This window comes from Triticum dicoccoides, chromosome 1A (assembly GCF_002162155.2).
Source record: "Triticum dicoccoides isolate Atlit2015 ecotype Zavitan chromosome 1A, WEW_v2.0, whole genome shotgun sequence".
Lineage (NCBI taxonomy): Eukaryota > Viridiplantae > Streptophyta > Magnoliopsida > Poales > Poaceae > Triticum > Triticum dicoccoides.
Genome location: NC_041380.1, coordinates 389904129 through 389969314, shown reverse-complemented (window position 1 = coordinate 389969314; position 65186 = coordinate 389904129). Strand labels below are relative to the sequence as shown.

Sequence of the window (65186 nt, the reverse complement as noted above, 5' to 3'; positions counted from 1 at the left end):
CCGCTGCTCGCTCGCCGCGCCCCACTGCCGTTGCTCACCCCGCGCCCCGCTGCCGTTGCTCACCCCGCGCCCCTTCGCTTCCCCCCGCTCCCTTTCTGCGCGCTCGCGCTCACCGCGCGCCGACCGCGCCCGTCCGTGCTCCCTCGCACCCTCCGCCACAGCTCTGTTGCGCCCGCTCCAGCCAGCCCCTGCCCCGCTACCCGGCGCTCCCTCCCTTGCTCGCCTTTGCCTTGCCGCTTACCGTGCCCCGCTGACCGCGTGCGCGCCTCCGCTCGCCCGGACCGCGCCTCGCCGCTGGCCTAAGGCTGCATCGCCTCACCTCCCCTCTACTGCGCTGCTCCTTGGCCGCCCTCCTCGCGCACCCCCGTCGTCCCCTGCTGGTGCCGCGATTTGCGGCGCGCCATCGCCTGACCCGTGCCCCCCCTCCGCGCCAGGCCGCGCCGGCGTCGCCCCTTCGCCTGAGGCCGGCTCGCCGTGCCCGCTGGTTGCTGCCAGCTGCGTCCCGCCCCGCGCGCCCCTGGGCGAGCACTGTAACGGGCGCCCATGCGCCCGCATCCATCGCCCGTCGCCCGCACCCGTTTGGCCCCTCCGGGCCACAGACACATGGTACCATCCCCAGAACATTTCAAAAAAAATAAAAAAAAAGAGAAAAGATTAAAAAATAATAATAAATAAATAAAATAATTAATTAATTAATTAATTAGTTAAACTAATTAATCATGATTAATATTAACCAAATAACTAATTAAACTAACTGTTGTTAGTTAATTAACTAGTCAATGACAGTGGGGCCCACCCCCTAATTAATCCTGATTAGGTTAATAAATGTGCTTAGTTAAAATGGGTCACTGACAGGTGGGACCCACCTGTCAGGTTGACCAGGTCAACTGCTGACGTCATGCTGACGTCAGCAAGCACTATTCTGGATAATGTTGATTAAATTAATTAAATAAATCCTAAAAATGATTTAAATATTTTAAAATTAATATAAAATAAACCGTAGCTCGGATGGAAAAACTTTGTACATGAAAGTTGCTCAGAATGACGAGACGAATCCGGATATGCAGCCCGTTCGTCCGCCATGCATCCCTAGCATAGCAAACACACAACTTTCCCCCTCCGGTTCATTTGTCCGGAAACACGAAACACCGGGAATACTTTCACAGATGTTTTCCCCCTTCACCGGTACCACCTCGTACCGCGTTAGGGCACACCTAGAACCACGCTTTGTCATGTCATGTATCATCATGCATTTGTGTGCATTATGTTTATTGTTTCCTCCCCCTCTTCTCTCGCTAGACACCGAGACCGACGCCGCTGCTACCCAGTACGACTACGGTGTTGACTACCCCTCTCTCTTGCTAGAGCAACCAGGCAAGCCCCCCTTTGATCACCAGATATCGCCTATTCTACTCTCTACTGCTTGCATTAGAGTAGTGTAGCATGTTACTGTTATCCGTTAATCCTATTCTGATGCATAGCCTGTCCTTGCTACTACTGTTGTTACCTTTACCTGCAATCCTACATGCTTAGTATAGGATGCTAGTGTTCCATCAGTGGCCCTACACTCTTGTCCGTCTGCCATGCTATACTACTGGGCCGTGATCACTTTGGGAGGTGATCACGGGCATATGCTATATACTTTATACTATTACATTACTTATGATATTGTTCAAAGTTGGGGGTTGAAGGGGCAGGTGGCTCCATCCCGGTAGAGGTGGGCCTGGGTTCCTGACGGCCCCCGACTGTTACTTTGTGCCGGAGCGACAGGGCAGGTTGAGACCACCTAGGAGAGAGGTGGGCCTGGCCCTGGTCGGTGTCTGTGGTTATTTCAAGATAACACGTTTAACGTGATCTTGGTATTTGATCTGAGTCTGGCTACTGGCCTATACGCACTAACCATCTACGGGGGGGGGGGCAGTTATGGGCACTCGACGTCGTGGTATCAGCCGAAGCCTTCGTGACGTCAGCGACTGAGCGGCGCGCGCCGGATTGGACCGTAAGCCTGCTCTTGTATTAAGGGGGCTAGTTCTGCTTCCGGCCGCGTTCGCAACATGCAGGTGTGCAATGGGCAATGGGCCTAGACCCCTACGCCATAGGATTTAGACCGGCGTGCTGACCTCTCTGTTGTGCCTAGGTAGGGCTGCGACGTGTTGATCTTCCGAGGCCGGGCATGACCCAGAAAAGTGTGTCCGGACAAAGGGGATCGAGCGTGTTGGGAAATGTGGTGCACCCCTACAGGGAAGTTAATCTATTCGAATAGTCGTGATCTTCGGTAACATGACGACTTGGAGTTGTACCTTGACCTTATGACAACTAGAACCGGATACTTAATAAAACACACCCTTCCAAGTGCCAGATACAACCGGTGATCGCTCTCTCATAGGGCGACGAGGGGAGGATCATCGGTTAGGATTATGCTACACGATGCTACTTGGTGAACTTACCATCTACTCTCTCCTTCTGCTGCAAGATGGAGGTTACCAGAAGCGTAGTCTTCGAAAGGACTAGTTATCCCCCTCTTATTCTAGCATTCTGCAGTTCAGTCCACATATGATAGCCTTTTACATTTGATACCAATGCATACATATGTAGTGTAGCTCCTTGCTTGCGAGTACTTTGGATGAGTACTCACGGTTGGTTTGCTTCCCCCCTTTTCCCCCTTTCTATACTCGATTGCTGCGACCAGACGTTGGAGCCCAGGAGCCATACACCACCATCGATGACTACTACTACTACTCGAGAGGTGCCTACTACTACGTGCAGCACGCTGACGACGACCAAGAGTAGTTTAGGAGGATACCAGGCAGGAGGCATGCGCCTCTTTCGATCTGTATCCCAGTTTGTGCTAGCCTTCTTAAGGCAAACTTGTTTAACTTATGTCTGTACTCAGATATTGTTGCTTCCGCTGACTCGTCTATGATTGAGCTCTTGTATTCGAGCCCTCGAGGCCCTTGGCTTGTAATATGATGCTTGTATGACTTATTTTATTTGTAGAGTTGTGTTGTGATATCTTCCCGTGAGTCCCTGATCTTGATCGTACATGTTTGCGTGTATGATTAGTGTACGATTGAATCGGGGACGTCACAATATGATATGTTTGATTCCTTGCAATAGTTTTGCGATATAAAGATGGTGATATTAGAGTCATGCTAGTGAGTAGTTGTGGATTAGTAGAAATACTTGTGTTGAGGTTTGTGATTCACGTAGCATGCATGTATGGTGAACCGTTATGTAACGAAGTCGGAGCATAATTTATTTATTGATTGTCTTCCTTATGAGTGGCGGTCGGGAACGAGCGATGGTCTTTTCCTACCAATCTATCCCCCTAGGGGCATGCGTAGTAGTACTTTGCTTCGAGGGCTAATAAACTTTTGCAATAAGTATATGAGTTCTTTATGACTAATGTTGAGTCCATGGATTATATGCACTCTCACCCTTCCATCATTGCTAGCCTCTCTAGTATCGCGCAACTTTCGTCGGTACCATAAACCCACCATATACCTTCCTCAAAACAGCCACCATACCTACCTATCATGGCATTTCCATAGCCATTCCGAGATATATTGCCATGCAACTTCCATCATCATCATATACATGACTTGAGCATTCATTGTCATATTGCTTTGCATGATCGTAAGATAGCTAGCATGATGTTTTCATGGCTTGTCCATTTTTTGATGTCATTGCTATGCTAGATCATTGCACATACCGGTACACCGCCAGAGGCATTCATATAGAGTCATATCTTTGTTCTAGTATCAAGTTGTAATATCGAGTTGTAAGTAAATAAAAGTGTGATGATCATCATTATTAGAGCATTACCCCAATGAGGAAAGGATGATGGAGACTATGATTCCCCCACAAGTCGGGATGAGACTCCGGACGAAAAAAAATAGTAAAAAAAGGAAGGCCCAAAAAAACAAAAAAAAGAGAGAAAAAGAGAGAAGAGGCAATGTTACTATCCTTTTACCACACTTGTGCTTCAAAGTAGCACCATGTTCTTCATATAGAGAGTCTCTTGAGTTATCACTTTCATGTACTAGTGGGAATTTTCATTATAGAACTTGGCTTGTATATTCCGATGATGGGCTTCCTCAAACGCCCGAGGTCTTCATGAGCAAGCAAGTTGGATGCACACCCACTTAGTTTCAGTTTGAGCTTTCATACACTTATAGCTCTAGTGCATCCGTTGCATGGCAATCCCTACTCACTCACATTGATATCTATTGATGGGCATCTCCATAGCCCGTTGATGCGCCTAGTTGATGTGAGACTATCTTCTCCTTTTTGTCTTCTCCACAACCACCATTCTATTCCACCTATAGTGCTATATCCATGGCTCATGCTCATGTATTGCGTGAGGGTTGAAAATGCTGAAGCGCATTAAAAAGTATGAACCAATTGCTCGGCTTGTCATCGGGGTTGTGCATGATGTGAATATTTTGTGTGGTGAAGATGGAGCATAGCCAGACTATATGATTTTGTTGGGATAAATTTCTTTGGCCTTATTATTTTGAAAAGACATGATTGCTTTATTAGTGGGCTTGAAGTATTATTGTTTTTTATGTCACATGATAGACTATTGCTTTGAATCACTCGTATCCTAATATTCATGCCATGATTAGATATGTGATCAAGATTATGCTAGGTAGCATTCCACATCAAAAATTATCTTTTTATCATTTACCTACTCGAGGACGAGCAGGAATTGAGCTTGGGGATGCTGATACGTCTCCGTTATATCTATAATTTTTGATTGTTCCATGTCAATATTCTACAACTTTCATATACTTTTGGCAACTTTTTATACTATTTTTGGGACTAACATATTGATCCAGTGCCCAGTGCCAGTTCTTGTTTGTTGCATGTTTTATGTTTCGCAGAATATCCATATTAAACGGAATCCAAACGGGATAAAAACGGACGGAGCTTATTTTTGGAATATTTGGAAAATTTCGGAAGAAAAATCCACGTGAGACGGTGCCTGAGGTGGCCACGAGGCAGGGGGCGTGCCTGCCCCCTGCGCGCGCCCCTGACCCTCATGGGCCACCCGTAAGGCGGTTGATGCCCTTCTTCGGCCGCAAGAAAGCTAATTTTTGGTAAAAAAATCATGGTGAAGGTTTCAGTCCAAACGGAGTTACGGATCTCCATATATATACGAAACGGTGAAAGGGCAGCACACCAGAACGCAAAAACAGAGAGAGACAGATCCAATCTCGGAGGGGCTCCCGCCCCTCCCATGCCATGGAGGCCAAGGACCAGAGGGGAAACCCTTCTCCCATCTAGGGAGGAGGTCAAGGAAGAAGAAGACAAAGGGGCCCCCTCTCCCCTTCACCAACACCTCCGCCATCTTCACCAACATCTCCATCACCTTCCCCCCTCTATCTACAGCGGTCCACTCTCCCGCAACCCGCTGTACCCTCTACTTGAACATGGTGCTTTATGATTCATATTATTATCCAATGATGTGTTGCCACCCTATGATGTCTGAGTAGATTTTCGTTGTCCTATCGGTGGTTGTTGAATTGCTATGATTGATTTAATTTGCTTGTGGTTATGTTGTTGTCCTTTGGTGCCCATCATATGAGAGCGCGTGTGGATCACACCATAGGGTTAGTTGTATGTTGATAGGACTATGTATTGGAGGGCAAGAGTGATAGAAGCTTCAACCTAGCATAGAAATTGATGCATATGGGATTGAAGGGGGGCCAATATATCTTAATGCTATGGTTGGGTTTTACCTTAATGAACGCTAGTAGTTGCGGATGCTTGCTAATAGTTCCAATCATAAGTGCATAGAATTCCAAGTCAGGAATGACATGCTAGCAGTGGCCTCTCCCACATAATACTTGCTATCGGTCTAGTAAAGTAGTCAATTGCTTAGGGGCAATTTCACAACTCCTGCCACCACTTTTCCACACTCGCTATACTTACTTTATTGCTCCTTTACTTACAACAGCCCCTACTTTTTGTTTATGTAATCTTTATTATCTTGCAAACCTATCCAACAACACCTACAAAGTACTTCTAGTTTCATACTTGTTCTAGGTAAAGCGAACATCAAGCGTGCGTAGAGTTGTATCGGTGGTCGATATAACTTGAGGGAATATTTGTTCTGCCTTTAGCTCGTTGGGTTCGACAATCTTACTTATCAAAAACTGTTGCGATCCCCTATACTTGTGGGTTATCAAGAATGGATTTGCTGACGAACGCGGTAGCAAGGGCTAGGCTCGCCACACCAGAGTCTGACTCCTCAGATTCCTCCTCTTCCTCATTTTCCTCAGATTCAGCCTCAGAATCCATTTCCTTGCCAATGAATGCTTGAGCCTTCTTTGAGTTGCTCTTCTTGTGAGATGAGGACCTTGAGGGTCTTAATGACGAGGACTTTGAAGATTTCTTCTTCTTCTTTGAATCATCAGAATTGTAATCCTTGTACTTCTTCTTCTTCGATTCCTTTTCCCACTGAGGACAATCTTGAATGTAGTGTCCAGGTTTTTTGCATTTATGGCAGAGTCTCTTCTTGTAATCATGGGATGAGGAATCTGATCTCAAGTCACCACCTCTTGAGGATTTACCAAAACGACCATGTCTTGAGAACTTTTGAAACTTCCTCACGAGCATTGCTAGCTCCTGGCTCAGTTCTTCAGGTTCACCAAGGCTGCTGTCAGAATCTTCACCATCAGATTCGGATACTGCCTTGGCCTTCAGAGTCCGTTATCTACCATAACTTGGTCTATAGAGATCTCTCTTCTCAGCAAGCTGGAACTCATGAGTGTTTAGTCTCTCGAGGATATCAGCGGGATCAAGTGACTTATAGTCTCCACGTTCTTGTATCATCAATGCCAAGGTATCAAATGAGGAATCAAGCAATCTCAGCAATTTCTTCACCACCTCATGGTCGGTGATGTCAGTGGCACCAAGTGCTTGAAGCTCATTTGAGATGTCAGTGAGGTGATCGAAGGTTTGCTGAACATTTTCATTGTCGAGTCTTTTGAAGCAGTTGAAGAGATTTCGAAGAACGTCAACTCGAGAGTCACACTGTGTTGAGACTCCCTCATTGACCTTGGACAGCCTGTCCCAGATAAGCTTAGCTGTCTCCAGAGCACTCACTCTGCCATACTGCCCTTTGCTCAGATGGCCACATGTGATATTCTTCGCTTGAGAGTCGAGTTGCTTGAATCTCTTCACATCAGCAGTGTTGATGGTGGGAGTGACAGAGGGAACACCATTCTCCACAACATACTAGAGATCGTTATTAGTTGCCTCAAGATGCATGCACATCTTATTCTTCCAGTAGGGGTAGTCTGTCCCATCGAAGGTACGACACCCAGCAGAAACCTTGATCATACCTGCGATTGACGTAACTAAAACTCCAGGTGGTTAAACCAAAATCACACAGAACAAGGGAGTACCTTGCTCTGATACCAATTGAAAGTGCGTTATATCGACTAGAGGGGGTGAATAGGAGATTCTTATGAAATCTTCACTGAGGAATTTCAGGGTGAGGAAATTCCTGAGTGAAGAACTACTTGTAGCGGAATAAGTACTCAGAAGTAAACATAACAGAACATGAGCATGGTCTTCATGATGAAATGAAAAACAAGCACAGAGTACAGAAAGTGTAAACACAGGATAACACAGGATGAAGACAAACAGACTGAAGAAATTGAACTGAGGAAATTGAGAAAGTCTTCGGTCAAAGTCTTCGAACAGATATGAACAAGCACACAACACAGAAATGAGGAAATGAAAGGGTTGAGGAAATGGAACCAGGTAGCTTGGTGAAGATAATGATTTGGTAGACTAGTTCCAACTGCTGTGACAGTTGTACGCCTGGTTAGGGCGGCTAGGTATTTAAACCTGAGGACACACAGTCCCGGACACCCAGTTCTGAACACGCAGTCCAGAATACTCGGTCCTCACCGTATTCCCCTTGAGCTAAGGTCACACAGACCTCGCCCAATCACTCGTGGTAAGTCTTCAGGTGACTTCCAAACCTTCACAGACTTGGTCACTCGGTGATTCACAGTTTCCTCTTGGATGCTCTAGACCATGACGCCTAACCGTCTGGAAGATGCGAGGTCTTCAAAGGTAACAAGCGTTGGATCCACGCAGGATCAATCTCTTCAGTGATGCTCAATCACTTGGGGTTTGTAGGTGTTTGGGTTTGGGTTTTCCTCACTTGATGATTTTCACTCAAAGTCCTCGGAGGATGGGATGCTCTCAAATGACAAGTGTCAGTTTCTCTCGGAGGAGCCAACCAGCTAGTGGTTGTAGGAGGCGGCTATTTATAGCCTAGGGAGCAGCCCGACATGATAAGACATAAATGCCCTTCAATGATATGACCGTTAGGTGGGTAGATATTTTGGGACAGCTAGCGCATAGCACAGCAACGGTCGGAATTTTGGGTAGCAAAATCCTCAGGGCTATCATGTTCCTTACTGTGTAGGCAATCCGCACTAGCAAATTCCTAACTCCTCAGTCAAAACAAATTCCTCAGAGACCAGGAGAACTTCATCTCTGTCACTGAAGAAATTGACTGAGTTGTATGAGATTTCCAATGGCTTCACTCGAAGGGATTGGTAGGTGTAGGATTTGAGTTGAGTATCACATGGAAATTTTTCCTTAGTATTTCCTCGACCCCCTTTAACAGTACGGTGTTTCCTATGACTCAAGAAAGAGAAAACGAAACTATGAAAACAAAAGTCTACATGCTTCATGTTCCTCGAATGAATACCAAGTCTTCAGGATTGCACCAATTTCTTCATCTTCAAAGTCTTTAGAAATCCAAAGTCTTCAGTCGAAGAACTTCATTTTTAGGGGTCGACTTTCTCTGTAAATATCAAACTCCTCATAGACTTATGGGCCTGTGTACACTCATAAACACATTAGTCCCTTAACCTATAAGTCTTCAATACACCAAAATCACTAAGGGGCACTAGATGCACTTACAGTTACGTTTGTTCCTGAGGACATGGGAGAAGTCTTGCTATTAGTAGTCATGTGAATTTGGTATTCGTTCGATATTTTGATGAGATGTATGTTGTCATCCCTCTAGTGGTGTCATGTGAACGTCGACTACATGACACTTCACCATTGTTTGGGCCTATAGGGAGGCATTGGGAAGTAATAAGTAGATGATGGGTTGCTAGAGTGACAGAAGCTTAAACCCTAGTTTATGCGTTGCTTCGTAAGGGGCTGATTTGGATCCATATGTTTCATTCTATGGTTAGGTTTACCTTAATACTTTTGTTGTAGTTGCGGATGCTTGCAATAGGAGTTAGTCATAAGTGGGATGATTGTCCAAGTAAGGACAGTACCCAAGCACCGGTCCACCCACATATCAAATTATCAAAGTACCGAACGTGAATCATATGAACGTGATGAAAACTAGCTTGACGATAATTCCCATGTGTCCTTGGGAGCGCTTTCCTTCATATAAGAGTTTGTCCAGGCTTGTCCTTTGCTACAAAAAGGATTGGGCCATCTTGCTGCACCTTATTTACTTTTATTACTTGCTACTCGTTACAAATTACCTTGTCACAAAACTATCTGTTACCAATAATTTCAATGCTTGCAGAGAATACCTTACTGAAAACTGCTTATCATTTCCTTCTGCTCCTCGTTGGGTTCGACGCTCTTACTTATCGAAAAGGCTATGATAGATACCCTACACTTGTGGGTCATCAGCATCCGGTGGCCGGACATATGTACCTTGAAAGTTATCACGGAAGGCATCTTCCAACTCCTCCCAGCTGCCAATTGAGTTTTCAGGCAGACTGTTTAACCAGTGCCGAGCTGGTCCTTTGAGTTTTAACGGAGGTATTTGATGGCATGAAGGTCGTCTCCGCGGGCCATGTGGATATGGAGAAGGAAATCCTCAATCCACACCGTGGGATCTGTTGTTCTGTCGTATGATTCGATATTCACGGGTTTAAACCCTTTTGGGAATTCATGCTCCATTACTTCTTCAGTGAAGCAGAGTGGGTGTGCGGCGCCTCTATATTGGGCCACGTCACGATGTAGCTTAGATGGAGTCCGTCTGCGGTTTTCGGCCCGGTCATGACTAGACTTGTCACATCTGAATAGGTAGCCGTCGTTGTGCGTCGAGGCACGTCCTCGCGATCCGTAGATCGATTTGATATGTGCTGCTCTACTGTACAGGTCCTGTCGAGGGTCGTATGTATGATCCTGAGCTGTTTTATCTCTATTTTTTCTTTGGGTTGAGGCGAGCTGTTGTTCGGCTCGAGCTGCCGCTTTATCCCGACCGCATGGTGGTCGGTTAACCACATTGTCCCGACCGTGTGGTACAGGTTCCGGCGCCTCCTCATCGAACTGAGGTAGCAATCTGCACTTCAGGTAACCCTTGGTTGTGCACTTGAGGTTGTATTCTTCGTCTATTAGGATGTCTGTCCATCTATCATTGAGCAGGTCTTGGTCAGCTTGGAGCTGCTACTGCTTCTTTTTCAGGCTCCTTGCAGTGGCCAATAGCCGACGTTTAAAGTGCTCCTACTCGAGAGGTTCCTCAGGCACGATGAAATCCTCGTCGCCGAGGCTCTCCTCATCCTCGGAGAGCCGAAGATAATTACTGTCCTCCGAGTCTTCATGTATGGCCTGTTCATCGGGGCTATCGTGCACGTCTTCCCGTTCATCCTGTTCGGACGTTGCCTCAACAGGGTCTTTGTTGTCTCCGGCATCATCTGAGGTGTTGTTTTCTCCGGTGCCGGCGTTGCTGTCTTCTGCATGACGTGACTTAGAGCGGCGCCGCTGATGCCGGCATCTAGGCTGTGTCTTAGAAGGTTTATCCTCGACCAGATCATCTTTGTCATCGTCGTTAGTTTCTTTAGGTGTATCCACCATGTATACGTCGTATGAAGAAGTGACCGTCCAACGTCCGGTAAACGATGGGTTTTGGCCCTGCTCCTCATCGGCATCGTCGTCTATACCGTCGAGGTCTTCGGAGCCATAATCGAGCACGTCGGTTAAGTCCTCGACAGTGGCTATGGAGTGGGTGGCGGGTGGGAAGCAAAATTCTCCATCACCAGCCTCTATTTCGAACCGGATATAATTCGGTTGTAAGTCCTCCGCCAAGGACAAGTTCTTTAATGAGTTTAGCATGTCGCCCAAGGGCGAGTGCTGGAAGATGTCTGCGGTGCTGAATTTGAAGATCGATAAACGATTAGGTTTGGCATCCGTGGACTCACATGGTACGGAACTTACACCTAGAGACGAGTCTGGGGTTCCGGTGACACAAATATTGTGTGAGTTTAAGTCCATGTGCAGCTCCAACGTCGGGGAATCTGTGGCCTCCGTGGTGGGGTTGAACCACCAGCCCTTAGATGGCGCCGTATGCTCCGGATCTAAGGCCAGAGCAGTTACAGGAGCTATCTCCTGAATGTGGTCCGATGACAGATTTAGGTCATGTTCATCAAGGTGACCAGTAGCGATCGTCGCGGTTTCGAATCCAGCGAAGATCAAATCTCCATGGATGTCTGCGACATAGTTCAAGCTCCCAAATCTGACATGATGGCCAGGGGCGTAGCTATCGATCTGCTCTAGATGGCCAAACGAGTTGGCCCGCAGTGCGAAGCCGCCGAACATGAAAATTTGTCCGGGAAGGAAGGTTTCTCCTTGGACAGCGTCATTGTTGACGATTGAAGGGGCCATCGAACCTTTTGAGGATGGCACAGTGGAACTCTCAATGAAAGCACCAATGTCGGTGTCAAAACCGGTGGATCTCAGGTAGGGGGTCCCGAACTGTGCGTCTTAGGTCGATGGTAATAGGAGACAGGGGACACGATGTTTACCCAGGTTCGGGCCCTCTCTATGGAGGTAATACCCTACGTCCTGCTTGATTGATATTGATGAATATGAGTATTACAAGAGTTGATCTCCCTCGGGATCGTAATGGCTAAACCCTAGAGGCCTAGCTTGTATGGCTATGGTAATGAATATCTATCTCTCCCTCCCCTCCGGACTAAGTCCTCCGGTTTATATAAGACATCGGGAGGATCTAGGGTTACACAAGATCAGTTACAAAGAAAGGAATCTACATATTTGGTCACCAAGCTTGCCTTCCACGCCAAGGAGAGTCCCATCCAGACACGGGTGTAGTCTTCGGTCTTCGTGTTCTTCACAACCCATCAGTCCGGCCCATAGCTAACAGGCCGGACACCCGAGGACCCCTTAGTCCAGGACTCCCTCACCCACTAAGGTAGATGAAGCATTTCTGGAGCCTGAGTGGATTCAAGCGATGCAAGAGGAATTACATCAGTTCGATCTCAACAATGTGTGGGAACTTGTCAAGCGACCAGACCCTCGCAAGCACAATATCATCGGCACAAAATGGATCTACCGCAACAAGCAAGATGAAAATGGCCTTGTGGTGAGGAATAAGGCATGGCTTGTAGCTCAAGGCTACACACAGGTTGAAGGAATTGATTTCGATGAAACTTTTGCACCTGTTGCTAGACTTGAGGTTATTCGCACATTACTTGCTTATGCTAACCATCATAATATCATCTTATATCAAATGGATGTGAAAAGTGCATTCCTCAATGGTAAGCTTGAGGAAGAAGTATATGTTGCTCAACCCCCAGGTTTTGAGGATCCAAAGCATCCCAACAAAGTCTTCAGACTCAATAAGGCCCTCTATTGCCTCAAGCAGGCCCCTCGGGCGTGGTATGACACTTTGAAGGAATTCCTCATGAAGAAAGGCATCAAACCCGGTTCACTTAACCCAACTCTTTATTGGAAATATGCCCTAGAGGCAATAATAAAATGGTTATTATTATATTTCCTTGTTCATAATAATTGTCTATTGTTCATGCTATAATTGTGTTATCCGGAAATCGTAATACATGTGTGAATACATAGACCACAACATGTCCCTAGTAAGCCTCTAGTTGACTAGCTCATTGATCAATAGATGGTTACAACTTCCTGACCATGGACATTGGATGTCATTGATAACGGGATCACATCATTAGGAGAATGATGTGATGGACAAGACCCAATCCTAAGCCTAGCACAAGATCGCGTAGTTCGTCTACTAGAGCTTTTCTAATCTCAGTATCATTTCCTTAGACCATGAAATTATGCAACTCCCAAATACCGTAGGAGTGCTTTGGGTGTGCCAAACGTCACAAGTAACTGGGTGGATATAAAGGTACACTATGGGTATCTCCGAAAGTGTCTGTTGGGTTGGCACGAATCGAGACTGGGATTTGTCACTCCGTATGACGGAAAGGTATCTATGGGCCCACTCGGTAAGACATCATCGTAATAAGCTCAATGTGACTAAGGGGTTGGTCACAGGATGATGTGTTATGGAACGAGTAAAGAGACTTGCCGTAACAAGATTGAACGAGGTATCGATATACCGACGATCGAATCTCGGGAAAGTAACGTACCGATTGACAAAGGGAATTGTATACGGGATTGCTTGAATCCTCGACATCGTGGTTCATCCGATGAGATCATCATGGAACATGTGGGAGCCAACATGGGTATCCAGATCCCGCTGTTGGTTATTGGCCGGAGAGTTGTCTCGGTCATGTCTGCATGGTTCCCAAACCCGTAGGGTCTACACACTTAAGGTTCGATGATGCTAGGGTTATTAGGAAGATTTGTATGTGATGACCGAATGTTGTTCGGAGTCCCGGATGAGATCCGGAACGTCACGAGGAGTTCTGGAATAGTCCGGAGGTGAAGATTTATATATGGGAAGTCATCATACGGTCACCGGAAATATTCAGGGGTATGCCGGTATTGTACCGGGACCACCGGAGGGGTTTCGGGGGTCCACCGGGAGGGTCCACCTGCCCCGTAGGGCCTTATGGGTTGTAGGTGGAAGGGAACCAGCCCCTAGTGGGCTGGGCGCCATCCCACCCTAGGGCCCATGCGCCTAGGGTTTGGGGGGAACCCTAAAGGGGGGCGCCACCCTTGCTTGGGGGGCAAGCCCCCTCCCCCTTGGCCGCCGCCCCCCTCTAGATCTCATCTAGAGGGGCCGGCCCCCTTCCCCCTTCTCCCTATAAATAGAGGGGCGAGGGGAGGGCAGCACCACCACATCCAAGGCGCAGTCCCTCCCCTCCCCAACACCTCTCCTCCTCTGCGTGAGCTTGGCGAAGCCCTGCCGGAGAACTGCCACTCCATCACCACCACGCCGTCGTGCTGCTGTTGGAGCCTTCTTCCTCAACCTCTCCCTCCTCCTTGCTGGATCAAGGCGCGAGAGACGTCACCGGGTTGCACGTGTGTTGAACGCGGAGGCGCCGTTGTTCGGTGCTTAGATCGGATTCGGCCGCGATTTGAATCGCTACGTGTACGACTCCTCCAACCGCGTTCTTGCAACGCTTCCGATTCACGATCTTCAAGGGTATGAAGATGCACTCCCTTCTCTCTCGTTGCCAGTTACTCCATAGATTGATCTTGGTGATGCGTAGAAAAATTTTAATTTCTGCAACGATACCCAACAGTGGCATCATGAGCTAGGTCTATGCGTAGATTCTATGCACGAGTAGAACACAAGTTGTTATGGGCGTCGATTTTGTCAATTTACTTGCCGTTACTAGTCTTATCTTGATTCGGCGACATCGTGGGATGAAGCGGCCTGGACCGACCTTACACGTACGCTTACGTGAGACTGGTTCCACCGACTGACATGGACTAGTTGCATAAGGTGGTTAGCGGGTGTCTGTCTCTCCCACTTTAGTCGGATCAGATTCGATGAAAAGGGTCCTTATGAAGGGTAAATATAAATTGGCATATCACGTTGTGGTTTTGGCATAGGTAAGAAACGTTCTTGCTAGAAACCTATAGCAGCCACGTAAAAACTTGCAACAACAATTAGAGGACGTCTAACTTGTTCTTGCAGCACATGTCCTGTGATGTGATATGGCCAAAAGGATGTGATGAATGATATATGTGATGTATGAGATTGATCATGTTCTTGTAATAGGAATCACGACTTGCATGTCGATGAGTATGACAACCGGCAGGAGCCATAGGAGTTGTCTTAATTTATTTATGACCTGCGTGTCAACATAAACATCATGTAATTACTTTACTTTATCGCTAACCGTTAGCCATAGTAGTAGAAGTAATAGTTGGCGAGAAAATTTCATGAAGACACGATGATGGAGATCATGATGATGGAGGTCATGGTGTCATGCCGGTGATAATGATGATCATGGCGCCCCGAAGATGGAGATCAAAAGGAGCAAAATGATATTGGCCATATCATGTCACTATTTGATTGCATGTGATGTTTATCATGTTTTACATCTTATTTGCTTAGAACGACGGTACAATAAATAAGATGATCCCTCGCAATAATTTCAAGAAAGTGTTCCCCCTAACTGTGCACCGTTGCTAAGGTCCGTTGTTCCGAAGCACCACGTGATGATCGGGTGTGATAGGTTCTAATGTTCGCATACAACGGGTGTAAGCCAGATTTACACACGCAATACAGTTAGGTTGACTTGACGAGCCTAGCATGTACAGACATGGCCTCGGAACATGGAAGACCGAAAGGTCGAACATGAGTCGTATAGAAGATACGATCAACATGAAGATGTTCACCGATGATGACTAGTCCGTCTCACGTGATGATCGGACACGGCCTAGTTGACTCGGATCATGTATCACTTAGATGACTAGAGGGATGTCTATCTGAGTGGGAGTTCATTAAATAATTTGATTAGACGAACTTAATTATCATGAACATAGTCTAAAAATCTTTGCAATATGTCTTGTAGATCAAATGGCCCACGCTAATGTTTCCCTCAACTCCGACGCGTTCCTAGAGAAAACCAAGCTGAAAGACGATGGCAGCAACTACACGGACTGGGTCTGTAACCTGAGGATTATCCTCATAGCTGCCAAGAAAGCATATGTCCTTGATGCACCGCTAGGTGAAGCACCTATTTTCCCAGCAGATCAAGACGTTATGAACGCCTGGCAGACGCGCAGTGATGATTACTCCCTGGTTCAGTGTGGCATGCTTTACAGCTTAGAACCGGGGCTCCAAAAGCGTTTTGAGCAACACGGAGCATATGATATGTTCCAAGAGCTTAAAATGGTCTTCCAAGCTCATGCCCGGGCTAAGAGATATGAAGTCTCCGACAAGTTCTATAGTTGTAAGATGGAGGAGAATAGTTCCGTCATCGAGCACATACTCAAAATGTCTGGGTTGCACAACCGCTTGTCTCAGCTGGGAGTTAACCTCCCGGATGATGCGGTCGTTGACAGAATCCTTCAGTCGCTCCCACCTAGCTACAAGAGCTTTGTGACGAACTTCAATATGTAGGGGATGGAAAAGACCATTCCTGAGGTATATTCAATGTTGAAATCAGCGGAGGTGGAAATCAAAAAGGAACATCAAGTGTTGATGGTGAATAAAACCACTAAGTTCAAGAAAGGCAAGGGTAAAAAGAACTTCAAGAAGGACGGCAAGGGAGTTGTCGCGCCCGGTAAGCAAGCTGCCGAGAAGAAGACAAAGAATGGACCCGAGCCTGAGACTGAGTGCTTTTATTGCAAGGGAAACGGTCACTGGAAGCGGAACTGCCCCAAGTACTTAGCGGATAAGAAGGCCGGCAATGTCAAAGGTATATGGGATATACATGTTATTGATGTGTACCTAACCAGCGCTCGTAGTACCTCCTGGGTATTTGATACCGGTGCGGTTGCTCATATTTGTAACTCAAAATAGGAGCTGCAGAATAAACGGAGACTGGCGAAGGACGAGGTGACGATGCGCGTCGGGAATGGTTCAAAGGTCGATGTGATCGCCGTCGGCACGCTACCTCTACATTTACCTACGGGATTAGTTTTAAACCTCAATAATTGTTATTTAGTACCAGCTTTGAGCATGAACATTGTACCTGGATCTCGTTTAATGCGAGATGGCTACTCATTTAAATATGCGAATAATGGTTGTTCTATTTATATGAGAGACATGTTTTATGGTCAGCCCCCGCTGGTCAATGGTTTATTCTTATTTAATCTTAAACGTGATATTACACATATTCATAGTGTGAATGCCAAAAGATGTAAGGTTGATAATGATAGTCCCACATACTTGTGGCACTGCCGCCTTGGTCACATTGGTGTCAAACGCATGAAGAAACTCCATGCAGATGGATTTTTGGAGTCTCTTGATTATGAATCATTTGACACGTGCGAACCATGCCTCATGGGCAAAATGACCAAGACTTTGTTCTCCGAAACAATGGAGCGAGCAACCAACTTATTGGAAATCATACATACTGATGTGTGCGGTCCAATGAGTGTTGAGGCTCGCGGAGGCTATCGTTATGTTCTCACCCTCACTGATGACTTGAGTAGATATGGGTATGTCTACTTAATGAAACACAAGTCTGAGACCTTTGAAAAGTTCAAGGAATTTTAGAGTGAGGTTGAGAATCAACATGATAGGAAAATCAAGTTCTTACGATCAGATCGTGGGGGAGAATATTTGAGTCATGAATTTGGCACGCACTTAAGGAAATGCGGAATTGTTCCACAACTCACGCCGCCTGGAACCCCTCAGTGTAATGGTGTGTCCGAACGTCATAATCGCACTCTATTGGATATGGTACGAGCTATGATGTCTCTTGCCAATCTACCGCTGTCATTTTGGGGTTATGCTATAGAGACTGCCGCATTCACTTTAAATAGGGCTCCGTCGAATTTCGTTGAGACGACACTATATGAATTGTGGTTTGGTAAGAAACCTAAGCTGTCATTTCTGAAAGTTTGGGGATGCGATGCTTATGTCAAGAAACTTCAACCTAAAAAGCTCGAACCCAAATCGGAAAAATGCGTCTTCATAGGATACCCTAAGGAAACTATTGGGTATACCTTCTACCTCAGATCCGAAGGCAAGATCTTTGTTGCCAAGAATGGATCCTTTCTAGAGAAAGAGTTTCTCTCGAAAGAAGTAAGTGGGAGGAAAGTAGAACTTGATGAAGTATTGCCTCTTGAACCGGAGAGTGGTGCAGCTCAAGAAAATGTTTCTGAGGTGCCTGCACCAACTAGAGAGGAAGTTAATGATGATGATCATGAAACTTCGGATCAGGTTGCTACTGAACTTCGTAGGTCCACAAGGACACGTTCCGCACCAGAGTGGTACGACAAGCCTGTCCTGGAAATCATGTTGTTAGACAATGGTGAACCTTCGAACTATGAAGAAGCAATGGCAGGCCCAGATTCCGACAAATGGCTGGAAGCCATGAAATCCGAGATAGGATCCATGTATGAAAACGAAGTATGGACTTTGACTGACTTGCCCGATGATCGGCAAGCCATAGAAAATAAATGGATCTTTAAGAAGAAGACAGACGCGGATGGTAATGTGACCATCTATAAGGCTCGGCTTGTCGCTAGGGGCTATCGACAAGTTCAAGGGGTTGACTACGATGAGACTTTCTCACCCATAGCGAAGCTGAAGTCCGTCCGAATCATGTTAGCAATTGTCGCATTCTATGATTATGAGATATGGCAAATGGACGTCAAAACGGCATTCCTTAATGGTTTCCTTAAGGAAAAATTGTATATGATGCAGCCAGAAGGTTTTGTCGATCCTAAGAATGCTGACAAGGTGTGCAAGCTCCAACGCTCAATCTATGGGCTGGTGCAAGCATTTCGGAGTTGGAACATTCGATTTGATGAGATGATCAAAGCGTTTGGGTTTACGCAGACTTGTGGAGAAGCCTGTGTTTACAAGAAAGTGAGTGGGAGCTCTGTAGCATTTCTCATATTATATGGGGATGACATACTATTGATGAGAAATGATATAGAATTCTTGGAAAGCATAAAACCTTACTTGAACAAGTGTTTTTCAATGAAGGATCTTGGAGAAGCTACTTATATATTAGGCATCAAGATCTATAGATATAGATCGAGATGCCTCATTGGTCTTTCACAAAGTACGTACCTTGACAAGATATTGAAGAAGTTCAATATGGGTCAGTCCAAGAAGGGGTTCTTGCCTGTATTGCAAGGTATGAGATTGAGCACGGCTCAATGTCCGACCACGGCAGAAGATAGAGAAAAGATGAGTGTCGTCCCCTATGCCTCGGCCATAGGGTCTATTATGTATGCCATGCTGTGTACCAGACCTGATGTAAACCTTGCCGTAAGTTTGGTAGGAAGGTACCAAAGTAATCCCGACATGGAACACTGGACAGCGGTCAAGAATATCCTGAAGTACCTGAAAAGGACTAAGGATATGTTTCTCGTTTATGGAGGTGACGAAGAGCTCATCGTAAAGGGTTACGTCGATGCTAGCTTCGACACAGATCTGAATGACTCCAAGTCACAAACTGGATACGTGTATATTTTGAATGGTGGGGCAGTCAGCTGGTGTAGTTGCAAGCAAAGCGTCGTGGCGGGATCTACATGTGAAGCAGAGTACATGGCAGCCTCGGAGGCAGCACAATAAGCAATCTGGATGAAGGAGTTCATTACCGACCTAGGAGTTATTCCCAATGCGTCGGGCCCGATGACTCTCTTCTGTGACAACACTGGAGCTATTGCCCTTGCCAAGGAGCCGAGGTTTCATAGGAAGACCAGGCATATCAAGCGTTGCTTCAACTCCATTCGTGAAAATGTTCAAAATGGAGACATAGATATTTGTAGAGTGCATACGGACCTGAATATCGCAGATCCGTTAACTAAACCTCTTCCTCAAGCAAAACATGATCAACACCAGAACTCTATGGGTGTTCGATTCATCACATTGTAACTAGATTATTGACTCTAGTGCAAGTGGGAGACTGTTGGAAATATGCCCTAGAGGCAATAATAAAATGGTTATTATTATATTTCCTTGTTCATAATAATTGTCTATTGTTCATGCTATAATTGTGTTATCCGGAAATCGTAATACATGTGTGAATACATAGACCACAACATGTCCCTAGTAAGCCTCTAGTTTACTAGCTCATTGATCAATAGATGGTTACAGTTTCCTGACCATGGACATTGGATGTCATTGATAACGGGATCACATCATTAGGAGAATGATGTGATGGACAAGACCCAATCCTAAGCCTAGCACAAGATCGTGTAGTTCGTCTGCTAGAGATTTTCTAATGTCAGTATCATTTCCTTAGACCATGAGATTGTGCAACTCCCGGATAGCGTAGGAGTGCTTTGCGTGTGCCAAACATCACAACGTAACTGGGTGGCTATAAAGGTACACTACGGGTATCTCCGAAAGTGTCTGTTGGGTTGGCACGAATCGAGACTGGGATTTGTCACTCCGTATGATGGAAAGGTATCTCTGGGCCCACTCGGTAAGACATCATCATAATGAGCTCAATGTGACTAAGGGGTTGGTCACGGGATGATGTGTTATGGAACGAGTAAAGAGACTTGCCGTAACGAGATTGAACGAGGTATCGGTATACCGACGATCGAATCTCGGGCAAGTAACGTACCGATTGACAAAGGGAATTGTATACGGGATTGCTTGAATCCTCGACATCGTGGTTCATCCGATGAGATCATCGTGGAACATGTGGGAGCCAACATGGGTATCCAGATCCCGCTATTGTTTATTGGCTGGAGAGTTGTCTCGGTCATGTCTGCATGGTTCTCGAACCCGTAGGGTCTACACACTTAAGGTTTGATGACGCTAGGGTTATTAGGAAGTTTTGTATGTGATTAATGAATGTTGTTAGGAGTCCCGGATGAGATCCCGGACGTCACGAGGAGTTCCGGAATAGTCCGGATGTGAAGATTTATATATGGGAAGTCATCATACGGTCACCGGAAATATTCAGGGGTATGTCGGTATTGTACCGGGACCACCGGAAGGGTTCCGGGGGTCCACCGGGAGGTCCACCTGCCCCGGAGGGCCTTATGGGCTGTAGGTGGAAGGGAACCAGCCCCTAGTGGGCTGTGCGCCATCCCACCCTACGGCCCATGCGCCTAGGGTTTGGGGGGAACCCTAAAGGGGGGCACCACTCTTGCTTGGGGGGCAAGCCCCCTCCCCCTTGGCCGCCCCCCCCCTCTAGATCTCATCTAGAGGGGCCGGCCCCCCTTCCCCTTTCTCCCTATAAATAGAGGGGCGAGGGGAGGGCAGCAACACCACATCCAAGGCGCAGCCCCTCCCCTCCCCAACACCTCTCCTCCTCCGCGTGAGCTTGGCGAAGCCCTGTCGGAGAAGTGCCACTCCATCACCACCATGTCGTCGTGCTATTGTTGGAGCCTTCTTCCTCAACCTCTCCCTCTTCCTTGCTGGATAAAGGCGCGGGAGACGTCACCGGGCTGCACGTGTGTTGAACGTGGAGGCGCCGTTGTTCGGTGCTTAGATCGGATTCGGCCGTGATCTGAATCGCTACGTGTACGACTCCTCCAACCGCGTTCCTGCAACGCTTCCGACTCGCGATCTTCAAGGGTATGAAGATGCACTCCCTTCTCTCTCATTGCTAGTTACTCCATAGATTGATCTTGGTGATGCGTAGAATTTTTTTAATTTCTGCAACGATACCAACACTCTTTTCACCAAAGCTTATGATGATGAATTATTCGTGTGTCAAATATATGTTGATGATATCATTTTTGGCTGTACTGGCCAACGTTACAGTGATCAATTTGCCTATGTGATGAGTGAAGAATATCAAATGTCCATGATGGGAGAATTTAAATTCTTCTTAGGTCTTCAGATTCGTCAACAACGAAATGGCATCTTCATATCTCAGGAGAAATACCTCAAGGATGTGTTGAGGAAATTCGGCATGCAAGATTGCAAAGGCGTCAAAATCCCTATGCCCACAAATGGCCATCTGTGCACTGATGAAAATGGTATTGACTTTGATCAAAAGGTATACCGCTCCATGATTGGCTCTTTATTGTATTTATGTGCATCTAGGCCAGATATTATGCTTAGTGTTTGCATGTGTGCCCGTTTTCAAGCTACACCGAAGGAATCACACCATAAGACTGTGAAGCATATTCTTCGATATCTAGTTCACACTCCAACACTTGGATTATGGTATCCCAAGGGCTCGGCTTTTGATCTCATTGGATATTCGGATTCTGACTATGTTGGTGATCGTGTGGACCACAAGTCGGCATCAGGCACATGCCATTCCCTCGGACGATCCTTGGTCTGTTGGTCTTCGAAGAAACAGAACTGCGTATCACTTTCTACTGCTGAAGCTGAGTACATTGCTTCTGGTTCGTGATGTGCTCAATTGCTATGGATGAAGCAAACTCTCAAGGAATACGGCATCAATGTGAAGAATGTGCCACTCTATTGTGACAATGAGAGTGCTATCAAGATTGCTCATAACCCAGTTCAGCACTCGAAGACAAAGCACATTCAGATCCGTCATCATTTTCTTCGTGATCATGTGTTTAAGGGCGATATCTCCATCAAGCATGTGAAGACTGAAGAACAACTAGCCGATATCTTCACAAAGCCCTTGGATGAAAAGAGATTTAGCAAGTTGCGGTGTGAACTAAATATTTTAGAATCTTCGAATGTCCTTTGAAAAGGACACACATCCTAACACTTACGCAAATTGATGACTTAGATGTGCAACACACAAAGTAACGTTTTTCTTCGATCAATGAAGACTGACCCTCTAAGTGTGAAGAATTTGATTCTCAGAGCCCTACGACAATTGTATGCGGCGTCTGAAATCAACATTCTTATACGGTGGGTCACGCCACCAACAAAAGTTGAAAATCTTCAATTTGAGTTTTTCTTCATTCTTGAAATTCCTCAGTTGATTTCTTCAACTTTGCAATGTCTTTACTCTCTCCGTTGTTTTTCTTCATTGACTATACATATTATATATGAGTTTATGTCATCTACAACATTCACTTATAGCTATTTCTTCAAATTGATCTTTCTGCTAAGTGAATGTGATCGGACCCTTCCCCCTCTATGCTACACTCAACCCAGTCTGTTCAAAAATTCTTCATGTGCGTTCTATTTGAAACCCGTTCAAAATCTTCATTGTGTCCTTGTCAGCTGAAGATTCTGCGAGCGAAACCTTAAACTATTCTAATCTGAATTTTCGGTTGTTGCCGCCTAAACCGTTCCACATCCCACGATAATACTTATCTATTCACCCACGATCACTCACGATCTCCACCTCTCTGTATGTGGGTGACACATGTCACAAGGATGAGAAAGGGCAGGGGCACGTTCGTCCATTTTCCTCGGGCGAGCTGTTTTTCACCGTGGCTATAAATACCCCCTTCCCTTCCTCAGTCTGTTTTTACTCCGCTCGACCTCACTCTGTCGCTCAATCTCTCAAAACCTAGCGCCACCGCTACTTCCATCATCACCGGTGAGGAAGAGCTTCGCTGCCTCGACCTCGTCGCCATCGTACTCGCGTCGGCCACGGATTTCTTCACTCCGCCGCCGCCGTAGCTGTCATCCTCTGCCAAGTTAGGGTGTGGAAGATCTAGACTGATGAACTTCCAATCTACATTTCCAGTTCGTCGTGTTCTTCATCAAGGGTAATTAAAAGCTACTTTTACCGCCCTTATTGATTCCAGTGATTTCTTCAAAATCTTCAAAAGGTGTTTATTCTTCAATCTTCACTCTAAACACCTCACACAAACATATGTTCTTGATCTATTTACCTAAGCCATGTTTTTTCTTCAAGATTCCTCAATCATGTGGATTTTCAATCTATACAACTCTGGAACCTAAGACAAAGAACGCTTAGTGAAATTCCTCAAGACTCATCTGGTCAAATTCCTCAAACTTGTTCTTATTTGCAAAAAACTTCTGAGAACGCATATGACCTCTCCAAATTCTTCGCACATGTACTCTGTTTACAGGTACTCATGTCCGCTGATGAATCACTAGGTTCTCATCAACTTAACTCATTTGCAGCGTTCCTCGAAGAAAGACTGCATACCTCTTCAGAGAACTCAATAGTTCAAAATCCTCAGCTGGAGAAAATGGCAGATGGCAAGAAACCTCAGAAGGAAGGCAAGAAATTGGAAGTCAACACTGCCTTTGAAATCCCTGATGACATCTATGCAGGGTATTGCACTCTAGATGAGGCAATTCATGAAAAGGAAACGAAGAATGAGCGCAAGGTGCGCATTCAGAAGATTGAAAAAAGATGGGCTAGAGAATGGAGAGAATATCGCTATGTCATTCCCAAGTACATGAAGAAATTCGCTGTACACCCTCCATGCCCAGGACCTCCACTGGTACCAGGACAAGTTGCTGATCCCTCTAGCATCATACGAGGTGAGGAATTTCCCGCTGAATGGGCCAAGCATCAAGCTAAAGTGGCCAAAATGGCAAAAGATGCAGTGAAGAAATTCAATGAAGATACTGTTGCTGCCTCTACTGAGGCCTATGCTAGCAAGTCCAAGAAGGCCATGCCAAAGAAGCTCACACATAAGCCCAGTGCTTCTTCTTCAATGCCCTCACGACCAAGCTCCTCAGCTATGCCCTCACGACCCAGTTCTGTAAAGCCCTTGGGGCCAATTCCTCAAGCTGCCCCAGTTCCTCAAGCTTCAAAACCCTCAGCTCCTCCGGCAAAGTCCTCAGCACCTGTGCATATCGCCTTGTGTCAAAGGACCACAGGCAAATCAATTGCCTCAGGAGCCTCTGCAAGTTCTTCAGCTCCTCCGCATTCCTCAACAGGCCCCACATTGCTGAAGACTAAGGCCACTGCTGGACGAGGCACTAGACCAAGTCCTCACAAGAAGCAGGTCGCCTTTCAAGTACCATCCACTGATGACGAAGCTGATGATGATGAACTCGCTGAAATCATCAGAGACAGACAACAGAGGGTCGCTAGAGCCAAAGGCACAAATGTGCCATTGATGTTGGATTCCAAGCTGATCCTTGAGTATATTGATCTCTGGCACAAGGATTCTAACACACCTTTGCCTGACTTCAATCTCACTCCTGGCCAAAGTCACATGCTGACCGCATTCATTGGCGAAGAAAAGTGGAAATTTGAGAAGGCCAGGCAGTTGAAGAAAGCACAGTACAAGAAGGAGCGTTTTCTGAAGAAAAATGTTGTCAACATGACAATTGATGAACTTGTGGCTATCCAAACTGAGATCAAATGACTCAGTGATGAATTCAACGTCTACCGCACAGACTGGCTTGGAGCCAAAGTCAGATCTATGAAGTTGGCTGAGAAATTTACTTCAAAAGCTGAATCTCCTCAGCGTGAAGCATCTGCTCAGCCCACTGAAGAACATATCAGCACCGCTGATGAAAATCAGGCTGCTGATGAAACTGCTAGTACCAGGGCTGATGACTTCATTCCAGCCGCTGATGAAATTGCCAGGGCAACCACTAGTATTGCACCTGAGGAACAATCCAGGCCAGCTGAGATATCAACCGCTGAGCTTGAAGAAATTGAACCAACCAGGCCAACTGCATCAGTTGTGCCTGAGGTGAATGAACATATTTCCTCTGCTCCTCCTGCACCAATAGCAAGTCCAGTTCTTCCTTCTGCCTTAGAAACGAAGAAAACCAAGGCTGTGGAGCGAGGAGCAGTGAAGAAAAGGAAAGCATCTGCTTCATCAGATTCTTCAGCACCGAAGAAGATGAAGAAATTGACAAGCTCTTTTGAGAATCCAATTGATGCTATTCCAGTTTCAAGCATGCCATTAAAGAAACTCGTTCCCTTTGGTGAGGATTATGTGATCCCTAGCGGATCTGATGAAGATGTTCCTTCTGCTGCTTCTTCAGAGCAGTTGGACGAAGAAATTAAAGCAGATAATATCCCTTCAACCTTAGTCATCTCATCGCCTATGCCTCAGTTCACAGCTGAAGAGGCATGTGTTGAAGAATTGAATAAAGAAGATGAAGATGTGAACATTGGGTGCTCCACTCCAGTGCTGAATGATGATTATTGGGATAGTCAGCACCCCAACTCCCCGCTCTTCACGCCACTGCAACAAATCCCTCAGTCCCCAGTGCACACTGAAGTTCAAATGGGTTCTGCAGATCATCACTTCACTCCTTCCATTCATGAAGAAATTCCAGCCACTAGTGCTGATGTTAATGTTGATGAAGAATTGAAGACCCAGGCTGCTATTGAAGCAGAAACTGAAATTCCTCAGCCTGTGGTTCCGGAGAATGTGATTCCTGAGGCTGTGATGACCTTGACTGACACTCCTCAGCCCAAGCCGAAGAATCCCTTCTCCAAGAAGCAAAAAATTCAAGGCTGATGACTTCTTTCATGAGCATGTATTCTTCACAGATTACAATCCATATGACACTGCTCATCTGCGAAGGAAGCGCTTCTGGACTGCAAGCCAAGCCAACTTCTATTCTTCACTGCTTTTCGATAAGGACAAAGTATTTGATCATGCGCATACATGTGGACATGGAATCACTGTCTTACTTCGCACCAGTTCTTAGTGTGCTTCATGAAGCTGGGCTGCTGAACTTCTGCACCGACATCGTAGACTGGAATGAAGAGCTAATTCTTCAGTTCTACTGATGCTGCACATCACAAGAAATGCTCAAGATGTGAATTCTTGGGTGTTGGACTGGATGACCGATAACACTCACTTCAAAGCACCGACCTCTGAATTGCTTCATGCCTTGCTTGTCAGTCCTACCCTTGAAGGTGCGCAGCTGATCTATCATGAACCTGAGCTTTTAGATCACTACATGCAAGTGCTGATGAAACCGCCGAAGCCTGGTCAAGCCCCAAGGACCAAATTCCTCGTGAAGGAATTGTTGTATGTGCCACAGACTGTCTATCGCATTCTGACCAAGACATTGAGTCCAATCAAAGGCCACGACTCGAATGACGAAGAGGTCGTTGGCATCATGAAGAATTTGCTTTTTTTAATATCATCCATGGAGTTCCAATCAACTACCATGATTTCTTCATGAGGACTCTGGCAAATGTTGCATTATCACCTTTTGAGTTGAAGCCTTGTGCTCCTTGGATTATGAGATTCCTCAGATCAAGGTCTTCAATCAATTACAAGGCTGATTTGCAGAATCACGTCAGCTATTTGCCCCCAATTGAAGTCTTCAAGCGACTGTTTCCTCATCTGATGAGAAGGGCAAGGCACCTACTGTTATCGATGAAGGCATTCGTCCATTGGATGGTCAGTTCCGCAAAGTTGCATCTTACTGCACCAATGATGACTCTGCCACTCATGACTCTATCGCCAATGCTTCAAAGCAACATCCTCAAGCCACAGCTCCAAGGGTATTGACTGATTGTGAGCTTCTCCTCAGTCTTCACCAGAAGGTCGATCGTAGCTACAAATGGGTCAAGCGTCAATTTGGTTCAATTCTTCAGAACATGACCATCACTCAGAATTCAGTGAATAAGAACCATTACTACCTCCATGAAGTATTTGATCGCACCTGGGCTGTTATGTCTCATCTCTATGGTGAAGATGATCTCAACAAGATGGGCTTCAAGCAGGACTTTGACTGGTCTCAGCCACCTTCGAAGAATTTCAAGAAGGTTAAAGTTCCTCATTTGGTGGCCAGCTCTTATTCTTCATCGTGCGAGACGGATGAGCATGAAGATTTGGATGACACCGCGGCAGGCCCTACTTCAACAACCGACCCCAACAATGCTGGCGCTCCTCCATCGACTCAGTGCTGATATTCTTCAGGGGTGTTACTCCTCACTTTTCATCCCTTTTGGTCATTCGATGACAAAAGGGGAGAAATTTTGAGTTAGTCTTCAAGTGGGTCTATTTATATGGGCATTTTTTTGCTAAGTTACAGCTCTCGTTCTTCTGAAGATTTATTGGATCGAGTTGTAAACTTAAGTCCGATGGTGGTCTGATACTTTTGCTATGTTCTTCTGCATGCTATTTCCTCATGTATAATAATGCACGCATGCTGAATTACATCAGCCATCATATTTCATCATGCATTTCAAATTCTTCATATCATATGTTAAATGCGTGTATGAATTACAAGATATAGGGGGAGATCTCCATGATTCTACTCTTCAAATGTGCATTGCTTCAAAAGCAAATTCCTCACTATGCACATCTTCAGGGGGGGGGGGGTTCTTCTATATCTTGCAATCAAATTCCTCAATATCAGTATTTACACTTCATATGTTTATCCCCGTTGAAAACTTAACCTATATTGTCACCAATCATCAAAAAGTGGGAGATTGTAAGTGCATCTAGTGCCCCTTAGTGATTTTGGTGTACTGAAGACTTATAGATTAAGGGACTAATGGGTTTGTGAGTGTACATAGGACTATAAGTCTATGCGGAGTTTGATATTTACAAAGAAAGTCGACCCCTAAAAATGAATGTCTTCAACTGAAGACATTGGATTTCTGAAGACTTTCTGAAGACTTTGAAAGTGAAGAAATTGGTGTGACCGTGAAGACTTGATATTCATGTGAGGAACATGAAGCGTGAAGACTTTTGTTTTTGTAGTTTCATTTTCTCTTTCTTAAGTCATAGGAAACACCGTACTGTTAAAGGGGGTCGAGGTAAAACTAATGAAAACTTTCCAGGTGATGCTCATCTCAAAATCCTACACCTACCAATCCCTTTGAGTGAAGCCATTGGAAATCTCATACAGTTCAGTCAATTTCTTCAGTGACAGAGACGAAGATCTTCTGGTCTCTGAGGAATTTGTCCTGACTGAGGAGTTAGGAATTCGCCAATGCTTTGCCTACAAGTGAGGAACATGATAGCCCTGAGAAATTTGAATCTCAAATTTCTGACCCGTTGTTGTGCTATGCTCAACTGTCCCAAAATATCTTATCCATCTAACGGTCATATCATTGAAGGGCATTTATGTCTTATCATGTCGGGCTGGTCCCTAGGCTATAAATAACCGCCCCCTACAACCACTAGCTGGTTGGCTGCTCCGCGAGAAACTGACACTTGTCATTGAGAGCATCCCATCCTCCGAGGACTTTGAGCAAAAATCATCAAAAGAGGGAAAACACAAAACCCCAAACCAAACACCTACAAACCCAAAGTGATTGAGCATCACTGAAGAGATTGTTCTTGTGTGGAACCGACGCTTGTTACTTTTGAGGATTGTGCATCCTCGAGACGGTTAGGCGTCATGGTCTAGAGCATCCAAGAGGAAATTGTGGATCGACAAGTGACCGAGTTTGTGAAGGTTTGGAAGTCACCTGAAGACTTACCATGAGTGTTTGGATGAGGTGTGTGTGACCTTAGTTCAAGGATAATACGGTGATGACTGTGTGTCCTCAGGTTTAAATACCTAGCCACTCTAACTAGACGTACAACTGTCACAGCAGTTGGAACTGGTCTATCAAATCTTTGTCTTCACCGAGCTAACCGGTTCTATTTCCTCAACCCTTTCATTTCTTTATTACTGTGTTGTGTACCTGTTCATATCTGTTTGAAGACTTTGACTGAAGACATTCTCAATTTTCTTAGTTCAATTTCTTCAGTCTGTTTGTCTTCATTCTGTTTTATCATGTGCTTACGCTTTCTGTACTCTGTGTTTGTTTTCTATTCATCATGATGTCCATGCTTATGTTATGTCATGTCTGCATCTGAGTACTTATTCCGCTGCAAGTAGTTCTTCGCTTAGAAATTTCCCCATCCTGAAATTCGTCAGTAAAGAATTCATAAGCATCGCCTATTCACCCCCATGTAGTCGACTTAACGCACTTTCATGAACCAAGTCTAATATTGTATAGCTTAATCGAACGGAAGCAAATTAGAGAACATACTAAATTAAAATAATTAAATGACAAAGCTCCTTGAGAAATTATTGACCCAGTTAAAATTGGATGACCCAATTTCAAATTGAAGACCTCAATTGATTATGAGCCCTTGAAAATTAGGAAGCGTGGTGTATGTAATATGATTCCGAGAAAAATAGATGTTAAGAAGACTAGTATGTTTCTTTAGATGGTGAGAGGGTGCACAATACTAATGTGTTTTACAAAGTGGTTGTTGCTGATTAATTTATGAGATCGTCGATCTAGTCAAAATCATGATCAAATCTAAACTTAATATCTCAACTAAATGAGAGAGCTCGTTAAGAAATAGCTGATCTAGTTAAGATCATGAATCAAATTTAAAATTGAACACCTCATTTTAAATGGGTGGGCTCCAAAATTAGGAAACACGGTGAATTAGATGATTCGAAAAAAAAAGATGCTATGATAAATCATGTGTTTTCTAGTGGGTTCATGGAACTGATATGTTTTTACAGGCTCGTTCCTGTTGATTAATTGTTGATAGAGTCAAAATTATGAATCAAATCTAATATTAAGCACCTCAAATGAAAGAGAGAAGCCTTTAAGAAATAGTTGACCCGATAAAAATCATGAACCAAATTCAAATTAAAAATCTCAACTGAATGGATGGGAGGGCTTCAAAATCAAGAAGCATAGTGAATTAGATGATGATAAGACATCTCAATCCTACGTTTTCCGTTTCTAATCTAGAGCCTTCGAGATGAAAAAAACGTGGAATCAACGCTTGGCATCTGACGGCAAGGAGCAACCCAAGTTTTCATATCCAACGGCTTCAAATAGCAGTATCCCACTCCCCCGGCCGTCACCGAACATACCGTTAACCATTTCGTAGCGGAAGCGGGACCAATAATAAAACCCTTGCCTCCGCCGAACCACGGTGCGGCGGTCCCGGGATGGCGGCGCCGGCAGAACCCGGTGGAATCGAGGGCTACCTCGGCCTCCGCGACGTGCGGGTCGAGCTGGACCTGGGTAAGGCCCGAGGCGGGGGAGAAGGAGGCGAGGGCGCGGGCGGAGGATTCGCCGTCTGCTTCTGGCTCTACCTCTCCGGCTCCGCGAGGCCTTCCCCGGTTATCCTTCACCAGGTTCGACTAGATTCGAGTCATTTGGTTGTTCCCCAGTTTTAGGAGATCGTTAGGCGTCACGTTGCTGTAGGAATTTTGATTTTCTGACTTGTGAGTGCGCGCGAAGAGCGGATTCTGTCTTTTTTGGGGGAGGGGAGTTTCTCGGTCTGCTGTAACGCGTGCTTATGGTTGTCCCGTGGATACTACATCCTGCAATTGGTAGGTGGTTGGTGCATTTACATTATACTAGGATTCATCAGTCGGTCCATGTGATGGGTTCACAGGCCCATCCTGTGGCACACTGAGCAGTATGGCAAAAATCTTGATAGGACCATTAAGAATGGGTGCTGCTATACATCTCTTTTTAATCGAGAGACTAGCCAGGACTGGCCCTTGGCAGCATATATTTTAGTAAAAGAAACAACCCTGAGCACCTCCCGGACTCCAGGGCTCAAACATGGGCGGGCTGATCGCGCACTCGCACGCCTTACCAACGGTTATCACATCTCTTTTTTACCGCTGGAAGTTTCGTAGTAATTTATTTAGGATGGACATCTCTTTTTTAGCGCGGGAAGTTTCGTAGTAATTTATTTAGGATGGGTGCAATAAGAATGTTTTCTGTTCGGCGATTAGACCTGAAATGCAATCCTAGGTTTCCATGTGTAGCCTGCCAAGACTTGTATTGAACCGATAGAATTTGATTTTGTGATTGCGCACGAGGAGCAAATTATATCTTAGGGAGGGGAGTTTATCGGTCTGCTGTGACGCATGCTTATGGTTGTGCTGTGGATGCTGCAGCCTGCAATTGGTAGGTCGTTGGTGCATTTCAATTATACGGATTCATTGGTCGATCTGTGTGAGAGGTTGGCCCCCGTTATGTCGCACACTGAGCAGTATGCAAAATCTTCATTGGGCCATTAGGAATGGGTTCTACATCTCTTTTTAATCGAGACAAGTCAGGACTAGCCCTTGGCGGCACATTTTAATATTAGAAATAACCCTGAGCACCTCGGGGAGTCCGAGACTCGAACTTGGGCGGGCTGGTTGTGCACTTGCACGCCTTGCCAACGGAGCGATACTCTGTTCTTGTCACATCTCTTTTTTGGATGGGTGTAAGAAGATTTTTTTTTTGTTCGGCGATAAGAACTAAACTGCAATTCTAGGTTTCCATGTGTACTTCTCCCAAGATTTGTATTGAACTGATGGGAATTCTCAATTTTTTGCAGATAACTGCAGGAGATGGCAATAAGTTGCCATTTCTTGCTTTAAGTGAAGGAAATAAGCTGCTTCTCTTCCCATTGCTGAGTTTGCACAAGCAAGCTCCTAGTTCCTCTAATTCCTCTCCATGGACTGACACGACCTATATATCGGCTGTAAATGAATGCCCTCTTGAGCACTGGATACACATTGGATGCGAGGTATGCTGCAAGCATGAATGTCTGTAACATGCCTTTTGTGTTGCTGAGTATCCTTGGATTGGTTGAGTCAGCAGAAGTATCCATTTAATGTTTTTCCACACTTCCTATTTTTCTCCTGCATATACTTGTTTTTCACTTATGTGCAACACACTGACAGGCTCCAAATGGCAATCTTCCTTTACGTTTACAACCATTGCTTTATTTAATATGTTTTGCAAAACTGTGCCCCCATGTCAGGTTACTGAAAATGTTATGCGCCTTCACATTGATGGCGATCTAGTTGCCGAGGCTCATCTTTGTTCACTATCTAGCCAGCTAGACAATCAAGATGATGCATACCAAGTTTGCTTACTTGGAAACAATGGCAAGGTCGACGGCTATGTCTACAATGTCCAAGTGCTATCTATGCTAGGAGCCATACAGGAGCAATACACAGAGGTGATGCAGCTTAGCTAATAGTAAGGCATTATTTTTTTCTTCTTCTGTAAAGGTGAAAACTTACAATTATTTTTTGCAGAATCCACCGTCTAAGCTATCTATTGACTACTCGTGCTGCGACGGAATTGAGGAGGGCGATGATGGCATTTGGTGCATTGTCGGTGGGAAGGTAGACCAAATTCCGTCTCCTGGCACAAACTATTTATCCTATCTTTATTTCAACTATTTTACGCACAGCAAGAAATGTTTCTGCATTTCTATTATGCTTAACCTGTAAAAATGTGAAAGATAACCTGAGAGCTGCAGTGAGTTGCAGAAGATAATGCTGAGCTATGTTTATTCTATGTACAAATCACATAATATTCTAAATAATCCTGACTGTTGTTTTAATGGTCGAAATTGGTTTCTGTAGGCTTCTTGTCGGAGGAACTTCATGTTGGAAGTAGTACTAACGAATGCTTTTGGTGAACATATGAACAAGGATACACAGGTTTTTGATTATCTTCTTTTTGGTACATTTTAGCAAGTGTGCTACTTGTTTGTTTGCTGACTTAAGAAATGAATCGTCTTCTAGATTGTTGCTTCACTTGTCTACGCTGACAATGGAGCATTAGTCGAGAAATCAAGGGATGATGCAGAACCTCCCCTACTGATTGCTTGCGAAGGACTTGAATACCCAGCTGAAAGCAGGCCTCTTCCAATTCTTCGTGGGCGTGCACTATTTAAGCTCAAGATATCTCAGGTGGGTTTCTCCATATGCTGAATTCCTACAAATATTGATTGCTTCAGTTTGGTTATTGCTCTGTAGCAGCAACATAGTGGTATGAGGCCGTATCTGTAACACTGCAGCCATTGTGATCCTGAAGCAGACTGCTACACAATGCTCCATCTTAGTTAAACGCTTTACAATAGCATCTTGTTTTGCACCCCCCCCCCCCAGTTTTCCAGCAGGAAGGAAAAAAAAAGGTTGCTATTTATGCCATGTGCCTTGAATATTTTGTTCATTAAATTCACTTGAGTTAAAGGTGTAACAAAATGTTTGGCAACTTGAATCTGAAATACATATCTGCCAAAAAGAAAGAAAAGGCTGAAATGTCTATAGAAGCTTTCGTTGTGGCCCAGTATGGCCCTGGATTTGTGCAGGTGCTATATAGTATGTACAAGTGAAGGCTTATACTGTCAGAAGTACCATGTTTGTCTCAATGAACCTACATATACAACAACAACAAAGCCTTTAGTCCCAAGCAAGTTGGGGTAGGCTAGAGGTGAAACCCATAAGATCTCGCAACCAACTCATGGCTCTGGCACATGGATAGCAAGCTTCCATGCACCCCTGTCCATAGCTAGCTCTTCGGTGATACCCCAATCCTTCAGGTCTCTCTTAACGGACTCCTCCCATGTCAAATTCGGTCTACCCCGCCCTCTCTTGACATTCTCCGCACGCTTTAGCCATCCGCTATGCACTGGAGCTTCTGGAGGCCTGCGCTGGATATGCCCAAACCATCTCAGACGATGTTGGACAAGCTTCTCTTCAATTGGTGCTACCCCAACTCTATCTCGTATATCATCATTCCGGACTCGATCCTTCCTCGTGTGGCCACACATCCATCTCAACATACGCATCTCCGCCACACCTAACTGTTGAACATGTCGCCTTTTAGTCGGCCAACACTCAGCGCCATACAACATTGCGGGTCGAACCGCCGTCCTGTAGAACTTGCCTTTTAGCTTTTGTGGCACTCTCTTGTCACAGAGAATGCCAGAAGCTTGGCGCCACTTCATCCATCCGGCTTTGATCCGATGGTTCACATCTTCATCAATACCCCCATCCTCCTGCAGCATTGACCCCAAATACCGAAAGGTGTCCTTCCGAGGTACCACCTGACCATCAAGGCTAACCTCCTCCTCCTCACACCTAGTAGTACTGAAACCGCACATCATGTACTCGGTTTTAGTCCTACTAAGCATAAACCCTTTCGATTCCAAGGTTTGTCTCCATAACTCTAACTTCCTATTTACCCCCGCCCGACTATCGTCAACTAGCACCACATCATCCGCAAAGAGCATACACCATGGGATATCTCCTTGTATATCCCTTGTGACCTCATCCATCACCAATGCAAAAAGATAAGGGCTCAAAGCTGACCCCTGATGCAGTCCTATCTTAATCGGGAAGTCATCAGTGTCGACATCACTTGTTCGAACACTTGTCACAACATTATCGTACATGTCCTTGATGAGGGTAATGTACTTTGCTGGGACTTTGTGTTTCTCCAAGGCCCACCACATGACATTCCGCGGTATCTTATCATAGGCCTTCTCCAAGTCAATGAACACCATATGCAAGTCCTTCTTTTGCTCCCTATATCTCTCCATAAGCTGTCGTACCAAGAAAATGGCTTCCATGGTCGACCTCCCAGGCATGAAACCAAACTGGTTTTTGGTCACGCTTGTCATTCTTCTTAAGCGGTGCTCAATGACTCTCTCCCATAGCTTCATTGTATGGCTCATCAGCTTAATTCCACGATAATTAGTACAACTCTGAACATCCCCCTTGTTCTTGAAGATTGGTACTAATATACTCCGTCTCCATTCTTCTGGCATCTTGTTTGCCCGAAAAATGAGATTGAAAAGCCTGGTTAGCCATACTATCGCTATGTCCCCGAGACCTTTCCACACCTCAATGGGGATACAATCCGGGCCCATCGCCTTGCCTCCCTTCATCCTTTTTAAAGCCTCCTTGACCTCAGACTCCTGGATTCGACGCACAAAACGCATGCTGGTCTCATCAAAAGAGTCGTCCAGTTCAATGGTAGAGCTTTCATTCTCCCCATTGAACAGCTTGTCGAAGTACTCCCGCCATCTATGCTTAATCTCCTCGTCCTTCACCAAGAGTTGGCCTGCTCCGTCCTTGATGCATTTGACTTGGCCAATATCCCTCGTCTTCCTCTCTCGGATCTTGGCCATCTTATAGATGTCCCTTTCGCCTTCCTTCGTGCCTAACCGTTGGTAGAGGTCCTCATACGCCCAACCCCTTGCTTCACCAACAGCTCGCTTTGCGGCCTTCTTCGCCATCTTGCTTCACCTACATATACGATTTTATGATTTTTTTAACTGGATTTTATGCTATGATTTTGCTTGGTTGATCTTCGTTCATGACATTTGATCCAATTGTTGCAGCTCTCTTCTAAATGTGACAATAAGCTGTTCCGCATTTATTTCTCAACACTTCACACACGCAAATATCCTTTTCTGGAGGCATCTTCTAAGCCAATTCGCTGTATATCCCGAGGCCGCCCCAGCCGTCCATTGAGTGCTGCAAAGCGGACAAGTTCTGCAACAGTCGATGAAATTCATTTGTTTAACAATGGACAAGGTCTTGATCGTGATGGCAAAGCAAATTCTTGCTCACTGTCTCATGATCAAAGTTCAGTGGCGTGTTTGCATCCATCCAAGTTTCTCAAGGTAGAAGGCGATGGGACAGAGACTCACAAAATGGTATCCCAAGTAGTCAATCTGCTAGATTGTGGTACTTCTGAAATTGTGCTTAATTTCACTTGAACTTCGTAGTTAATGGTTTGTTTGCAGAGTAAGCAGGCTAGAAAGATGGTAGTGGAAGCACAAAGTGTCAGAACTGAATCTACGATGTCAGACTCCGACAGCATTGATGCGAGAAGTTCTTGGAGTGGATCAGATAAGGATGAAGCTGAAACTCTTTCAGATGCTATGATCTTCAGATATTGTCTAGAAGGAACGTATGAGCGGTCAACATTTCTTAAAAGTGCAGCTTCTTCCATCAATGTGGACGATTTGATCACACTTGCAAATGAGGTCTCTTTGTATAGTGGATGCTCCCATCACAGGTAGTCTTATATTTTTTTGTTTTATGTATTTTATAAGATAAGGAGGTTCCTCTCCCTCTTTATCACTAACAATAACATGCATTTGCATTTTTCTTCTAAAGAAACCAAATATTAATTTCAAAGCAATTGCTTGAAGAGGGTGCTGTAACTTGGAGCATAATCTCAAAGAACAAGGAGCGTGCTCTTTGGTCATCTGCAGTTCCTGAAATCATGTCAAAATTTATGGACATCGCGCATTCTACAAACAGAGGTTTGTCAGAACAGGTAGATCCACTTACTTCTGTATGAGGTCTCAACACCTTTACCCCTCATTTTTTGAGAGGGGTATACATTAACTCAGTAGGAGGGTTCTGTTGTCAATTATTTGTGAGTAGCACAAGAATAGATGTTTGATTCCATAACACGTACTATTTATTATAGGATCTGGAGGTTTTAAAAGGAATTGCTGGCTGTGGGGCTGATCTTGGAAGGAACGAATTTGATAGGCTATGGTATTGGCTATACCCAGTGGCCGTTTCTCTGTCGAAAGATAAAATCAACAGCCTATGGGGTTGCACTGCACCTGCGTGGATAGAGGGATTGATTACAACAGAGGAAGCCGAGAATGCGCTAAGAAGCTCCAGGGAACTGCTCAAGAAGCCGGGAACATTCGTTCTCAGATTCCCTACCACACGAAGCTGGCCACATCCAGATGCTGGAAGCCTCGTTGTCACCTATGTTGGCTCCGATAACTCAATTCACCACAGACTTCTATCCCTGGATGTCAGGTGCGCTCCTATCAGCGACCTCGTTTGGTGATACTTTTTATCCCATACTCAAGTTCGGTTGCTGAAAGTGAAATCCATTTTTTTTCTGCTGGATGCAGCGATGCTAGGGCTGGGAGTCTACAAGATTTGCTGCTGCAGGAGCCTGAACTACTCCAGTTAGGCAGGCAAGCACACTGAACCTCCATTCAGCGAACCCTTTCTGAATAAATAGTTGAAGCTATCACCATTCTCATTCCGGCTCAACTTGAATGCAGGGTTGATCGCCTACCGACTGCCATGAAATATTAATGCAGTGTGCTATAAGAGGCAATGCAGCAAACTGAAGTTCATCACAAGCCAGAGAAGATGAAGAGTTCATGGCATGCTTCCCAAACGCAGTCATGGGAGTAGTTAGTCGATTTTCTGATAGGCTGTTGCCCTGTATAATTTTGTAAACCAAGCGATTTACTTAGCAGAAATAGCCTAGTGTACAATTAGACATTACGCTAGTCAAACCAGACGGTCCAGTTTGTTCAGTTCGTGTATATAAACTGAAATTTTGGAATGCAGATTTTCCTTTTTGCAAGTAGTTTCTTGCACATCCCATTCTAGTTTCCCCATTTCGAAGTTTCTTATTGATAAAAGTAGAAAAATGCCCTGTGGGGCAGCGGAAATGTTCTAAATTAAGCTGTTTGCAAGGCACATGCGCATGGTAGACGTAAAGATTACGTGCTGGTAAAACATAGGGTTCAACTAATTTGTTGCGTACAGATGCCAAGAGTACACCCTGAAACCAACTTGTTAAAATAAACAAATTCCATGACAACTATACTGGACTTGACTGGATTTGAAAGTTAATCCTTCTGATCTAAATTAATTGATGCAACTATGGTACAACTTTATGCTTTAGTACTGAAGTTGTACTAAAGCTGCGACAATTAATTTGAATAGTGGGGGTACTTGAATTGAGCAGACAGCCATCACTACAAACGGCTAAAGATTAAAATAAAAAAGATGGTAGTTAAAGCCATTGACATTTTATCAAACAAGATGAAAACATGATTGAAACGAGGTTTGCAATGGTTGGAAACAAGGCATATGGTTCATAGGTTCACTAGTGTCAATTCTCAACATGAAAACTTCATTAAAATACATGATATACCATCACAAAGTCCCTCATTGGATCAAACCTGGATGAGATCTGTCAGGTGTGCAGAGTGCTAACAACCTCAAAGTTGTCTTCCTAATCTTAATATACTAAGCCACTCCAATATCAGCACAAGCAACCACAGAAATTATACTACAACAACATCATATGATCCTTATCGTTCTAATCTTAATCTATCGAGTTACCCTAATGTGCCACATGTGTCTCTAGAAATTATACTAGATATGTATCATGCAGTTTCGTTAACTCCTAAAGTTCAACATAACATGAACAAGATTTAGTCCATAGAGGTACTCATCACAAGAGGTACATTATATAATTCAACCAATCATCAATTCCCTAGATCACAATTATGGTCGCAATTCTTATGATCAAGAAAAAGAGATACATGCCACATAGCTACTACCACAAACCCTCAACCTCGAAGGTACTACTCCCGCATTGCCATGGGAGCGATAAGGGTTGATGAAGAGGTTAAAGATGAAGGTTCCCCCTCCCATAGAGTGCCATATTAGGGCTAAAATAAAGATACATAAAACTAGGGAGTGGCAGCATCATAAAAAATCCATCATAAATCGAGGGGGGTGTGTGCTGGGGTATATATAAGTCATCGGGCATCGGAGGTCACCAGAGGCGGCCCTAGGCACACTCAGGCCCATGGAGCCTACATATGGCACCTAGGGGTCGTATTGCCCACCTGGCTAGCTGGTGTGGCCCATGGTGCCCCTACTGACTTGAAACTACTCTTCTATTTTTCTGGAATTTTCTCGAAAGTTTAAAATACCTATTTTCCTTAAAAAAACACAAACACTGACAAATAGAGACTGACGATGGGCACTTTATTAATGTGTTAATCCAATAACTTCAAAACTTTGCAAAAAAATGATAGATAAAAGCTACGAAACATACAAAAATTATAGATATGTTGCAGACGTATCACTATGGTACTAGTCTAATGAGGTTTCCAAAAGCCAAAACTCAATTTGGCAATGCTATTTGGCACACACTATGGCTGCCCTTAACCGACGTAGTTTTGTGAGGGGTGTCTCTCCATTATTGAGCACTCTTGCCCCCACTCCCACTCCCACTCAAGTACTGAAGTTACTCGCCCATTACCAGTACCCTTCCGGTCGGTGGCTGTCGTCTCCAACAAAAAGAACCCCTCGTCGTCGCAGGATAACAAGCATAGGATGAGCAGATCTTGTAGCATGTTGAGAAATATGATGTAATGATGGTTAGTTTGATTCTCCGCAATAACCATGGAAAGCGTTTTGGTTAGTGCGACGACCGGAGCGATGACATCCCTCTTGGGGAAGTTGGGAACCATGCTGCCAATGAGCACAAGCTTCTCAAGGATGTCCATCATGAGTCATGCAATCAAGCTCCTCAAGGATGAGCTCAAGGCCATGCAAGCATTCCTGCCATGATGGCAGATGTGGAGGAGCCTGACCACCAAGACAAGCTTCATGCAGATGTTGTGTGAGAGCTGTCATATGATATTGAGGATAGCATCAACAAGTTCATGTTACTTGTGAACCATGATTCCGCTTCCAAGTCGAAAAGCTTCAAGGAGATTCGTGGCAAAATAAAAAAAAATTGGACATCAACACTCGCCATAGGATCGCCAATGATGTAAGGTGGGGGGGGGGCATTGCCCCCCCACACCCCCACCCCGAACAGTAAGCTCCACCATAGCACATATGGTTACCCCTTAAACTTTGTTACTTATATCTAATTCTTGCTTCCTAATCACTAAAGGGACAAGGTCGATGGCTCTCCATGCCTTGTGACCCACGACTTTCCGGGCGGTATGAAGATGCATAAGAGTTTGTTGGCATCGATGCCCCGAGAGATGAGCTTGTGAAGTTGCTGAATGACAAGGGAGATGAATTGACAAATCAGCTAAGAGTTATCTCTATTCTTGGAAAGGGTGGGGGTAGGTAAGATGACCCTTACTAGACAGGTCTCTAACAAGCTTGGACCAGACTTAGATTATCAAGCTTTTTTGTCGATCTCATAAGCCCTGGTATTACGAAAAGAGTTCTATTTTACACAATTGCTCAAACAAGATCAAGATCATGCCGGAGAAGGGAGTCCAGAACTCCTTATTCACCAAATCAGAAAAATTCTCAAACATAAAAGGTACTCCCTCCATCTGAAATAAGTGTCTCAACTTTAATATGAGACACTTTTTTTGGGACCTAGGAAGTATGTAAATAGCAGCTAGTGCTTGCATACATTTTTGGACAAATATATTAGTCAACTCTCTGTTATATTGTTGTTGGGGCGTAGTATCTCGATGCGGTTAGTACCTTTATATCTTTCAAAATTATGAATTGTACATATCATATTCATAATTGTGCCAACAATGAAATGATTTGAATATATGTGCTATTTTCGTTGAGTGCATAGTTTATATATCACGGCAACCACATTTAGTACTATATAGGAAAAAGTCGGTAACCCGCGTCGCTCAAGTTTGGTCATCGCCGGCTCAGGCTCAGTGCCTCGCTCGCTGCCGTTTCATCATTGTCCTTCCACCCCCGCCTCGACGATGTCATTCCCTAATTGGATCAGGCCCAAGAAGACGCATGGTGCTTGCAAGTTGGTTGACGTCCCTTTTGAAAGAACATGCGGTGCCCCCATGTTCGGTTTTGGTAATTGATGACAATCTCTATGGACTAATGGTTGCCTTGAGTTATATTTGAAGGTTTTGTCCATAGGCTTTTCTTGGAGTACATGTGTTGGTTTCAAGGAGAGTTTGTGTCGACCAAGGTGTTATTCAAGGAATTATCCAAAGATTGGTCATGTGAGAGTTGAGCTTATTGCAAGCATGTCTTGAAGAAGAAGATTGTGTGATCATTCATGTCTACCTTAAAGACATCATTCAAATGAAGAGAATTGGAAAGGTTCAAGGATGATCAAGACTAAGTCAAGAGTGAATCAAGTTGATCAACTCACAAAGCGCAGAAGATGTACCGAGGGGGATCAAGTGATCCCATGGTATGATAAGAATTGTCAATTACGCTTTGTGTACTAACCCATGATCTTCGTGAGAGTTCTTTGTGGGGTTAGGTTGCGGTGTGCAAGTTCAAGTGGAGCATCACGAAGAGATCAAATGCTTGAAGCTTGTCGTCCTTTGTGGTGATAATGGACTTGTGAAGATGTGCGGAAGAGTGGCTCACCCATAGTGGAGTATGGGGAGCAATCAACTAGTCTTCATCGAGTCAACACAATCAAGAAAGGTGGTCCAACTTGAGGGAGTCAAGATTGTCATCATCTAGCTCAAGTGGACCATGTGCAAGTCAAAGGTTTGCCCTTGATAGGATTTCTATTTTACCGGTCTCATGATGGTTGTTGGGAGACTGGGTTATGGGATCGATTGCCGTTCTATCAAGGGGGGGGGGGCTCTCGATGAGTAGCTTGATCGTATCGTTCATAGAGAGATCAAACCATTGCATCCTTGCATCATCTTTCTTGGTTCTTGCTTGGTTCTCTTTGTGAGTCTTAGAGCTTATGGTCATCTTGATGACAAGCTTGAGTTCATCGAAAATGGAGTTCACATGCATCTTCTATGATGTTTTCGATGTTGGAGGTTTTGCCGGTTCTTCTCGGTTGGAGGTTTCACTCCTCTATTTGTTGGCATACCTCCCCGGCCTCTTCTTACTCGTCGTCTTGTTTCCAACAAGCTTGAGTTTGCTCAATTCGGAGCTCATATGCAGAAGTTATGGCAGTTCTGGTTTTCTTGAGAGTGGTTTTTGTCTGGTCCCAGCGGTAGTACCGCGTGCCCCAGCGGTAGTACCTCTTGGAGCTCTCAGCCGTTGTACCGCTGCTTCCGGGCGGTGGTACCGCCAACTTGCTCAGCAAAGTCTTGGGCGGTTGTTCCGGCCAGGCACCGCCCAAGTACCGGTCAGGCCTCTGTTTTGATGCGGTACTCGGGCGGTGGTGGCCCGGTTGGTCCGGTCGTACCGGTACCACCGGTGTCCGGAGCGGTTCTACCGCTCAGGACTTAGCCGCCCGAGCGCTCAAGGCCATGCGGTTGCATCGGCCCGGTACCGCTCGACTACCGCACTCAGGGGTGACTCCCTTCTGTTCCTATGCGGTGGTTGAGCGGTGGCTGGGCGGTTGGTCCGGTTGTTTTTCTCAACCGGTGCTACCGCCTGGTCGCCCGGTTGAACTGCCTGGTAGGGTTCTGCACGTATACTATGAGTCCCAGTTGTACCGGGACCAGGAGCGGTAGTACCGCTCGTGTGCGGGCTGAGCACATAACGGTTGGATTTTCCCCCTCCTATAAAAGGGGGTCTTCTTCCCCCATTGACCCTAACCCTTTGAGTGTTGGAAATATGCCCTAGAGGCAATAATAAAAGCATTGTTATTATATTTCCTTGTTCATGATAATTGTCTTTATTCATGCTATAATTGTGTTATCCGGAAATCGTAATACATGTGTGAATAACAGACACCAACATGTCCCTAGTAAGCCTCTAGTTGACTAGCTCGTTGATCAACAGATAGTCATGGTTTCCTGACTATGGACACTGGATGTCATTGATAACGAGATCACATCATTGGGAGAATGATGTGATGGACAAGACCCAATCCTAAACATAGCACAAGATCGTATAGTTCGTTTGCTAGAGTTTTCCAATGTCAAAGTATCTTTTCCTTAGACCATGAGATCGTGTAACTCCCGGATACCGTAGGAGTGCTTTGGGTATGCCAAACGTCACAACGTAACTGGGTGACTATAAAGGTAGACTACGGGTATCTCCGAAAGTGTCTGTTGGGTTACATGGATCAAGACTGGGATTTGTCACTCCGTATGACGGAGAGGTATCACTGGGCCCACTCGGTAATGCATCATCATAATGAGCTCAGAGTGACCAAGTGTCTGGTCACGGGATCATGCATTACGGTACGAGTAAAGTGACTTGCCGGTAACGAGATTGAACGAGGTATTGGGATACCGACGATCGAATCTCGGGCAAGTAACATATCGATAGACAAAGGGAATAGCGTACGGGGTTGATAGAATCCTCGACATCATGGTTCATCCGATGAGATCATCGTGGAGCATGTGGGAGCCAACATGGGTATCCAGATCCCGCTGTTGGTTATTGACCAGAGAGTCGTCTCGGTCATGTCTGCTTGTCTCCCGAACCCGTAGGGTCTACACACTTAAGGTTCGGTTACGCTAGGGTTGTAGGGATATGTATATGCAGTAACCCGAATGTTGTTCGGAGTCCCGTATGAGATCCCGGACGTCACGAGGAGTTCCGGAATGGTCCGGAGGTAAAGATTTATATATGGGAAGTCCTGTTTCGGGCATCGGGACAAGTTTCGGGGTTATCGGTATTGTACCGGGACCACCGGAGGGGTCCCGGGGGCCCACCGGGTGGGGCCACCCATCCCCGGGGGCCACATGGGCTGTAGGGGGTGCGCCTTGGCCTGCTTGGGCCAAGGGCACCAGCCCCACAAGGCCCATGCGCCTAGGGTTTCCAAGGGGGAGGAGTCCTACTAGTGGACACAAGGACACGTTCCGCACCAGAGTGGTACGGCAACCCTGTCTTGGAAATCATGTTGTTAGACAACGGTGAACCTTCGAACTATGAAGAAGCGATGGCGGGCCCGGATTCCGACAAATGGCTAGAAGCCATGAAATCCGAGATAGGATCCATGTATGAAAACGAAGTATGGACTTTGACTGACTTGCCCGTTGAACGGCGAGCCATAGAAAATAAATGGATCTTTAAGAAGAAGACAGACGCGGATGGTAATGTGACCATCTATAAAGCTCGGCTTGTCGCTAAGGGTTATCGACAAGTTCAAGGGGTTGACTACGATGAGACTTTCTCACCGGTAGCGAAGCTGAAGTCCGTCCGAATCATGTTAGCAATTGCCGCATTCTATGATTACGAAATATGGCAAATGGACGTCAAAACGGCATTCCTTAATGGTTTCCTTAAGGAAGAATTGTATATGATGCAGCCGGAAGGTTTTGTTGATCCTAAGAATGCTGACAAAGTGTGCAAGCTCCAACGCTCGATTTATGGGCTGGTGCAAGCATCTCGGAGTTGGAACATTCGCTTTGATGAGATGATCAAAGCGTTTGGGTTTACACAGACTTATGGAGAAGCCTGCGTTTACAAGAAAGTGAGTGGGAGCTCTGTAGCATTTCTCATATTATATGTAGATGACATACTCTTGATGGGAAATGATATAGAACTCTTGGACAGCATCAAGGCCTACTTGAATAAAAGTTTTTCAATGAAGGACCTTGGAGAAGCTGCTTATATATTAGGCATCAAAATCTATAGAGATAGATCAAGACGCCTCATAGGTCTTTCTTGATTAATATTGATGATATGGGTAGTACAAGAGTAGATCTACCACGAGATCAAGGAGGCTAAACCCTACAAGCTAGCCTATGGTATGATTGTTGTATGATGAAGTTGTCCTACGGACTAAAACCCTCCGGTTTATATAGACACCGGAGAGGGTTAGGGTTACACAAAGTCGGTTACAATGGTAGGAGATCTTGAATATCCGCATCGCCAAGCTTGCCTTCCACGCCAAGGAAAGTCCCATCCGGACACGGGATGAAGTCTTCAATCTTGTATCTGTTGGAAATATGCCCTAGAGGCAATAATAAAAGCACTATTATTATATTTCCTTGTTCATGATAATTGTCTTTATTCATGCTATAATTGTGTTATCCGGAAATCGTAATACATGTGTGAATAACAGACACCATCGTGTCCCTAGTGAGCCTCTAGTTGACTAGCTCGTTGATCAACAGATAGTCATGGTTTCCTGACTATGGACACTGGATGTCATTGATAACGAGATCACATCATTAGGAGAATGATGTGATGGACAAGACCCAATCCTAAACATAGCACAAGATCGTATAGTTCGTTTGCTAGAGTTTTACAATGTCAAGTATCTTTTCCTTAGACCATGAGATCGTGTAACTCCCGGATACTGTAGGAGTGCTTTGGGTATGCCAAACGTCACAACGTAACTGGGTGACTATAAAGGTAGACTACGGGTATCTCCGAAAGTGTCTGTTGGGTGACATGGATCAAGACTGGGATTTGTCACTCCGTATGACGGAGAGGTATCACTGGGCCCACTCGGTAATGCATCATCATAATGAGCTCAGAGTGACCAAGTGTCTGGTCACGGGATCATGCATTACGGTACGAGTAAAGTGACTTGCCGGTAACGAGATTGAACGAGGTATTGGGATACCGACGATCGAATCTCGGGCAAGTAACATATCGATAGACAAAGGGAATAGCGTACGGGATTGATTAAATCCTCGACATCGTGGTTCATCCGATGAGATCATCGTGGAGCATGTGGGAGCCAACATGGATATCCAGATCCCGCTGTTGGTTATTGACCGGAGAGTCGTCTCGGTCATGTCTGCTTGTCTCCCGAACCCGTAGGGTCTACACACTTAAGGTTCGGTGACGCTAGGGTTATGAAGATATGTATATGCAGAAACCCGAATGTTGTTCGGAGTCCTGGACGTCACGAGGAGTTCCGGAATGGTCCGGAGGTAAAGAATTATATATAGGAAGTGCTATTTCGGGCATCGGGACAAGTTTCGGGGTTATCGGCATTGTACAGGGACCACCGGAAGGGTCCCGGGGGTCCACCGGGTGGGGCCACCTGTCCCGGGGGGCCACATGGGCTGTAGGGAGTGCGCCTTGGCCTAGATGGGACAAGGGCACCAGCCCCTATAGGCCCATGCGCCTAGGGTTTCCACCATGGAAGAGTCCATGTGGTGGAAGGCACCCCTAGGTGCCTTGGGGGGGAGGGAAACCTCCCCTTGGCCGCCGCCCCCCCTAGTAGATGCCATCTACTAGGGCCGGCGCCCCCCCTGGCACCCCTATATATAGTGGGGGGGAGAGGAGGGATTTTACACCAGCCCCTGGCGCCTCCATCTTCCCCCGTTACGTCTCTCCCTCGTAGTCTCGGCGAAGCCCTGCTGCTGTGACGCCCTGCATCCACCACCACGCCGTCGTGCTGCTGGATCTTCATCAACCTCTCCTTTCCCCTTGCTGGATCAAGAAGGAGGAGACGTCTCCCGTCCCGTACGTGTGTTAAACGCGGAGGTGCCGTCCGTTCGGCGCTGGTCATCGGTGATTTGGATCACGTCGAGTACGACTACATCATCACCGTTCTTTTGAACGCTTCCGTGCGCGATCTACAAAGGTATGTAGATGCATCTAATCACTCGTTGCTAGATGAACTCCTAGATGATCTTGGTGAAACGAGTAGGAAAATTTTTGTTTTCTGCAACATTCTCCAACAGTGGCATCATGAGCTAGGTCTATGCGTAGTTCTTCTTGCGCGAGTAGAACACAATTTGTTGTGGGCGTCGATTTGTCAACTTTCTTGCCGTTACTAGTCCTTTCTTGCTTCAGCGGTATTGTGGGATGAAGCGGCCCGGACCAACCTTACACGTACGCTTACGTGAGACCGGTTCCACCGACTAACATGCACTAGTTGCATAAGGTGGCTGCGGGTGTCTGTCTCTCCTACTTTAGTTGGAGCGGAATCGATGAACAGGGTCCTTATGAAGGGTAAATAGAAGTTGACAAATCACGTTGTGGCTTTAACGTAGGTAAGAAAACGTTCTTGCTAGAACCCTAATTCAGCCACGTAAAACTTGCAACAACAATTAGAGGACGTCTAACTTGTTTTTGCAGCAAGTGGTTTGTGATATGATATGGCCAAAGTTGTGATGAATGATGAATGATCTACATGTGATGTATGAGATGTTCATGATATTGTAATAGGATTCACGACTTGCATGTCGATGAGTATGACAACCGACAGGAGCCATAGGAGTTGTCTTTATTCTTTTATATGACCTGCGTGTCATCAAGAAACGCCATGTAAATTACTTTACTTTATTGCTAAACGTGTTAGCCATAGTAGTAGAAGTAATAGTTGGCGAGCAACTTCATGGAGACACGATGATGGAGATCATGATGATGGAGATCATGGTGTCAAGCCGGTGACAAGATGATCATGGAGCCCCAAGATGGAGATCAAAGGAGCTATGTGATATTGGCCATATCATGTCACGTTTATTATTTGATTGCATGTGATGTTTATCATGTTTTGCATCTTGTTTACTTAGAACGACGGTAGTAAATAAGGTGATCCCTCATACTAATTTCAAGAAGTGTTCCCCCTAACTGTGCACCGTTGCGACAGTTCGCTGTTTCAAAACACCACGTGATGATCGGGTGTTTTATTCAGACGTTCACATACAACGGGTGTAAGACAGATTTACACATGCAAACACTTAGGTTAACTTGACGAGCCTAGCATGTACAGACATGGCCTCGGAACACAGAAGACCGAAAGGTCGAGCATGAGTCGTATAGAAGATACGATCAACATGAAGATGTTCACCGATGTTGACTAGTCCGTCTCACGTGATGATCGGACACGGTCTAGTTTAACTCGGATCATGTAATACTTAGATGACTAGAGGGATGTCTAATCTAAGTGGGAGTTCATTAATAATTTGATTAGTTGAACTTAATTATCATGAACTTAGTCTAAATATTTTACAATATGTCTTGTAGATTAAATGGCCAACGTAGTCCTCAACTTCAACGCGTTCCTAGAGAAAACCAAGCTGAAAGACGATGGCAACAACTATACGGACTGGGTCCGGAACCTGAGGATCATCCTCATAGCTGCCAAGAAAGATTATGTCCTACAAGCACCGCTTGGTGACGCACCCGTTCTCCCTGCAGAACAAGATGTTATGAACGCTTGGCAGGAACGTTCCGATGACTACTCCCTCGTTCAGTGCGGCATGCTTTACAGCCTAGAGCCGGGGCTCCAAAAGCGTTTTGAGAGACATGGAGCATATGAGATGTTCGAAGAGCTGAAAATGGTTTTTCAAGCTCATGCCCGGGTCGAGAGATATGAAGTCTCCGACAAATTCTTCAGCTGTAAGATGGAGGAAAATAGTTCTGTCAGTGAGCACATACTCACTATGTCTGGGTTGCATAACCGCTTGACTCAGCTGGGAGTTAATCTCCCGGATGATGCGGTCATTGACAGAATCCTCCAGTCGCTTCCACCAAGCTACAAGAGCTTTGTGATGAACTTCAATATGCAGGGGATGGAAAAGACCATTCCTGAAGTATTTGCTATGCTGAAATCAGCAGAGGTAGAAGTCAGGAAGGAACATCAAGTGTTGATGGTCAATAAAACCACTAAGTTCAAGAAAGGCAAGGGTAAAAAGAACTTCAAGAAGGACGGCAAGGAGGTTGCCGCGCCCGGCAAGCAAGCTGCCGGGAAGAAGCCAAAGAATGGACCCAAGCCCGAGACTGAGTGCTTTTATTGCAAGGGTAGCGGTCACTGGAAGCGGAACTGCCCTAAGTACTTAGCGGATAAGAAGGCCGGCAAAACCAAAGGTATATGTGATATACATGTAATTGATGTGTACCTTACTAGTGCCCGTAGTGGCTCCTGGGTATTTGATACCGGTGCAGTTGCTCACATTTGTAACTCAAAGCAGGGGCTGCGGAATAAGCGGAAACTGGCAAAGGACGAGGTGACGATGCGCGTCGGGAATGGTTCCAAGGTCAATGTGATCGCCGTCGGCACGCTACCTCTGCATCTCCCTTCGGGATTAGTTTTAAACCTTAATAATTGTTATTTAGTGCCAGCTTTGAGCATGAACATTGTATCGGGATCTCGTTTAATTCGAGATGGCTACTCTTTTAAATCTGAGAATAATGGTTGTTCCATTTTTATGAGAGATATGTTTTATGGTCATGCTCCTATGGTAAATGGTTTATTCTTTATGAATCTCGAACGTGATGCTACACATGTTCATAATGTGAGTACCAAAAGAAGTAAGGTTGATAATGATAGTCCCACATACTTGTGGCACTGCCGCCTTGGTCACATAGGTGTCAAACGCATGAAGAAGCTCCATGCTGATGGACTTTTAGAGTCTCTTGATTATGAATCATTTGACACGTGCGAACCATCCCTTATGGGTAAAATGACCAAGACTCCGTTCTCAGGAACAATGGAGCGAGCAACCGACTTATTGGAAATCATACATACTGATGTGTGCGGTCCGATGAGTGTTGAGGCTCGCGGTGGCTATCGTTATGTTCTCACCCTCACTGATGATTTAAGTAGGTATGGGTATATCTACTTAATGAAACACAAGTCTGAAACCTTTGAAAAGTTCAAGGAATTTCAGAGTGAGGTTGAAAATCAACGTGACAGGAAAATCAAGTTTCTACGATCAGATCGTGGAGGAGAATACTTGAGTCACGAGTTTGGGGCACACTTAAGAAAATGTGGAATAGTTTCACAACTCACGCCGCCTGGAACACCTCAGCGTAATGGTGTGTCCGAACGTCGTAATCGCACTCTGTTAGATATGGTGCGATCTATGATGTCTCTTACCGATTTACCGCTTTCTTTTTGGGGCTATGCTTTAGAGACTGCCGCATTCACTTTAAATAGGGCTCCGTCGAAATCCGTTGAGACGACACCGTATGAATTATGGTTTGGGAAGAAACCTAAGCTGTCGTTTCTAAAAGTTTGGGGATGCGATGCTTATGTCAAGAAACTTCAACCTGAAAAGCTCGAACCTAAGTCGGAAAAATGCGTCTTCATAGGATACCCAAAAGAAACTATTGGGTACACCTTCTACCTCAGATCCGAAGGCAAGATCTTTGTTGCCAAGAATGGGTCCTTTCTGGAGAAAGAGTTTCTCTCGAAAGAAGTAAGTGGGAGGAAAGTAGAGCTTGATGAGGTATTACCTCTTGAACCGGAAAATGGCGCAACTCAAGAAAATGTTCCTGAGGTGCCTGCACCGACTAGAGAGGAAGTTAATGAAAATGATCAAGATACTTCTGATCAAGCCCCTACTGAAATTCGAAGGTCCACAAGGACACGTTCCGCACCAGAGTGGTACGGCAACCCTATCTTGGAAATCATGCTGTTAGACAATGGTGAACCTTCGAACTATGAAGAAGCGATGGCGGGCCCGGATTCCGACAAATGGCTAGAAGCCATGAAATCCGAGATAGGATCCATGTATGAAAACAAAGTATGGACTTTGACTGACTTGCCCGTTGAGCGGCGAGCCATAGAAAATAAATGGATCTTTAAGAGGAAGACAGACGCGGATGGTAATGTGACCATCTATAAAGCTCGGCTTGTCGCTAAGGGTTATCGACAAGTTCAAGGGGTTGACTACGATGAGACTTTCTCACCGGTAGCGAAGCTGAAGTCCGTCCGAATCATGTTAGCAATTGCCGCATTCTATGATTACGAGATATGGCAAATGGACGTCAAAACGGCATTCCTTAATGGTTTCCTTAAGGAAGAATTGTATATGATGCAGCCGGAAGGTTTTGTCGATCCTAAGAATGCTGACAAAGTGTGCAAGCTCCAACGCTCGATTTATGGGCTGGTGCAAGCATCTCGGAGTTGGAACATTCGCTTTGATGAGATGATCAAAGCGTTTGGGTTTACGCAGACTTATGGAGAAGCCTGCGTTTACAAGAAGGTGAGTGGGAGCTCTGTAGCATTTCTCATATTATATGTAGATGACATACTTTTGATGGGAAATGATATAGAACTCTTGGACAGCATCAAGGCCTACTTGAATAAAAGTTTTTCAATGAAGGACCTTGGAGAAGCTGCTTATATATTAGGCATCAAAATCTATAGAGATAGATCGAGACGCCTCATAGGTCTTTCACAAAGCACATACCTTGATAAGATATTGAAGAAGTTCAATATGGATCAATCCAAGAAGGGGTTCTTGCCTGTGTTACAAGGTATGAAATTGAGCTCAGCTCAATGTCCGACCACGGCAGAAGATATAGAAGAGATGAGCGTCATCCCCTATGCCTCAGCCATAGGTTCTATTATGTATGCCATGCTGTGTACCAGACCTGATGTTAACCTTGCCGTCAGTTTGGTAGGAAGGTACCAAAGTAATCCCGGCAAGGAACACTGGACATCGGTCAAGAATATCCTGAAGTACCTGAAAAGGACTAAGGAAATGTTTCTCTTTTATGGAGATGACGAAGAGCTCGTCGTAAAGGGTTACGTCGATGCTAGCTTCGACACAGATCTGGATGACTCTAAGTCACAAACCGGATACGTGTATATTTTGAATGGTGGGGCAGTAAGCTGGTGCAGTTGCAAGCAAAGCGTCGTGGCGGGATCTACATGTGAAGCGGAGTACATGGCAGCCTCGGAGGCAACACATGAAGCAGTATGGGTGAAGGAGTTCATCACCGACCTAGGAGTCATACCCAATGCGTCGGGGCCGATCAAACTCTTCTGTGACAACACTGGAGCTATTGCACTTGCCAAGGAGCCCAGGTTTCACAAGAAGACAAGGCACATCAAGCGTCGCTTCAACTCCATTCGTGAAAATGTTCAAGATGGAGACATAGAGATTTGTAAAGTACATGCAGACCTGAATGTAGCAGATCCGTTGACTAAACCTCTCCCTAGAGCAAAACATGATCAACACCAGAATTCCATGGGTGTTCGATTCATCACAATGTAACTAGATTATTGACTCTAGTGCAAGTGGGAGACTGTTGGAAATATGCCCTAGAGGCAATAATAAAAGCATTATTATTATATTTCCTTGTTCATGATAATTGTCTTTATTCATGCTATAATTGTGTTATCCGGAAATCGTAATACATGTGTGAATAACAGACACCAACATGTCCCTAGTAAGCCTCTAGTTGACTAGCTCGTTGATCAACAGATAGTCATGGTTTCCTGACTATGGACATTGGATGTCATTGATAACGAGATCACATCATTGGGAGAATGATGTGATGGACAAGACCCAATCCTAAACATAGCACAAGATCGTATAGTTCGTTTGCTAGAGTTTTCCAATGTCAAAGTATCTTTTCCTTAGACCATGAGATCGTGTAACTCCCGGATACCGTAGGAGTGCTTTGGGTATGCCAAACGTCACAACGTAACTGGGTGACTATAAAGGTAGACTACGGGTATCTCCGAAAGTGTCTGTTGGGTGACATGGATCAAGACTGGGATTTGTCACTCCGTATGACGGAGAGGTATCACTGGGCCCACTCGGTAATGCATCATCATAATGAGCTCAGAGTGACCAAGTGTCTGGTCACGGGATCATGCATTACGGTACGAGTAAAGTGACTTGCCGGTAACGAGATTGAACGAGGTATTGGGATACCGACGATCGAATCTCGGGCAAGTAACATATCGATAGACAAAGGGAATAGTGTACGGGATTGATTAAATCCTCGACATCGTGGTTCATCCGATGAGATCATCGTGGAGCATGTGGGAGCCAACATGGGTATCCAGATCCCGCTGTTGGTTATTGACCGGAGAGTCGTCCCGGTCATGTCTGCTTGTCTCCCGAACCCGTAGGGTCTACACACTTAAGGTTCGGTGACGCTAGGGTTATGAAGATATGTATATGCAGAAACCCGAATGTTGTTCGGAGTCCCGGATGAGATCCCGGACGTCACGAGGAGTTCCGGAATGGTCCGGAGGTAAAGAATTATATATAGGAAGTGCTATTTCGGGCATCGGGACAAGTTTCGGGGTTATCGGTATTGTACCGGGACCACCGGAAGGGTCCCGGGGGTCCACCGGGTGGGGCCACCTGTCCCGGGGGGCCACATGGGCTGTAGGGGGTGCGCCTTGGCCTAGATGGGCCAAGGGAACCAGCCCCTATAGGCCCATGCGCCTAGGGTTTCCACCATGGAAGAGTCCATGTGGTGGAAGGCACCCCTAGGTGCCTTGGGGGGGAGGGAAACCTCCCCTTGGCCGCCGCCCCCCCTAGTAGATGCCATCTACTAGGGCCGGCGCCCCCCTGGCACCCCTATATATAGTGGGGGGAGAGGAGGGATTTTACACCAGCCCCTGGCGCCTCCATCTTCCCCCGTTACGTCTCTCCCTCGTAGTCTCGGCGAAGCCCTGCTGCTGTGACGCCCTGCATCCACCACCACGCCGTCGTGCTGCTGGATCTTCATCAACCTCTCCTTTCCCCTTGCTGGATCAAGAAGGAGGAGACGTCTCCCGTCCCGTACGTGTGTTGAACGCGGAGGTGCCGTCCGTTCGGCGCTGGTCATCGGTGATTTGGATCACGTCGAGTACGACTACATCATCACCGTTCTTTTGAACGCTTCCGTGCGCGATCTACAAAGGTATGTAGATGCATCTAATCACTCGTTGCTAGATGAACTCTTAGATGATCTTGGTGAAACGAGTAGGAAATTTTTTGTTTTCTACAACGTTCTCCAACATTGAGCTCGTGTTCTTCCCCCTTTGTTGACCTTCTTTGAGCTTGCTAACTCTCAATCCCTCCATGGATTCTTGGTAGTTTTTGAGGGAAAAGAGAGAGGAGATCTAGATCCACATTTCCACCAATCACTTTCCTCTATGTGAGGGGAACCCCTTGGATCTAGATCTTGGAGTTCTTGGTGTTCTCCTTCTTGTTCTTCCTCTCATTTTCCTCCCTAGCATTAGTTGCTCCGGTGGGATTTGAGAGAGAAGGACTTGGGCACTCCGTGTGCCTTTGCCATTGCATTTGGTGCATCGGTTTGAGTTCTCCACGGTGATACGTGGAAGTGAAGTTTGAGAAGCTTATTACTCTTGGGTGTTTGGGCACCCTAGAGCTTGTTCCTCTTGGGTGCCTTGGCGCCCTAAACGGTTGGTGTTGTTCGAAGCTCAATCATTGTGGTGTAAAGCTCCGGGCAAGCGTCGGGGTCTCCAATTAGGTTGTGAAGATCGCCCCGAGCAATTTGACGGGTACCGGTGACCGCCCCCAAGGGTTGCCAAAGTGTACGGGTTCGGTGACTGCCCCCAAGGGTTGCCATTTGTACGGGTTCGGTGACCGCCCTCAAGGGTCCCTTAGTGGAATCACGGCATCTTGCATTGTGCGAGGGCGTGAGGAGATTACGGTGGCCCTAGTGGCTTCTTGGGGAGCATTGTGCCTCCACACCGCTCCAAACGGAGATTAGCATCCGCAAGGGTGTGAACTTTGGGATACATCGTCGTCTCCGCGTGCCTCAGTTATCTCTTACCCGAGCTCTTTACTTATGCACTTTACTTTGTGATAGCCATATTGTTTCTTATCATATGTCTTTCTATCACATAGTTGCTTATCTTGATTAGCATAAGTTGTTGGTGCACATAGGTGAGCCTGGTTGTTTTAGGTTTTGTGCTTGACAAATTAACCGCTAGATTTATTCCGCATTTGTTCAAGCCTAAATCGTAATTATTTTAAAACACCTATTCACCCCCTCTAGGCGACATCCACGATCTTTCACCTGTCGTATCGCCTTATCGAGCCATCACCCCCCTTCGACCTTCCCTCTAACCCTCTCCCCTCCGACACAGGTGACCTGAACCGCTCATTGGTCGTCGCGGCTCAAGCTCAGGCTCAGTGCCTCGCTCGACGTCGTCTCGCCATCGTCACTCCACTCCCGCCTCGCCGCTAGGTCCATGAAGATGCATGGTGCATGCGTGTGTGTGTGCTCGCTGTTCCGCCCATAACGTGTAGAATTTGCCTACTGTTTGTTTATTTTTGAGAATTATTTGCCAAAAATACACCTTGAGACATGGGTGCCTATGTACCCGAATTGCAAAAATAAATAAATTAAAAGAAAACTAGAAAAGGGTAAAATATTTTTGATCTTTGTCGGAACAAGCATAATCTAGTGTATCACTCACATGTAAAATTTCATGACAAAATGACTTGCGTGGTATTCTAATGGATACAAACTAACTGATAATATATCAAGCGGAGCTTAAAATTCATAGTTTGTAGTTGCAATTTTGTCGTTTTGCCAATAATACTACATAAGTCATTTTTTCGTGAAACTTTACACGTGAGTGATATAGTACTAGACAATGTTTATTCCGACAAGGTTTAATTTAATTTAATTTTCTTAATAATTGGGTGCGCTTACACTCAGGTTCCAAAAATCCGCACTGCTATGTGTGCCACAAAGCCCAATGGGCTTTCAACTGTGAGCGTGGTGGCCCAACCCTTCCATTCTCGCCGCGCCGCCGTGGCCGCCTCCACCATCTCACTTCCCCAGCCAAAACCCGCGACGCCGACGACCTCCGCGCGGCGCGAGGGTTTTAGCCATCCGCCCCCGCCCCCGCCCCCGCCTCCGCCCGATGCCTCCGCCTCGCCGCGCGCTCATCTCCTCCCTCCTCCGCCTCCGCGCCTGCTCCTCCCTTGCCCACCACTCACCGCGGCCGCCGCCGCCCTCCTCGCGCCGCCACCAGTTCGTCGCCGACCCCAACGCCGCCGCCGGCACGGGACGAAGCAGCGTCGGCGGCAACCCCTTGGACCCCACGCAGCTCCTCCGCGACGACCCGGTGTCCATCACCGCGTCGCTGTGGGTCTCCTCCTTCCGCGCCGCCGCGCCTGGCGACGCCGCTCCACCACCGCCGCCGGCGCTGGCCCCCTTCCTCACTCGCCTCGAGCTCTGGGTGCTCGCCTACCAGAAGGCGTACGCGGACGAGACCGGCTCCTACCTACCCCGCTCCTCCATCCCCGCCTCCACGCTCACCTCCATCCTCACCCTCCGCAACGCCGTCATCGACGCCCGCTTCCGCTTCGGCAACCGCCTCACGCCCTACCTCCACTCCCCGCGCGCCGCGGCGGCCCCGGACCCCGCCACCCTCTCCAAGCGCAAGCTCCGCGCCCTCCTCACCACCCCGGGCCCGGCCCCCTTCCAGGACCGCGTCGTGCAGGAGCTGCTCCTGCTGCTGCTCGAACCAGTGTATGAGGCGCGGTTCTCGCCCAAGTCCTTCGCCTTCCGCCCTGGGCGATCCCCGCATGCCGCACTCCGTAGCATCCGCCGGAGCTGGGCGCCCTACCTCTGGTACATCAAGGGAGACCTCTCCCCGCTGCTTGATTCCCCTGACCCTGCGCTCGTGGTCGGCGCGCTCATCCGTGATGTGCGTGACAAGAAAGTGGTCGATCTAGTCCGCTCGGCACTGCTTACTCCAGTGGTGACCGCCAGGCCTGGTGATGATGATGCATCAAAGAAGAAGAAGAAGAGGAAGTACCAGAAAAAGAAGGTGCTGCCTGAAGGGGAGCCGAAGCCTGACCCCTACTGGTTGCAGACATTCTTTGGGTTTGCACCAGAGGAGGCTCTGACTCAGCCTGATTGGGGGCATTGTGGGGTGCTGAGCCCATTGCTCGCCAATGTCTGTCTTGATGAGTTCGATAAATGGATGGACGAGAAGATTAAGGAGTTCTACAAGCCGTCCAAGTCGGATGTTGTGGGAGGGGAGGATGGCATTGAGCAGGGGAATACATCATGGCCGGAGTTTGTACCCACGAGCGGGCCTGACAAAACAAGGAAGGTGGACTATATTCGGTTTGGCGGGCATTTCTTGATTGGAGTAAGGGGCCCTAGGGCCGACGCTGCAGTGATTCGAAAGCAGCTCATTGAATTTTGTGATCAGCGGTTCAGGATCAAGCTTGACAATGAGAGCCTCCCAATTGAACACATCACTAAAGGGATCATGTTTCTTGATCATGTGTTGTGCCGTCGTGTCGTGTACCCAACCCTCCGTTACACAGCCACTGGAGGCAAGATCATTAGCGAGAAGGGGGTTGGTACTCTGCTCTCAGTTACAGCCAGTTTGAAGCAGTGCATCAGGCAGTTCCGGAAGCTAGAGTTTTTAAAGGGAGACCGTGAGCCAGACCCACAGCCATGTTTCCGGATGTTCCATGCCACGCAAGCTCACACTAACTTGCAGATGAATAAGCTTTTAACGACGATGGCAGAATGGTATCGCTATGCTGATAACCGCAAAAAGGTTGTCAACTTTTGCTCGTACATTATAAGGGGGTCCTTGGCAAAGTTATATGCCGCCAAGTATAAGCTGCGGTCAAGGGCAAAGGTTTATAAGATTGCATCAAGGAATCTTAGTCGACCATTGAAGGATAAGAAAGGGCAGTCACCAGAGTACACCAATTTGCTGAGAATGGGTCTTGTAGACTCAGTTGATGGACTTCAGTATACAAGGATGTCAATGGTTCCTGATCCTGACTATACACCATTACCAAGCGGGTGGCGCCCGGACCACGAGAAGTTTTTGCTAGAATATATAAAGCTCACAGATCAACAAACACTGGAAGAGCAGCGGAGTTGCATTAGAGAGGAGGGGCTTATAACACCACAGGACCACATTTCAATGCTTGTATGGAGCTACAAGAAAAATGCAGTTTTACTACCTTCTTCAAAAGAGAGTGATGTCCAAGAATCCATAGAAGACCTTGGTTCAGATACAGATGAATTGAATAACAAGGAGCTAGGGCATGGAGGCCATCAGGGTTTTCCATAGCATACTGAAATGTCTTGAGTGTCAATAATTTCTGTGAAATCACCAAGGATTAATTACGATAACAGTTGGTTGCTGCCGCTGAATTTACAAGAGACCAACTCACCGATGGACCACAAAGACTATGTAAATGTGTACTACTGCCAAGCAGATTCTAGCATTTTGCTGGCTGGTTCATAACTGCCTAGCTAGATGGTTACTTCCTGCTCAAGGTCATGACATATCATGTGGCTCTATCCTTCAAGACCATTTTCAAATGCTCAGGGCATGGTGCAAGAACATGAACTTCCAGGATCATTTTGCTTCCAAACAGTGCATCTGCATCAAGGCCAGCAGCTGCTCATACATCATTCATGTCTTTTAGTAAGACTTTATCAAGCCTATGTATTAAAATTTATGTAGGAAATTTATTGAACACACATTCTGTGAGAGCATATCCTGCTTGTTCAAATGGTCATCTGTACAATCTTTTATCAAATACAGAGCTTGCTGAAGTTACTACTAAAGGATAATAAATTTCCTTGGCCTTGTGGAAGGTTGCTCATGATACTTGTTTCGCTGATATGGTGAAGTACTCCCTCTGTATCAAAATATAAGACTTTTTTTTAATACAAAGGGAGTATCAAAAACATCTTATATTTTGATACAGAGAGAGTAGCTCACTGGATGCCAATTGCAGTGTGTGAGCCATAGGATAAATGCGGAAACCCCTGAATTGCTCACATATTTTATTTGCATTTTTTTGTTCAGTTTGTGCCTATATGTACTACTTTCTTCTGTTTTGGGGAAAATTTTGTCAACAGCAAAATGCTATAATTTGTCGATAAATTTATGTATTAAGACATACTATTTCCTGAATGATTCAGTAAAAAATGGCATTCAACCATATTTTGCAACTGATCCATGTCCTAGAATCTGTATGTTTCAGTTTATTGTTTCCTTTTCTATTTGTTTTCCCCTGTACACTTGTAGTGCGCAGGGCATAATCTTCAAGGAAAAGAAAACAGTCGATGTTAATGTAGTACACACATTTAACGGATGGAGCATCATTTGCAGTGGGAAAAGGATAGACAGTTTTCTGACATAAATTTTTCATTGTTTCAGAGGGAGTATGTGCTAATCATGCAAACTACTCTGCTTATCATGCATGATGGATGACTCGTCACTATTATGTGTCAACGTAAGGCACTGTTTCTGCTAGGATGTAGCTGGGGATACTGTTTGTAGTCTTAGCATTGGAAACAACTGCAGGCAACTAAGTCTCATCACTATTTGGAGTACTCTGTTGATCTGTTCTTGTATGTTAACGTTCCAACTCGTTTACTTTCCCATCCTTGCCCTGAATTTTGATTGCAAATGTCTTTTTAGTGTTCTTGTATCTTTTGCTGTCAGAAGTAGACTGGCCCTTTCTTCATGCTTCGACTATGCCCAATAATAGTAATTGGAAGAGAGCAAGAGAGAAGAGAAGTGGAAGTCGAAGCACAAGATCTTGTACAACTAATGTTAAATATTCTTTTCTAAGGTATGTCTAACATTCGGATTATTGTCATTCCCAACCATATATACTCTTCATCCAGACCTATGAAGCTTGTACTCATTTTGCATCTCTATTGCCCGTCTCCTTGTCTATGACCTTCATGAAAACCTAATGTTTTTCCTGTGTTGAAGTCTACAAATAGTCTAAGACTATGCCTGCAGAAGTTTAATTATCTGTTCTTAGTCTCACAAAAAGCATGGTTCTGGTAGTTCACTTTGTGACTTCTGTCTGTATGACATAATAGTTCTTGCGCTCCAGCTTTCTTCAACTATCAGTCTTTAGTGCTACCATCTAGGTAAACTGAAACACCTGAGCAGAATCAATCAAGCTTTAGATTTATAGGAACTAAATGAGTCTGAATAATAGGTGCAGCAACCAGGTTTAACTTTGTTCCCGTATGGCCTCCTGGAGTTAGCAAGATTGATGATTCGTTTTTCATGAAAAATAAGTCCTGTTTATCATTATCTTCTTCCGTATATTGAATTCCACGCTACATGAAGCTGGTCCCTGCATACCCATGTTTGTTCTTCCTGTTGCCGTTTCCAGTTGATTGTTCTTTTTTTTTTTTGGTTCTTTTTGTGCCAGAGTATCCTAGTGCTCTATGCCTGTATGAAAATCTGCCTCACATCGATCTCATGACTGCTTTCAGATCTGAATGGAAATATGCATCTCGACGCTAAGTATGGGCCCCGCGGAGCACATTGAGGTATGCCAATCATTTAGCACCACTAACCTTCTGTTATGCCAATGGATATGGTAGGCATGATTTTGTTCCCCACTAAAGGCCGACGAGAAGCACTCGCGGAGTCCTGACACATAGGCCCAAGGCTTTCAGGTATGTCCTAATTGAGAGACCTCATGTCGTACCTTTTCGCTATTGTTTCTGTTTAGTTCCTGCAAGAATTAGCTTATATAGGTCAACGAATCCGGGCCAGATTTTCATATAACACACAGCAGTGTTAAGCTACTCTTAACAGCAATGCAAGCTGAAACCTGCACGCCATTGTGAGCCAAGCCCTGGTCTGAACTATGCTTCACTGCTGTTGCATTTGGGATCAGTGCACTGTTTCGGACCACTTGCCATTGAGCGGCTACCACATATCCTAGGATGCTAACTCTAACCAGAAGCAGTTAAGGTGTCGGCTAAAATTCTTTAATAATTCTTTAATATTCTGAGAGGAAATTTGCGTCTCCACAGCTAGCGGTGGGACCCCTAGATTGATTTCTTTATAATATTTTGGAATCAAGTTTGCAACCTAACAAAGAGGCAAGTGACAACATCAAGATGCTGCACCGCCTTGACTGACCATACTAGGACCCCAAGCGGAGCTTTCAGCAGTTGGCAGTCTGCTCGCTTGATCCATCTAGAGTCGTCACAGTCGAACCGCCACTGATAGATTAGCCTGTAGCCCTGTAGCCCCTCTAAAATTTGGTATCTGACCATCACCAGCTATATGAAATCAGTCTTTCAGCCCCGCGCTTTTGCGTGTGTACGAAGGGTGGTTCCCCGTGTGGAAAGATGGCAATCAGCCGCTATAATATTCCTTTTGACAAGAGAAGATGCCTGCATCTGTTCATTTCATTTTCAGTCTCCTGCTATTAAATATTTCGTTCATTTCTCAGTCATCTTTTGGGCGAATGATTTTCACACTGGGTAGCCTGTAGAATGGAGGAGCAAAGCTCCATTGCTCGGCATGCCGGCCATCAAGCACCGGCCACTAGCAGTTGTTTCACGGTAGGCCCTCTTGTGCTGGATGGAAGTTTCTTTCAGCGCCGAAAAGCTGAGCGCCTGGCCGTTGCGTTCGCTGCATGCTCAGTGCACACTGTCTGCACTGGGTAGTTGACTTATGTGCCTTGTTATAACAATACTGAAAGGAAATAAAGGCCCTAACAAGATGAGCGAGTTGCCGGGCATTTCCCTTCCCACTGATTTTTCCTGACAAGGACATTTTGTGGGGAGGGCGTAGAAAACACACCACGCACTTCACACATCTGCTTTTGAATATGTTCGCATTCTCCAGAGGGAAAGCGTAAACATATAGAGTACTTGATGGCCGGGTCATCTATCCTTTGCGTTCCGATGCTGGCGTATCTTTGGTGAAACGGTCGTCTATTTTTTTTACGGTGAGGCAGTCGGCAGTCATGGATGGGTCTCATGGTTTTGGTCTAATTCTTTCTTTTTTTTTGCTTGAACGGTTGGAATTATTCACTGCTTGCTGGTAGCTACGCTTGTTGTTGTGCTGCTTGAATCTATTTATTTTGAGTAGGGGGGTGGCAATTTCTTGAGACTAGCATGACAATTTCTTCGTAGAGAAGACAATTTTTTCACCCAAAACTGCCGAGAGTGTTCGTTGGGAGTTCCTTCCCATCAAACATTTGCCAGTTAGCGTTACCGTATACTCCCTCCGTCCGAAAAAGCTTACCCCAAGCTTGTTCCTTAAGTGGATGTATCTAGCACTATAGATACATCCATTTGAGGGACAATCTTTTTCGGACGGAGGGAGTATTTTTTTACTCGGCCCGTTGCGGCAGATATATTATCATGGATGATAGCACTTGAGTGGTGCTGTGATGCGCTTGGTTGGTGTCTTTTTACTGGAGTGGTGTAGCTGTAGTTTTGTGATGAGTAGGAATCGGGGACCTTGTTCCTAGGCCAAGGACGCGTGCTCTACGGGCTCTTTTTGGCATGGCTGTCCGATCAAACAAAGAAAGGCGTGGGAATTTGCAGTCCTGGCTGCGAGGAAAGAGGCGCCCCCGCTTTTGTGGTGTTTTGTGCTGCCTTGCCTAGATGACCGGAGCACACACACACACACACACAACGTAGTAATAGTGCTACGTGGGTACTACAAATGGGAAGCACAGAGGAGACGTCGTTGTAGCGCGTCGCGGAGGAGAAGGGATATGCGTTTTCTTTTTGTTACGGCCAGCCATGGCGTCGCATCGCATTATCATCCTAATGGTGATGCGATGCGCCCATTGCTTTCCTTTTCATCCTGTTTAGTATCCTTTATGTATGCTCATGATCGCACCGCCGGCAGCGCGTGCGCGCGCCTTCATCATCTCCCCCTCTCCAGCTTCTCTCACTCGAGCTCGATGCCATCTCAGTTCCCAAGGGAGGAGGAGTGCTAATCACCGCCCTCGCCTCGCCAATGTCCAGGACAATGCTTTATCCACTTTTTAGAAAACAATAAAACATACTGACAGACACATGCATTGCCCGGGAGAAGCTTCTTCTTCTTACTCAGCTAAACAATGCCGCTGACAGTCGTCTTTCGTCTTCCAAGAATTCGAAACATGAATGGAAAAACACAGCCACAGGCACGGCAGCAGCTCACGAGCTCTCGAAGCGATACAGCCGCACGTAAATAAATGGGAGGGCAGAGCGGAACAAAATTGAAGTCGTAGGCGTCAGAGGTCAGAGAACACACGTTCAAACAAAAGAAATGAGGTGACCTGTGAGCCCCAGCCCAGCCCAGGTCGTCTCGTCGTAATTCACACAAGCTACCGCAGCTGAACTGCTCTGCCCCCGTTCAAACAAGAAACTCAAAAACAAAACAGCTTCATTTGATTATCTTTCTCTCGTCGTCTCTCAGCGAGCAGTGACAGCGCACGGCGCATCAGCAGAAGGTCAAATTTTGCGGGAGGAGGACAAGGTGACGATTTCCGACGGGGGAAAAGAGGAGGCGGTTTGCCGGCCGGAGCGGAGCGGCGGCCACGTCACCGGAACCTGCCCATGTCGGCCAGCTTCCGGGAGGTGTTGCGCCCGAAGGACGCCGCGCTGCTGGCCGACAGGTGCCGCCGGTGGCTCTCGCCCAGGGCCGACGGCTCCGGCTGCTGGCACCGCCGCCGAGGACCGCCCGTGCTGGGGCGGACCAGCGGGCTCAGGCACACCGCGAACCCCGAGATCCCGTCGCCGCTCGCGCCTGATCCGCCCGGCCTGCCGCGTCGCTGGGGGTGGTGATGGTGCCTGGCCGGGGAGGGCGACGGGAACCACCAGCTGCTGCTCGTGCTGCCTCCTGGGGACTCCGGCTCCTCGTCCACCGGCCGCGGCAGAGATGAGGATGACGCGTCCGGCCTCCGCTTGCGCCGGGCTATGGCGGAGAGCCACGAGGTGGACCGCCGGGGCGAGTCCTTCTTGCTCTCGCTCTCCTCCTCCCGGCCGCCGCGCCGCCCGCCGCCGAAGAGGGTTGCCAGGAAGGACCGCCTCCGGTGGAAGGACTTCTTCCGCTCGCTCTCCCGGGGCTCGTCGTCGGCGGCGCGGGTGGCGGGGCCGACCTGCGGCGTGCTGAAGAAGAGGAGCTCGGGGCGGTGGCTGTGGCTGTGGCGGGACGACGTGTACGCGCAGGCGTCGGAGCGCCGGTGCTGCTGCGCCACCGGAGCGGCGGCGAAGGGCGACGCGCGCGCGGGCGAGCTGCCCCGGCTGCTGCTGCTGCTGCACTCGGCGCCGCTGCTGGCCCCGGCCCCGGCCCGGTCGCGCTCGGCGGCGAGCACGAGGAGGCGGTCGCGGAGGCAGGGCGCGCAGACGCCCAGCGCGTTCGCGTACGGGTGGAGCTTGCACCTCATCGGCCCTCCCCTCCTCGCCGGATCACCAGGCGCGCATCTCCGGCGAGGGGCGGTTGGGCTCGCGGAGGCAGATCGCGGGCGGGGCACGAGGAGGATCCGCGGAGCGTGCGGTGGTTGGGTGGGTTCGGATTGCTGGAGCGTGCGCTGCAGCTTGGATTTTTGTCGCCTTGGTTGGCTCGCTCGCTCGAGAGGGAGAGGGAGGACGGGACTGGAGGAGTGGTTGGGCGATGCTGTAATGCCCGGACGGACGGATGGATTTATTTGGGACGGTGCGGTGCGGTACGGCCCCGGCCGCACCCTGGTCTACTCTATCTATTCCAAGGCACCGGTGCTGTTCCGTCTAGCGTTACGGAATCACCCTCCTCTCATCTCTCCGTTCGGTTTTATTCGTTGCAAGTGAAGTGAGTATAGATCCTCGTGTCTAGATCGGATGGTATTTAACCGTTAAAAACATTTCTGTACACGTCTACACTTGCATGTATCTCGTGTCTAGATCGGATGGTATTTAACCGGTGATTTTTCTATTAATTTTCTCGGTCGATTTAGGAATAGCAAAATCATTACGTGCTCAATAAATTGCGGATCTTATTTTTGTACGCCTTTTGTTCTAAAAGAACGTGCGTGAAAAAGGGAAACGAACCCTTTCACCAACCGATCGTGAAAAGGAAACATAGCCTCTACTCTGCCGAAGGAAAGGGGAGGGGGTGGACTCCGCCAGTTCTCAAAATAACGAAGGTGAAAATAGAAATGGATCTTCTACCCAGTCGACGACGCGGGGAGGGGGTTGACTCGATCGGTTCTAAAACAAACAAATGTGAAAAAGGAAACCGAAGGCGCCTGGGTGGGGGTAGGTGGACTCCACCCATTCTCAAAATAATTGTTGTGAAAAATGGAAAGAATGGTGAGACATCTACTTTGGATCTGCCAGACGTTCGAAGTTAAGGTGTCATAGCTCTCTTTCTTTTGTAGGCGGCAAACCAAAGGTCATTTTTTGGAAAAACATCGAAAAGATCAAGGAGTTATTGATGGACATGAAAAACCGCCTATTTTACCCATCATTAGGTGTTGGCCGATATCGATTTCTCCCGAGGATCGTCACCCCATGGGACCCTCATTTCCGTATCCTACGTCGTGCTAATCAATTTTACCGCAACACCCCACACACGTCCGTATTCATGTAGCCAAGCCCACATGCTCAACTTGTCGTCAACCACCTTGAGAGATAAATCTGGGAGGGATTTCACACAATCAGCCATAGTCTCATCAGGTTGTTTTTT

General features: G+C 46.3%; 3 protein-coding genes across 8 annotated transcripts; 2 read left to right on the top strand and 1 right to left on the bottom strand.

The window, feature by feature from the left end:
- Positions 1-30539: 30539 nt before the first annotated feature.
- Positions 30540-37817, top strand: LOC119275378 (SH2 domain-containing protein B-like). Of its 5 annotated transcripts, none has more exons than XM_037556218.1 (12): positions 30540-30787; positions 31993-32184; positions 32422-32622; positions 32702-32791; positions 33035-33112; positions 33197-33364; positions 35803-36087; positions 36211-36485; positions 36587-36749; positions 36906-37252; positions 37351-37416; positions 37507-37817. In XM_037556218.1, exons 1-12 carry the CDS (start codon positions 30599-30601, stop codon positions 37538-37540), a joined length of 2088 nt encoding a protein of 695 aa, XP_037412115.1. In that variant the 5' UTR covers positions 30540-30598; the 3' UTR covers positions 37541-37817. The 5 variants fall into 5 exon arrangements, with proteins under 5 accessions (XP_037412115.1, XP_037412108.1, XP_037412093.1 ...); XM_037556211.1 differs by having other exon boundaries at positions 35803-36120; XM_037556196.1 differs by having other exon boundaries at positions 35803-36120; positions 36193-36485.
- A 17808-nt stretch (positions 37818-55625) lies between these two features.
- LOC119275364 (nuclear intron maturase 2, mitochondrial-like) lies at positions 55626-60173 on the top strand. Of its 2 annotated transcripts, XR_005135666.1 has the most exons (3): positions 55626-58172; positions 58914-59331; positions 59996-60173. XR_005135666.1 is itself a non-coding variant. In XM_037556183.1 (1 exon), the coding sequence occupies exon 1, from the start codon at positions 55626-55628 to the stop codon at positions 57810-57812; it is 2187 nt and encodes a 728-aa protein (XP_037412080.1). In that variant the 3' UTR covers positions 57813-58353. The 2 variants fall into 2 exon arrangements, 1 of the variants encoding a protein (XP_037412080.1); XM_037556183.1 differs by lacking the exons at positions 58914-59331; positions 59996-60173 and having other exon boundaries at positions 55626-58353.
- A 2516-nt stretch (positions 60174-62689) lies between these two features.
- On the bottom strand, positions 62690-64411 carry LOC119275354. Its single transcript, XM_037556173.1, has one exon. It carries the CDS (start codon positions 63907-63909, stop codon positions 63064-63066), a length of 846 nt encoding a protein of 281 aa, XP_037412070.1. The 5' UTR covers positions 63910-64411; the 3' UTR covers positions 62690-63063.
- Positions 64412-65186: the final 775 nt, after the last annotated feature.

What these genes read in the sequence shown, in the direction of transcription:
- LOC119275354 (XM_037556173.1), bottom strand. Translation starts at nt 63,909, where the DNA reads ATGAGGTGCAAGCTCCACCCGTACGCGAACGCGCTGGGCGTCTGCGCG.
- LOC119275364 (XM_037556183.1), top strand. Translation starts at nt 55,626, where the DNA reads ATGCCTCCGCCTCGCCGCGCGCTCATCTCCTCCCTCCTCCGCCTCCGC.
- LOC119275378 (XM_037556196.1), top strand. Translation starts at nt 30,599, where the DNA reads ATGGCGGCGCCGGCAGAACCCGGTGGAATCGAGGGCTACCTCGGCCTC. An exon ending in GGACAGAGACTCACAAAATG is followed by an intron (nt 36,121 to 36,192) that starts GTATCCCAAGTA and finishes TGAACTTCGTAG; the next exon opens with TTAATGGTTTGTTTGCAGAG. An exon ending in CTTCTATCCCTGGATGTCAG is followed by an intron (nt 37,253 to 37,350) that starts GTGCGCTCCTAT and finishes TGCTGGATGCAG; the next exon opens with CGATGCTAGGGCTGGGAGTC.